The 72,089-nt window shown below is 37.9% G+C and overlaps 3 protein-coding genes and 1 long non-coding RNA gene across 5 annotated transcripts in view; all 4 read left to right on the top strand.

Annotated features, from left to right (window-relative positions):
- Positions 1 to 2,932, top strand: part of LOC121860920 — a 29,089-nt gene extending 26,157 nt beyond the window's left edge. The window contains exons 9-12 of the mRNA XM_042358294.1: positions 1 to 141; positions 521 to 752; positions 1,028 to 1,194; positions 1,775 to 2,932. The exon at positions 1 to 141 is cut by the window's left edge and continues 778 nt beyond it. Coding sequence (XP_042214228.1) covers positions 1 to 141; positions 521 to 752; positions 1,028 to 1,194; positions 1,775 to 2,020 — 786 coding nt within the window. The 3' untranslated portion in view covers positions 2,021 to 2,932. The remainder of the gene's footprint in view (positions 142 to 520; positions 753 to 1,027; positions 1,195 to 1,774) is intronic.
- Positions 2,933 to 13,807: 10,875 nt separating this feature from the next.
- On the top strand, positions 13,808 to 39,655 carry LOC121860918 (RNA-binding protein lark-like). 2 transcript variants are annotated; one of them, XM_042358293.1, is made up of 7 exons: positions 13,808 to 13,903; positions 23,960 to 24,176; positions 29,202 to 29,369; positions 29,524 to 29,832; positions 33,577 to 33,758; positions 38,943 to 38,972; positions 39,210 to 39,655. In XM_042358293.1, exons 2-7 carry the CDS (start codon positions 23,970 to 23,972, stop codon positions 39,238 to 39,240), a joined length of 927 nt encoding a protein of 308 aa, XP_042214227.1. In that variant the 5' UTR covers positions 13,808 to 13,903; positions 23,960 to 23,969; the 3' UTR covers positions 39,241 to 39,655. The 2 variants fall into 2 exon arrangements, with proteins under 2 accessions (XP_042214227.1, XP_042214226.1); XM_042358292.1 differs by having other exon boundaries at positions 13,827 to 13,933.
- Positions 39,656 to 56,205: 16,550 nt separating this feature from the next.
- LOC121860917 lies at positions 56,206 to 59,754 on the top strand. The gene is made up of 2 exons (XR_006087949.1): positions 56,206 to 57,065; positions 57,313 to 59,754. It is a non-coding gene; the product is annotated as an uncharacterized LOC121860917 (long non-coding RNA).
- Positions 59,755 to 67,397: 7,643 nt separating this feature from the next.
- Positions 67,398 to 72,089, top strand: part of LOC121860914 (UDP-N-acetylglucosamine--peptide N-acetylglucosaminyltransferase 110 kDa subunit-like) — a 71,982-nt gene continuing 67,290 nt past the window's right edge. Inside the window, 2 exon segments of the mRNA XM_042358291.1 lie at positions 67,398 to 67,678; positions 70,874 to 71,024. Coding sequence (XP_042214225.1) covers positions 67,576 to 67,678; positions 70,874 to 71,024 — 254 coding nt within the window. The 5' untranslated portion in view covers positions 67,398 to 67,575.

Here is a 72,089-nt window from a genome sequence, read left to right as displayed (position 1 = left end):
GCAGCTAAAGGACATCAGAAAATGGAGAATGTTTTGAATTCGACCCAAGGATTCGTCACTTGTGAACATAATGAGTCACAACATCAGGGAACCCCAGGAAAGACTTCTTCAATGACAGAACTCAGAACCTCCAGTAACTCTGTGAGTACTACATTTTTATTTTTTTCATAGCAATATTGACTCAAAATTGTGTACAGTATATGTTTATTGCATGTGGTTTATGTATGTGTATACTACTGTATATGTATCCTCACTGCATAAGAACCTAAGCAGAAACTCTTCAAATACTCTGGTCCTTGCACTATCCTCTCATTTTTACCATGTGAGGTGAGGAAAATCAGTCTGGAGCCATTATGTGAGTGTGACTAGTTTTGTGAAAAACATTCTGAATAACCTCCTAACCTGGCAGGGAACTCTGATCAAAAATGGGTTTTACAGATAAGAATATAAAATGTTCCCCTTGGCCCATATCACCCCATGCAAATTATCAATTTACTGTACTTATCACTCATATTTCCAGGGTCATTTCTCATCTAGTCCCATACGAAGTGTTCATCGAAGTCCCTTAGAAATGGATTCTCCAAACAGAAGGTTCTCCGACTCTCCTCCCCTCTCCCCCATCCTGTATCATTCGTTGATGTTCCAAGCACAGCATGACCAACAGAAGAGTCCTCCAAAGTTTTTGCAGGATCAGATGAAGTCAAACCAACTTAGTCTTTCACAGGCCACATGTTTAAATGATGATAATGCAGGTTAGTTTCTGTGTTTGAAATGATTATAACAAGTTCTGATATGGCTAGCGCATCATGATATGATAATACTAGAAAGTTTCCCAAAATTTTGTTTAGCACTGGTGATGCTAAAGAGATTTGTTTAAATTATGATTTTCAGTAAAAAGGGAATAAGTAGTGAAACATTTCTAGTGTGCACAAGCTGTTGGGTTGACCAACCATATACAGTACAGTATTTGCTGATCAGGTTGAAACAGTCTTTGTTTTGTTTCCTAAATAAACTATCTTCATGCCAGGGAGAAGCTGTATTGATGAAGTAATGATGGAAGATGGCCAGAGTGATACAACATCAAGTACCAGATATCCCACCCCCATCATCCTTAGCAGTATTCCTACCACTGTCATGCTCTTACGCTCATCATCTGTCTGTGATATGGAGACTGATTATCAGCCTTCTCTTGAAGTTAGTTCCATTTTCAGTTACACATTTGTAAATCATTATTCAGGCAATTTAAAGCATTTTGACTTGCATTATCTTTTCAAATGCAATTGTTATACTGTACAGGTATAAGATTTTTTGATAATGCTGTCTGAAAATAATAACTACAGTGGGGTATGCTATAACGAACGGATCCTACTACGAATATTCCTATAACGAACGGTTTTACCTATAAAATTGAGAATGCTATAACGAACGAAACTCCTACAACGAACATTGTTTAATTTTTTTTTTTCTAATTTATTGTTTTTTTATTACAAATATTAATGATATTCTTTATTTCAGGGGTTTAGATGCATATTTATGCACTTTTTACAATTTTTACAATTTTATATTATATTTTTCAGTGTTAAGTGGTTGTATTTGGGGGCCTGGAACGGATTAATCCTATAACGAACGAATGCTATAACGAACAAGGTTCTAGAACCAATTAGATTCGTTATAGCATACCCCACTGTATATATTCAAAGAAATTTTTCTGGTTGTGGTTTTAAATCAGTAATTTTGATAGCTATTAATAGTGATAAACTTTTCTCTAATACAGATTAATGGAAATGATGACAGTCCATCACAGGATACAGGATATCAGACGGGTAGCCTTCACACCACCAACTTCAGCATTACTGCGTATAGCCAAGAGAGTAACTTTCCTTCCAGCACAGTGCTACCACATCATAAAGAACAACATAGTAGATTTGTAAATAGTCCTTATGTCCACAATCACAACAGCATCACAAAGGCTGTTAAAAGTGAAAACAATGTTGCTTGGGAAAAGGACACACCAGAGTGAAGAGAACACTGCATTTTTATTGATGTGCCACATTTAAAATGAAACATTCTCTTAGTCAAGCTTATTGCATGGCTGCACCCCCACATAGCAAATTCCAGTCATTTACCAAAATGAAGGGAGAATAAAAATTTCAACTTCATTTTGTTATCATAAGCTGTAGGTGTACGAAGCAGCAAGTAATTACAGGTAAGAAAGATGTGGTACAGTAGAGTGAAGAAGAGTAAGGTTAGAGACATCACCACCAGCACTCTGGTGTCATTTGAAGGAAATAATAAATTCAATGTTAAGTTGTGTATACTATAGTGTGAGATACTCTTAGTCCTTCAAAGTGCAATAAAATACTGAATGAATGTCTTCAAAATATGCTCAACTTACTCTTATAAATGTCAACAGTATTATTAGTAAAATTAATACACCTGATGAAATACTGTACATGTACAGTATAATATTACAGATACATGTATAAGCAAATTGTTGTGGTCCAATGGGGTTAGTTATTTGACACTGATCATGATTTTCACTTGATCGTTTGTATATTAAGTCATGTCTTAGGATTTTAGTGTGAATAATAAACAACACTTTATCTTTGCTTCACACCAGTTACTAGACTAGAATACAGTACTGTATGACTATACAAACCAGGTGAACATAAGTTCATTGTGATGTTAAAACCAATCCACCATGTTGTGGGTCATTATAGTATACTGTACATGTATTATAGTATAGCTGTTGTTTTTTAATAATGATTTCCTTTTAATTTTTACTTGAGTGATTTCCCAAGAAAATCAGTCATATAGTACAAGGAAGTATATTGTAATAAGAATTAATGTACTGTATTGGAACCAAAGGAAGAGAACAAATTTACTTCAAGGAAGTTTTTTATTGATAAATTTTAAATATATTTTCTTTTAATGTCTGTCCTTTAACCCTTAAAGCCCGGGTGACGTGCCTCAACGTTCTTAATTTTTGCGGCATATTATGAATGTCCAGGAGGTGTGAAATATTTTGTGTGGGATATTTATTTACTTGGCAACTGAACTCACACATAATCTTTGTCTCAAGTCTACTGGTCTAGTTAGCTATCACCTATCATGATGGGTGCACGTTCTTCAACGTTTCGTGACCCGCCTCGCCTCTACACCCTCGACAGTAGTACTGTTCATCAAGAGTTGCTTGATTTGAGTGTCATTCATATAGTATCGTGTGACGAAGACAATGATGGAGAGGAAACCGATCCAGATAATGTCAAGTTTGTTGAGGCAGGCAGCGGTGTGGACAGTGATACAGACACTCCCTCCTCCCCACCCTGCCAGCCACCCCTTCACCGAGGTCATGGTGGATTTAGAGGACCATGTGTATGCCAGCCATAACAGTATGCTTGGAGTGGCTGCATTAATTTTATGCCTGATATAACAATTTTTGGCTGGATTTTTTTTTTTTCTCTCCAATACACCCACATGGGGGCCTTGTAGGCTCTTACGTTGCCCGGGGCATAAGGGTTAATTTATGTTCACATATACTAATAAGTGTATTTCTGAAGCATGGATGAGTAGTGAGGCTGTAATCAGCCCATTTAGAAAAGGTTGCATGTACAGTACCACCGAAGGTGGAGAATAGCGTCTTAACTAATTTTGGTGTAGCTGTTTTTCTCGTTTAACATGTGAATTAGACAACTTTTTAGTGATATATATTCTGTGTAGATACAGTATTTAATGAATTTTGTATCATAGCTTCAATTAAAATACTGTACAGTATCTTAAATGACAGTATTATCATGGTGTCTGGAAGCTTTTATCATGGATAAACCCCCCTACATGATCATGTTTTTCACTTTTACTTTTAAATGATATGCTTTCAAATAACACCAGTATTGAGTCTAAATTTCTAAAGCTGAAGAGTACTGTATAGGTAGCATATAGAAAACTGCCAGAGTATCTTACAGTACCGCATCTTTCCATCAAAGAGCACAACTGACAAACAATATCTGAACTTAGAGGAAGTTGTACAAATTGGTGACTGATGAATTGTATTTTATTTATTGTTTTCCATTTAAAGTATGGTTTTTTTTTAGGAAAACACATTAGTATTCTTGTTTAAATTTGGTGTATGGTATGTACTTGTAAATTGAGGCATTCTAATAAGTTATATATTTCACTTTGAGCATCAGTTTGCCATCTGGTACACTTAATCAGTCAATATTATTGTGTTAATGCGGTCTTTACCCAAAATACATAAATATTCAAGATCTGTTTATCTAATATTTAACTTCCACGTGATATGTTTCTCATGTACGATCACTAGTGTTTTGTATATAACACAGTAGTTAATTTATTTTTAAAAAGTAACATATGTGTTTGGGAAGTATTGTACAGAGTGTATCATACTACAAATAGCCAATATCGGGTACTCACATGTAATAGGTGGTCAGTGCATGGCATCCTCCTAATATACAAACTTTGGTTCCTCCGCGTGTGTTTCGCTCACAGAGCTTCGGTAGGCTACAGTATATACCTTCTCACTCTTACAGTAGTAATTTATATGAACATTTGCACAGTTGTCTCAACACATATTCCCGTCAAGAAATCATATTTGCCAGTGGAATGACCTTTAGCTCTTATGAGTCAGCTTTATGAACATCTTTTATGGTAGACTGACAGAAAGAATTTTTCTCCAGCACTTCATTTCTGCTCACGTCACACGTTCTTCACTGCACCCTTGGCTTATGCCTGGCATACCTCCTCACATATAAAATTATTGACCCTTTTTTTTATTGAATTTAAAATAACTGTCTTTGCTACCCTTTTGTTTAGAGGATGGTGTCTGATCAAACTTAATAAGGTTGATGTGTCACAGGCATGCATTGAAGAATTTATGGCTGTTCATGTAAGATGTGTTGAATAAATAATTGTGTTCAATGAATCCATTTATAGCTGTGCCAACTTCACATGGGAAACTATACAGTATGTAGAGATTCATTCAGAGTTTTACACAAGTTAAACTTACAATAGGGGCATGAAGCATAAAGAGCAGCAGCCATTTCATGATCTAGTTTGAATTTGGCAGTTTATGGCTATTTGGAGTTGTATACATTCTGACATCACCACTCTGTTTATGTCAAATTAGTGGTGAAAATCCCATCGACATTAGGCCAAAATGTTTGTCCAATGATTTTATGCATGCAAGTATTGATGACAATGCATGAGATTTAACAACTGTGATGTGCTCATGGAATATTATTGTGTGTGTGTGTCTTTCTTTCATACTTAGTATAAGTAGGAAGTATTATAGGAACATGATGCACATTAAAACCTTTTCTCTCTGATTTAGATTTATTATTGGCTATTTTATTTGTGATCCCAGAATTTCTATCCCCCAATTCTAGTGTACATGTATCCCTAATTCCATCCTTCCATCCCCTTTGTCTTCCTCTCTCCCTCCTGTCATTCACCACAAAATTAAACACTTTTTTCACTCATATCTTCTTTTATATGTTTCTTCTTTTTCTGTATCCTATTCCCACCACTGCCAATTTCAAACACATTATAGATTGTATGTAATGTACTACTTCCTCTTTCAACCCGAGTCCCTGCCTCACACACACACACACACACACACACACACACACACACACTAGTGGCCCAACTATTCCCTGTACACATCCCCATCTTTCCATCTCTGGATATAGTTCTCTGCATATATTTATCAGTACAGCTTTTTTTTTTCCTCCGTTTCTTGACATACACTTCCACACTGAAACACTTCATTCCCCACTTCTCTCTATTCAAGCTAACATAACATTTTGCATTTCCCTTTTCTGCATATTTTCTTGGCTACACACTCTAACGTCAGTCACTCGCATTTGTATTTTTTTTTTCTGAGTTGTCCAAAAGTTAAATTTGTATTTACATTATTATTTACCATACTTGCCATTCTTCTTCCTTTCATCTTTCTTTATACCTCATCCTTGAAAATAAAGAACAACCATGGCAACATCACATATCCCTGCTCTGTAGTCCTACCTTCACTGAGAACAAGTTTCCCGCATCCTGACAGACTTATATGCTTTAATCTCCCTGTAAAATCATGGGAATCATTTCAGTTTTTCTATGTACCCCATACATTAAACAAAAAGATATCTCTCTCCTCTCTCACAAACCTTTCACTTATGTTCTTTAGTGGAAATACTTCATCTCTCAATTTTCTGCTTTTCAGATCTCCAAACTGCTCAACTTATGTTTTCTATGTTTTTGCTACAATTCTCCTCATAAAAACTACTTCTGTATTCACTTTCCTTGATAATACTTAGCAGAATGATTCCTCAATAATTGTTGTATTATTTTTTTATCAACTTCCCTCTTTATTGGAGAACGATATATGGTATGCTATGTATCACTCCTTTGGTAATCTTTCTCTTGTTATTATATTTTATCCATTTTAGTGCTTTTACATCTCCCATCTTTTAACATTTCAATGGTGATGCTATCTTTATTGTGCTATGTTTAAATTTTTTTTGTATACAGTAGCATTTTATACATTTATTTCTTGTTCAGGACTTTATTCGTCCATATTGTTTTAGGATCATTTTATAGTCCACAGACTATTTCCACCTGTATAGTGGGAGCCATCTTACCTTACATTTTAAACTCATAAATCTATTCCTGGTCATCTTCATATGTTATTCCCTTCATTTCTTTCAATACCTTTCCATTTCATCTGAAATTATTGACATCTATAAACAAATTCTCTGTTGAAAGTTACTTCATTAAACATACACATAGTTCTGTGTGCCTTCTCTCACATATACACACAAACACAGAGACAGAGTGACTACATACAATTTGCAGGACTTGCACTGCTCTCCCATTCCTCCTGCTCATATTAACACCATCATCATCCATCCACAATTGTTCTGTACTGTGCCATGAGACTATGAGGTTTGGAGTTCACATAGTGTAGGTGCACTGACTGCCAGTAAATTTCACGTACTGTAATACAGAGTCAACTGAAACTCATTTTCTTAAAACTTTTTTTTTCATTTGTAATAATAATCTCTGATCCAAGTTGCACAAGGGGTTATAAAAAATTTATGTGTACAATACTATACTTGTAGTATCTGTATAAAAATGTGTGTACAGTACTATATTTATTAACACTGTTCAGAACCAGATGACACAGGAACACGTTTTCCTATTCTTTTTCTAACTTTCTTTTAACCTTAAATTGTGTGTTAATGCAAATACTTAGTTCATATTAGTTTTTAATGTCCACTATCTCTTCAGAAAAGTTGAATTATTAGAATTTTTTTTTTTTTTGTAACTTGTCTACTTGTCTTGATCAGCAATTGAAAGGCCTCATGCTGAGTCTCCTAACATTACTTCAGAGTGAGTGTCTACTGACCCATTTCCTGGTTTATAATATTACAGACTAGCTTAAAGTGCCAGTACTGTAAACCAGTTTTTACTTGCACAATAGTAAACTCAAGTGTACAGGGACTGTAAATTCTTTTGCTTTTTTATATTTATTTTTAAAGGTGTTATCACATACACAAAATATATCTATTTTAGACTATTTATATTGTTATAAACAAGACATTAGTTTGTAAGGTTGAAAAATGTACATGATATTTTTCCAACTGTATTAATGTTTGAATGTTAAAGTATTTACAGATTAAAAATGAGGCCATAAAGGTTAATCAAGCCTAAATAATTATTTTATGGGATTTATGACTTTATTTGATTACATGCTCAGGAATCTGATTGTGTGGTGGTTCTTGTTATACTCTGTATGAAAAATATATTTTTCATTTATAATATACAGTATACTGTACAGTACAATACTACAGTAATTTCTTGACTTAACGTAAAAGTATTCAGGAGGTGTTGAGAATTTAGATAACTGCCATAAGGAATGAAGCATGGGTCTGTGCGGCTATTTTCTTGATAATTTTCTGAGGACTATCCGTAATAAAGATTCCAAATTATTGTTCATATGTCTTTTCCCATAAACCAGTGTAACAATTTTTATGAAAATGGTTGTACAGGACAGCTATTCACCTCAAAGGTGTCTTGATACATGTGGCACCGCTACAGTATCTTAACTAAAGGAAAAATAAATGTGAAGTCCATGGCATGCAGGTAAATAATGTTGTAATAAAGCATAGTAAATATCAACTCCAATTAATATGATCGTAAACAGCGTTGAATAAAACTGTACAGATTAACAGTAAATGTGATATTTTAATAGGACAGTACTATTATAATCGATTCTCAAGGATCCATTATAATTACTGCAAGTCTATCAGCATCAACCATAATACAGCTTTGTAATACTATACAGTATACTGTACCAGACTACCAGTGAATTTGATCTCATATTAGACAATATAATCAACCACTACAGTAGCTTCCAGCTTCCTGCCACCGCTGCACACAGCACTGAAGTGATTGAACTGTCGGCTTATAAACTCAAAAGACATGGCTATATCAGGTAGAGAGAAGTCTGGTTCCCCCATGCCAATTATCTGGTCTCTCATTGCAATTTTAACTTAGCTGGATTCATTGTCAGAGTTTTTTATGGAGTAGAAATATATTGTGAGCATAGATCATGCCAGTAACCACGCCAACACCTATTAGCCCATTAACCTCATTTTGCAAACACACCTATCATATAAGAATTTGTAAGTACAGTACTGTACACAGTATATGTTGATGCAAGTAACCATAGATTATTATTGTCATGTGATTTTGATATTCACTTCTTGTTATTCAGATCAAAACTGTTAACAAGTTGTTCATTCTTTATCCTCTTCACCACTGATCGGCTCGTTAGCCGCTTGGGCGATCGGTTACGTCTCTGATTACTTTTTCTTTTCTTTTATCCTCTTCACCAAAAGATCGGCTCGTTAGCCTCTTGGGCGATTGGTCACGTCTCTGTTATGCACTGTTGGCAAGTACAGGGCATGCACCAGCTCCTGAATGTACCTGAACCCGCTCCAGTGTTGGTCAAGTCTTGTCTTGAAAGAGCTCACACTCGGTGCCGTCACAACACTCTCTGGTAGATTGTTCCAAGAGTTCACAACTCTCACTCCGAAAAAGTTTTTCCTCACAGTTTTCTGGACTTGCGGCTTCTTCAATCTTGAGTTGTGACCCCTTGTGGGGCGAGCGTCCGCCAGCTCCAAGTAAGGACACTCGACTGAGTAGTGCCCCCCGAGATGCTTATACACTAGGGTGTGTCAATTTTGTCAACATGTTAAAAATCAAATTTGGTAGTCAAAATATTGTGCCTCTTTATGTCTAAACTTGAGATTAGCAAACAAAAATGAATTGAAATAACCCTCACCTACATCAATTATACCTTAAAGTTTCAAATATCAGTATTTCAACAAATTAATGAGACTTGATTAGAATTATTCACTTGATATTAACTAATCTCATGTAAGCATATGGATTATGGAGTATTTTATGGTTCTATAGCTTGTGTACAATATGCATGTCAGAACATGAACATGAACAGGCTCTCCGTGTGGGACAGTTTAATTCTTGTTTTGACTTGTACCAAGCGTGAGGATAAGGCGCCCGGCTCACTCTCCTTCTAGATATCATAGATGGTGGTTTGCTCTCATTGCACTTGCACCTACTCTACCAGACGAATTCTACATTTTAATTATTGTAAGTAGGGCATATTGATTGTCGCAGTTACTTATATCATTGTATAAAACATTATGTTCTAAGAAATTATTATGTTATTTCTGTTACAGCATTTTTGATAAACAAATTGATATTTTTTGAAACAACAATTGAATTATGAAACATTGAAATATTTTTCTATTTGTCAGATAGTGTGAAGATGTCAAAATTGAAGACAAGAAGTCAGTTGTCAACCCACTTGAGCCTGCTAGTTGGTAAAGGGAAGGAGCTTCCTGTATCAGAACTTCCAACAGTGAGAGACATGCTAAGATTAGGGTTACTCCTTCGAGAAAAAAATGCAAAGGACAGAAGGAACTATACAGATAAAGAACTCATAAATGACATGATAGTCCCTCTTCTGCATCAATGGACAAAAGCTAATGCACTATTCAAACCACCTGTGATTAATCAGTGTCGAACTATTGAGCTAAAACTAACGAAATTATGGCACAAAGCAGTTGAAACATCACTTGGTAAAGGAAACTTGGCCAGGAAAAATGAATTTCTGCACACACTTGATACTCTGTTTGACATTTTGACCTGCAAGTGCTCCATACAATTATGTTCTGAATCCAACTGTTCTCACTCAGGTAAGAGAGAAAATAATTCCCACATTGATTGTGGTTGTCCTCGTGAAAAGAAGATCCCTGTTTTAGAGCTTGAATTTATAAAGGCACAGAGGACAAAGGCAGAAGGCCAAGGAAGTATGCAAATGGGTTCAATAGATTATTCAGAAACAAAGAAGCAGATTGCTAATGCCAAGAAGAGAGAACAAATCCGAGAGAGGGAACAAAAGAAGAAAATGAAGAGTGAAGAAGCCATCCAAAGAGAGGAAGAGCTGTGTCAAGATGTTTATCACTTCTTTGATAGTTCTTCTGATGAACAGGAAGCAACATCAGATGATAGTTCCAAAGAGCCATCTGAACCTTTACCAAAGAAAATGAAATACAACACAAGAAATATTTCAAACATTGCTTTAGCTAGTATTCGCCACCATGCTGGACTTCGTGAGGCTGCAGAAATTGCAACTGCCGCTTGGATAGATGCAGGCCTCATCAGCCGAGAGGATGTATCTTTGGTGATAGATCATAATAAAATTAGAAGAGCACAAGAAAAAATAATGAAGGAAATATCTGATCAGCATGAAAAAGATTTAAGCGAGGGAGGGCTCTCCTGTCTTTTGTTTGATGGAAGAATAGATGACACAAAAGTTTTGCTAGAAGTAGAGGGAGTGAACAGAAAGTTTCCAGGTCTCATCAAAGAAGAACACTACTCTGTCTGTTCTGAGCCTGGTGGTCGGTTTTTGTTTCACTTTGCTCCCGAAACTGAAGTAGAAGGGAAGAAACATGCAGAGGTCATTGCTGATCATATTTTATGTTGGGTTCAGGAGAGAGGACTTGGCAGTTCACTGCAGGCTGTTGGTGGAGATTCAACTGCAGTGAACACCGGATGGCAGGGGGGTGTAATGACGCATTTAGAGAAAAAACTAGGAAGAAGACTTGTTTGGATTGTATGTGATTTACATACAGGCGAGCTACCTCTTCGTCATCTCATCCAGGAACTTGATGGTCCTACAAAGAGCAACAACAAGTGGTCAGGTCCCCTTGGCATCATGCTGGATGAAGCAACACAACTAGAAATAAATACAACCTTTCCAAAGGTCGAAGTTGGCCCTCCCCTTCCGGCGTTGTCTGAAGGAGTCATCAAAGATCTCAGCACAGATCAATCCTATGCTTATCGTATTGCCCAAGCAATAAGATCAGGAGAAGTGCCTCAGTCATTGGCTCTCTTGGAGATTGGACCTGTCAGTCACAGCCGTTGGTTAACTACAGCTCTTCGTTTCTGCAGGATTTGGATTTCCAAACACGAATTGAAGGGCAAAGTGCTGAAGAATTTGAGGTTAATTGTTGAATTTATTATTGGAGTTTATCTTCCCCAGTGGTTTAGTGTGAAACTTAATCCTATGTGGGTGGATGAGCCCAATCACCTTTTGTTTCAATTGCAGCTAGTAAGAACACAGAGGAAGGTAGTGAGGGACATCGTGTTACCTGTGGCAAGAAGGTCCGCTTGGTATGCTCGATCAGAAGCAGTTTTGCAAGCAATGCTTTGCAGTCAATGTACCAATCTCCGAACCGAGGCTGTAGAAGTCATTCTAAAGATTAGAGGAACGCTAATAGATGACGACCAGTTGGGAGACTGTTCGTTTCATTCAAGAAAAGTTCCCCAATAAACGTCAATGCCACCAAATTGTCAGAATTGGTTGACTTGAGTTTGGAAGTCTTAGAGCCACCATTGACAACAAGTCTAACTAGCCAAGAATTGAGAAACCTTAAAGAGACTCCAATGCAGGTGCCGAAGTGGCCTTCCCACACTCAAAGTGTGGAGAGATGTGTGAAAATGGTCACAGAAGCAGCGGGCCATGTTTACAGCCACGAGAGGCGAGAAGGTTACATCAAAGCACAAATAGCAAGCAGACTACTGATGACAAGAAACCAAAGCAAAGAGAGTATGAAGGCATTGGTTACTTTCAAATAGACTACGGATAATAAAATATAATAATTTGAAACTTGAAACAGTAACATGTGTGCAAACGCTGGTTATGTTATAAATTCACAAATATGTACATTTAAAAATCCATTTGATGTAGGTAGGACTTATTATAAAAAAAAATTTATGCCAGAATATTGTTTTGCATGCTTAAAGACTACAATAAATTGCTACCAAATTACTCGATTTTCAATTTAGCCAGTTCACCCCCTAAATTGACACACCCTATTATACACCTCAATTAGGTCCCCCCCCTTGCCCGTCTGTAGTATAAGCTAGGCAAGTTCAGGCGCTCCAATCTCTCAGGGTAGCTGAGTTGCCGAAGGGCAGGCACCAGTCTGGTGGCCCTCTGAACATTTTCAACCAACTGTCAGTCCCTAGCATATCTCGGGGACCAGACGGGGTGACAGTACTCTTGAAGATCGTTAGGAGGGACGTCTAGATATCTGAATGACCTTCTTATAAGACCCACTAATTTATTTGCTTGATTTACCTTCTCGCAATGGCCCCAGAACTTCAGCTCATTGTCAACATACACACCTAGGTCCTTCTCATATTCAGTCTCAAATAGTGCAGTTTCTTCATCCCGTTGGGACATAGGATACGACTCCTTACCGTCTTGAATTTCTGGGTTTCTTCTTAACTTTGTCGGCCGCTGCATGGATCCCCTCGTATTCCTAGAGGCACTGGGTTTGGTCTTGGGTATATACAGTATTTATCGATCAAATGGGTCACTTTACTAGTTATGATATTCAGCGTAGTGTCTGCGTTCTTGTGCCTTAATGAGTCAGGCCAGTGGATACCCCTCATCTCTTCCCTCATCCCGTTGTAATTTCCCCTGTAATATTTGCACCTTGGCCTGGCCTTATCTTGAACTAGGTAACAGTTCATGTCACAATCGATAAGCCATTTCCCAATAAGGTTTTCACAGATACGGAATTTAAGGTCCCTCTGGTTAACTCCCCAATTCTGGCATTTGTCCCACCTGATACACTTTACACTGCAGTAAGGGATGCATGCAAGCAGTTAACATCAACTCTCTATTACTTCAAAAAACTTTCTTCGTCAGTAACAGTGCTTTAACCTTTATTAGTACTTAGTCCACCCCTGTGAACGGAAGATAAATGGTACAGATGGTTTACTGTTTGTTTTAGCTATAGGAAATGGGATTTAGGTGACCGTGGTGACGCGTTGTGTGACCTGGTTTAGAGACCCGGGACAGATGTGACCCAGCTATTAGGTTGGCTTTTGGTGCTCCTGTATTAACACAAGATAATAAAAAGCATAACACAGTAACAAAATCGTAGAACAAACACCCCAAACGGCTGATATGGTGATAAATAGTGAAATATAGATAATGATATCTTTCCAAAGTTTTCTAGAACCTCATACAGTACTTGGTAGGTGACGCCTCAGGAACCAGATTTTATTCCTATTATGAAAAAAATATAACCTTAACAACGCAATTAGAGCCAAACAAAACATATTTTCATTCATATTTTAGGTTAATTTTATATACATATATATTTTATCAAGAGGGATTAGTAAATATTGTTGAATAATAACAAGTGGTTATTGGGTTCTCATTTGACCACTGCTAAGCGTCCGCCATCTTTGCTCGGTGGGGCCAACTGAAGGTGTCTCCCTCCAGGTAAACAATCCTGCAGTATTGAGGGCTCAGGTATGTCTTTATATTGTGGTTATTATCCGTTAATTGATGTATTTATACGTGGAATTATTTTTGTGAAGATTTACCTGGATGACGATGTTATAAACTAGGGCTAGGTTAGGGTCTACCGTGGACCATGACATGACTCTGATACCCATATTAACCTCCCACGAGCCATGACAACGACGGTGAAGGTGGAGGACACAGTTACCATGAGAAATAACTTATGGTATTGAACCAGTATTTGCATGATACTGAACACGAGAATGCACAGAACCTATTACCTTACGACCTGAACTGACCTGACCTTAACTAACCTACCTAACCTTAACATACCTAACCTGTGTATTGTCGTTTTGATTTTATTACTATTATCCAAACAACATCTCTTGGAAAAGTAAAGGTAATCCTGGAGCAGACGGCAAACACCAGAATGCGTCATTAAATTTTCTTCATTTTTCACACGTTCTGTGGATGATTCGATATTATTGTCGGTCAGTTTATAGTATCGCACCGGTCTTTATTTTTATATTAAAAATAGGTTTTCCTAGGTATTTTGATGAGTTTCGAACGAATTTGATATTTATTTCCACCGGAAATACGTGGTTTTTTTATCCCCCCTCCCCCCAACAATCGTAACGGAAAAGTTGTTTTTTAGAATAAATAAAAAATATTACCAACCAACCAAGAAAATCTAACCTAACCTAACCCGTTGTTCATGCCCCAGACGCTTAAAGAGCGAAGACGGAGGCTTGGAGTGATGCATGAGCAGGGGGTCAGACCACCTCCGCCATAAGTAAACAAATCACGGCGACACTTGTGACTGAGCGAAAGAAATAATCTTGAAAATTTAATAATGAGTTACTTAATGCACAAAGGCAGAACATACCATACAGAAAACTAAGATCAGACAACAATGATCCTAAATGGATAAATAATTATTTAAAGAATATTATTGGACAAAGGAAGGCTATAGGTAGAAGAATAAATCGTGGTGAAGCTTACCTCCGAGACTATTATAAGGCATTGGCCGGTAGGGTTAAGACCGAGATAAGAAAAACGGGAATAATGAACTGGAGGTAGCAAGGGAGGCGAAGTCAAACCCCAAGGGATTCTTCCAAATGTCAAACTAAAACCTGAGGAAAGATTGAACCAATACAGTCAGATACCGGCGAGCTAATGATAACGACGGAGAAATGAGCAATAATCTGAATACTGGGGTAAATATTTTTCAACAGTTTTCACCACCGAAAATTTGAACATGATACCCGAGGCACCGACTCTATACAGAGATAGTGAAGAAAATAGATTAAGCGAGATAGTTGTGACTTATAACGACGTTAGTAAGCAAATAGACAAGTTAAAGCCTCATATGTCGCCAGGTCCTGATGAGATATTTGCCAGAGTATTACAGGAATGTAAGGAAGAGCTTAGTATGCCCTTATCAAATTTGTTTAGCATGCCCTTAGAATCGTGTGTAGTACCAGAATCCTGGAGGATAGCGAATGTAATAGAGGTGAGATTTGCCCTCCTGCACCAGAAGGCCTTCCTGGGACTCAGTGTCATCCCATTCATCTTGGTAACCCTGACACCAGCAAAGGGCAGAAGAATACAAGACCTGGTTGACCTCTACCGGGAGGACCTGCCATCTTCTGGCAGTATCAAGAGTGGACATAAACCAAGTAATTGACACATTTACACATAGAAATCCCAGGAAGATGAAATTTACAAATTTACTTGCTGAAAATTAAAGATGTTTTATGTTTGTGCAAATAAAATATTTTAAGAAAATTTTATGACCTCTATTAGCTTTCAGTCAGTGTACTGTACATACAGTAAAGATTAGGATGCAAAAAGATAAAAATGTGTTACACAGTACAGTACAGTCTCTCCGACTTACGACATTCAACTTACAACAACCCGGACATGCGACGGCCGTGGTCGTTTAAAATATTTTTCACATTAACGTATTTTCGAGTCCCGACGTGATTGCGCTGTGTACTGACAAAATTTTAGTTTGTAATTTCCTTTAAAATGGCTGGCAAGTGAAAAGTGAGAGTTCTCGTGGTGCTGAGAAGAAAAAGAGACACCCATTTTAGAATTTCTATGTATTATTTTTGCCTTTCCGACTTACGACCTGGTCGTCGGGACGGAACCCTGTCATAAGTCGAGGAGACAGTATTTAGGTATATATTTAGTGCAATAAATGAAATTTATATATTTTTTTCTTTTATCTTGATATCATAACCATTGGGATGCAAAATAAGGTAATTATTGATGACTAACCCACGGCCAAAATTCAAAATAAGGTAATTATTGATGACTAACCCACGGCCAAAATTCATAAAAAAAAAATATTGTTTTAGGGGTGCCGCTTTTTTTTTTTTTTTTTACAGCGGGCATTGTTGTAGTTTGTGCAAATGTGTTAAAAATTGATTTCTAAAGCAAATGTAACCTAACCTTAGTGGATATGAAAAACAGACCTCTCCAACCAAACCTACCTAGGCACCCAGAACCCCCTGTATATTAAACAGTAAGAATTTACTATTATATGGTGTAATTTTAGGGGTTGTTTGGACGTGAGACCACCGGCAGAATTGACGCTTATGCAGTCTGGGCGACGGAGTGATTTGTTTTGAGATGGCGGGAAACGCGAGTCACTGCGTTGAAGTGATGAATGATTGTTTTCAATCAACAACTGACTTAGCACACAAACCAAGTTCTATTTCACAGTATTGCTGTGAACAATACTTTCTACTTAAAGGAACGATGCCGTGGTCTTTGAAAAACTGAAGGTCTCGTTGTCTTTATCCCTAAATTCACAATTTACATCCATATAAGACCGGCGACAACCTTCACACGTCATGCTGAATATGAAACTGCCGCAGGGAAGAGGCGATTCCTCTCTAGAGCGCAGCCTCATTACTGCCTAGAAGACAAGTGCATGCCTAGGTGCCTAATTACTGTATCTACCAAATGAAGTATTTCCACAAGAAATTATTATCATATCAGAACTCACGGATGAAATAAAGTAAGAAAATAAACAGTAAAACATATAACTCGTCCGCAGGTCAGTCACCAATATTAACCCAAAATAATAATAATGTGTTATACAGTATGCATGTACAGTATTCCGCTCAATAAATTCATGTATATTTTGTTTGTACAAATTAATATTAAATATGCCTCTGAAACCCTTCGAGTAACAATTGTTTCTCTATCAGTAGTGCTCTGTAGTTTACCATGTTGGCTCCTCGCCTAGCTAAAATATTTGGACCCCCCACCCAAATTTTTGGGTGCACCCTTGCCTGGTGGTCGTGGAGAGGCTGGCTTGAGTGACGGTTTCCGGGGCTTGGGGTTGTGCTAAAACCCCTCGCACTCATCAGACACAGAGAGTTCAGGCTGAGCTGCAGAGGGACTTGCCAGAGCTGCAGGGGGGCTAAGCTGAGGTGCAGAGGTAACTGGCTGAGGTGCAGAGGGGTAGGGGCAACTGTAAACTGGCCAAAAAACCATGTGATGGTAGACTGGTGTAGCTGATTGATGTTATGGCTTGTGTAGAGGTCTTTGTAAGGTCAATCTCCAGCGCCTGTGACACATTCTCTGCCAGGTGTGGGTTGGCTTCCATTAACTTTGCCTTGAGGGTCTTGGCTATTTCCAGGATCTTTAAAACTGGGTACTGTATTTACCAATTACGCTTTCCAAATTAGATGATCTCCCACTAATCCAATTTCAGGATGCAATCATTCTGCCAAATTCTAAATAGATGTGCTAGACCTTACCATTTCCTCTAATATGTCATGGAAGCCACATATCCATAACATTACTAAAGCTGCCTCATGAAAGCTGGGAATGGTGTACAGATGCCGTAGCTACTTCACTCCTGAACAGTAGCTTCAAGTTTATAAGGGATTCATTCGTCCTAACTTGAAGTACTGCTCTCATATCTGGGGTGGCTCTTCTGTCCAACTGTTAGATAGGGTGGAATCAAATGCATTTCGTCATATTAACTCTCCTCCTTTAGTTGATGATCTTTCTTCTCTTTCTCTTCGCTGCAATGTTGCTTCACTCTCTCTTTAACGGGTACTGCACTTTAATGGGTCATGTTCGGTGGATTTGGCATCTTGTGTACCGCCAGCAAGGCCGTGGGCTTGTAACACTCGTCTTGCTCGCGGTGCCAACCGTTTCTGTGTGGATGTCGGTCACACTAGAATAACCGTTATAGTACATCCTTCTTTCCTCACACAGCCAAACTAAGGAATGCTCTGCCTTCTTCTGTGTTTCCACACTCATACAATGTCTCACTTTAAAAAGCTGGTTTTTCTGCATCTTTGTGGTGTAGATTAATAGAAGCTTTTCTTTTCTATTTTTAATTTTCTTTTACTCTTTATTTTTTCACCCCCTAGGCCCTGCTGTGGGTTGATGACCTGTGCCCGAGTGGGCTATTCCCCGAAAAAAAATAAAAATATCCTTGGGCATTAACACTCTTGGTGCCTCTACCTCTTCAACCTTGATGTCCTTCACTCTCTCTACGTCTTCCACAATCTCCTCAACCTTTGGCTCAGTTTCTCCCGTATCCAACATCTCGTCTACCTCGGCGTTGGTCACTGCCCCCTCAACCCCTCGCAGCTCATCCAGCACATCTTCACCAGAGGACACCTCACTGAGATCATTTTCACTTTGGTCACTTTGGTTGTGGTAAGCTCTTAGGAATGGCTTCCATGCCCAAACAACTTGTGCCTTGGTCATGTTCTCCCATGCAACCACTGCATTGTCCACCGCATTTTTGATAGTGTAGCACTTCCACCAGTCTCGTGTCTCCTGTCTGTTTTTCTTCGCCTCCGCTGCTCTGCTCTTCCCTGTCTGTCTCCATTGCCTCCTCAAATGTCACATCTGTTGCCTCTCGCAGCTGACGGTAGGTCAAAGAAAAGTACAGTACTTTTTCTTGAAGGAGGCAATTATCTCTTGATCTAGAGGCTGTAGAAGTGATGTTATGTTCTTGGGCAAAAAAAAAAAACAAGCTTTAAATTGGGGTGACGTTAACTTAAAATTGCTGGATGACCAGGTGCGTTGTCCAAACACAAGAGAACACAATGTGCCCAATTTTTCCTCTGACAGTATGCTTTCATCATGGGCACAATGTCCTGGTCAAGCCAGTCATGAGAGATCTTGCCATTGAACCCAAGCTTTTTTTTTACATCCACATGACCTTCAGTGACTCCATGTTGACATTCTTATAGCACAGCAGTACACTGCCAGTATAGGAAGCTTGTGATTCCCTGTGGCATTGCAAGTCATCATGATGGTGATCATGTCCTTAGCAGGCTTGAATCCCAGTACAGTTCTCTCCACCTGTGTGATGAAGGTGCTGGTGGGCATACGCTTCCACAGAAGTCTGGTTTTATCACAATTGTAGATCTGGTCGAGTGTGTCGCCTCCTTCCACAAAAAGCTTCTGAATTTCCTCAGGGTAGGCGTATGCTGCTCCACACACACACACACACACACACTCTCTCTCTCTCTCTCTCTCTCTCTCTCTCTCTCTCTCTCAAATCTGGGACGGTGCAACTTCTCACACACTTGAATCGGTTAAACCACCCCTTTGTAGCTTCGAAGGGTTTGGCATCTTCGTTGTCAGCATTCAGTTTTTTGTAGTAGACCTTAGCTGTCTCACAGAGCATTGCTGAGCTGACCAGCATCATCTTTTTGGTCTGTTGATCAAGATAGATAGACAGCAGCTTCTCCGTCTTGCCACGGTCGACTGTAGCCTTCCTTACATGACGAATGTGGTCATGAGCAGAAGTAGAGGTATCTTTAAGGACCTGAAGTATCTTCTCCCTGTTATTCCTGATGGTCGACTCATTGACTGCAAATGCTTGGGCCACTGCCGCCTCTTTTACCATTATCCAGCCGGTCTAGTACCTCCCTCTTGCATGCCAAGGTCATCGATACCACTCTTCTGCCTGGCTGGACAGGTGCTGGAGTTCTAACAGCAGTAGGTGAGTTAGCCATGGTAGCTGTCGCAGCCAAAAACACCTAAAAAATTCAGGAAAAAGCAAGCCTCAGTGCTGTCTTGAGGAGAGGAGGACTGGGACTGGCATCCACGTCGTTGGTGACGTCACGGCCAGGAAGTGATGTCCTCATCTCCTATTGGTTGGTATTGGCTACTCAGCCAATCAACAGCCAACTCCTCTGCTTATGTCCTCTCTTTCTCTCTCTCTCTTTTCCCCCTCACTGAGCCAAGTTGCATGAAAATTTAAGCCCGTGTACTTGGGTTGCATGGCATTTAAGCGCGTACGCAGTTGGTTTCCACGCGGTTAAAATCCGTGTACTTGGTGGGAGCACTGTACACCATATAATAGTAAGTTCTTTCTGTTTATTGTGCCGGGGTGTCCAGAGGGTTGAACCTCATTGTTAGGAAGTTAGGTAAGGTAGGTTTCTTTGGTTAGGTTGGTGAGGTCTTTTAACACATTTTCCATGACTATGACAGTGTTCACTATAAAACACAGTCATATTGCAGTGGTTTTAAATTCGTTTTCTATGAAAAATCAGCGGCTGTGAAGCCGTAAATAATTACCGTGAGTTCTGATATGATAATCATTTATTGTGGAAATTCTTCATTTGGTATATAATTAAGCGCCAAGGCAAGCACCACGTTGACTTCTCTGTGGTAATACGGCGGTGACGTTTCATTCCCGGATGTAAACAGTTAATCATATTGGCGTATTTCAAACCACTCATCTGCGCCGTGCTCTGATATGGCCTACTCTCAGTGTACTTTAGCAGGCTGCTCTCACATCCACAAAAAAATTAAAATTACACAATATAGTAAGTTCTTTCAGTTTACTGTATTATGCGGGGGGTGGGGGGGGGGGGTCAGACGGCTAGGAAGTTAGGTAAGGTTAGTTAGGTTCTTGAAGTCTTCTAACATTGTTTCTACCACTTGTTTTTCTATCAGCTAAAGTTTGGTTAGGTTAAAATTATAAAAACCACAGTGTCCACTACAAAACAGTGAAGTTGCTGCATTTTTATAATTGTTTTCTATTAAAATTTCCCGGCAGGTCAGTCGTCAATAATTACCATAACTTTTATTTCTTACTAGCATCCAAAGAACATGTGGAAAAATTAAAAGAATCAAACAGTGGATTCTGGTGTTGTTCATCTGCTCCAGGATTACCAAAATGGGCGACTACAACCCAATATAAATCGTAATAAACACAGTCAATGAGATTAGTCGTTCATTTCTTAACACGTTAACAAAGACTGTAGATGCTCCTGTATAGTAGACGATGTGAATCAAAACATAGTCGCCATGGGAGATTCGACAGCGCCATAATTATGGTAATTATTTTATTTCTTCGCCTACAAACGATAGTGATGTGAAATAAGTGCCATATGATCAGAGTGTTTTTACCCCATTATTTCCCCCTTTTTTCATGCCCTGCACACTAACAACTAATTTATTATTGAAGGATGGATAAAAAGAAAATAATACTTTGTTGTCTCTTCAGTTTTATTACTCGGTATCATCCAAACGACACCTGAAAATTTGGTGCAGTTCCATAAAATCACTCTGGTGCTTACGGTCTCCTCCACCTTTAACGCAGCAAATTAGTTAGGAAAAGACCCAGTGTCTTGATTAGTCTTGTGGTTGTTCTAGTGTTATGTATATTCTCTGTCATATATATTGTCTCTCATGTACATTCTCTCTCCTGTAATGTATATTTTTCTTTATAATTTTCACAACTTACCAGCTAACTAGCCGTTCGGGCAGTTGGTCTATCCAGTGTTAGTACAGGAGTAAACCAGAGACTGGGAAACCTGTGGTGCTTGGTAGTGAGGGAAGTTAATTGGAATTTTGGTTTACCTCTGTATTGTTCTTGTGTACTAACATATGTTAAAGGGATGTAATGCTTATAGTTTTTGCATAGTTATATGGATGAGGAATTACTGTACGATCATTTTGCACTTTTCTGAATGTCCCTTCTATTTTTCAGTATTATATAATCCCATTTTGTTATACCTTTTTGTTTCAGATACTATTGTATTGCTGTAGGACAGTTATAAGATGAATGAAGCCTAGTTAGGTTCTGGCAAACTCTTTTTCATTACAAGGGTCACACATATACAGTATTGTCTCATGTGACTCTTGCCATGTATATTTTCTCTAGGATGAGTACAGGCTACTTTACTGTACTGTAGTAAAGTATTACTCTCCTGAACCCCACACAAGGTACAATTAAGAATATAATTGTAATGGCTGTCTTGGGTTATCAAATCAGTACACTACAGTATCTGCAGTGTTTATCAACCATTGTGACGGTGTATTGTGACTTTACTCATAAAAAATAAGGCAAATATTCCATAAAAAATGGCACACCCCTAAATCATATGTGTTTGTTGGGTTACTAACCCAAATCGTATGTCAGTGTTTTTGTAATTAGGTTAGGTGAGGTTCTTTAAAGATATGTTGTTTTTCCAAAGCTTGTTGGGTCTAGATTAACAGAGTAGGAAGGTTCATAACTTAATAACTATACATTTCCCTCAATTTTCCTCATCAGCTGTGTATTTAACATGAAAGACTGCATTAAGAGTGTTGTTTTAAAAGCCAACATTTTTTGCCGATGTTTGTGGAATATTTACCGTACCCAAATTAACTATCAGTATCTGTCTGTCTACTTTTACTTCTAATTCTTGTTTAGCTTTTATTGGAATACTCTGGAACAGGTCTGGGTTAACTAGTTGCTGTAGAAGAATTTTAGGAAATCTTTTATTTTATGGTTGAAAAATCACAAGCACCTATGTTGACATCCAATCAAATTGGGAACTTTCCAAAGTGCAACATACACTTACAATTCGCGTCCTTCGATTATTCGTGGATGACACCCTGGATGTATCTAAGAATGTCTGCGGGTAATTTTAAAGTTGGCGGCATGTTCATCGCCGGGACAGGTAGCGCACGAGTTTTGTGGTCTCCCGCAAGGTGTGTCTCTTGTTCCAGGTGGCTGGGCCACGCACACTCACTGTGCCTCAGTCAGGGATAAACACTTGTCCGTCTCGCACGTGTGCTACTCTGCTCTCTAACAACTGTGCTCCTCGTGCTTGTGATGGCTCCCAAAGGCCCTCGACCACCTTCATCCAGCCACTGGAAGGCGCCCAAATGTGAAGAGAGAAAAGGTCATTACCCTCAAGGAGAAAATACAACCCCTTGACAAACTTAGGAGTGGCCAACAGGAGCAGTAAGGGGAGTGAGTGACACTGTTTGCTAGTTAGCACATTGTCTGCTCTTGTAACTCTCCTCCCTCCCTGCCATATTTCACTGGGTTACTGTTATTATTTGTGTTTACTGATATAATAGTGTTTAATCATGGCATTGTAGCCAGGTTAGACTCATCACTGTAACCACCAGGCTACTGGGCCAAGCTGTGAGGTGTTGTGGTTGTTTCTTACATTTTGGGGAAGATATACCTGTACGTAACTTTCTTCATCTATTTTTACTCAGTTACCTGCACACACCATCCAAAATACATACTGTATTGTGAAAAAAGGTAAAATAAATAATTGTCCTAAGGGCAAACACATAAAGGGAATATACATTTCTTTGCACACAAGTTAGCTGGCTAGCTCAGTGGAGGAGCAGGAGGCGAAACGTGTGGGGGGGGGGGGTTGTAAAGGAATCAGTGTTCCAGCTGTCTTCATTAATATGGGGAAGCAGGGAGTGTATGCAAATGGCAACTGTTTTTAACTTTCATTTGGCTACTGGTTTGGTAATACTATACTGTGCTGTGTTTGAGCATTTGTTAAATGTTGTTGAAAAGATCTTTTCAATTTAACAGACTTTCAACATCAATGGTCGTCCCTTCCCCATTATTAGTCTTTTAAATTGAGGTTTTACTGTAATCACATATAATATCCTTAAAGGGCTAACTTAAAATGTTATTACTGTACGTCAACAAAAAAGATCGTGGCAAGGTTGGTAATTATACTACTCTAACAACATTTGAAAAATTATGAGATAAAAATTTTTTCTTTCTGTTTTCAGACTAACCAAAATGCCCGTACGGGGAAACACATTTAAGATATTTGTGGGAAATCTCAGTGACCGTGCTACAGGCGCTGACATTCGAGACCTGTTTGAAGCTCATGGTACAGTGGTAGAAGCAGATGTTGTGAAAAACTATGGCTTTGTTCACATGGAAAAGGAAGAAGAGGGCCAGGCATCGATTGAAGCTCTGAATGGTCATTCACTTCATGGGAAGGTAAGACACAGTAGGTATAGAAGCTCTCAGATTTACCGATCCAGAAACATGTATTGCGGAACAGAATGCCATAGTCCATGTTGACTTTTTAACCTTTTAAAAGAAAGCAACAGTGAAAAGCAAGATACAGTATACTAATAAAAAAGAACTCCCCTTCCAGAATATCTTTTAGTTATCATTTTTACCAGTGATCATTCTTGCTGAGCCACCTTTTTGCCTTGTTTCTTGCATGCAGCAGACATCGAGCCTTCTATTGTATAGCTAAGTGTCTCCACAATCTTACCTGCTCTTCATGTATTGTATCTGCAGTATGCTCCTGCTATCAGCTCTAGTTGGGTTCCTTCTTTCTGATCACTCGTAGTGTCTCCTGACATTCATTTGTGTGGTGTGAGGGAGGTGTTAGTGTGGCAGGTTCACTTTTATTTATTGTGATATTTGTCATGATTGGTATTAAGAGTTGGGCAAAAATGAATGAGCTGCCCCCATTCACTGCAAACCTCTTGCTCAAGCAAAAGCAGGCAATTGGCCTTGGGGTAACCCACCTTGACGAGCTTCAGGGACAACCTACCGTGCACAGCATGGTATTAAAGCTGGCTGTGGTGTTATGCACTTGATGGAGCAGCGTCTCAGGTCACTACCCCTAAGTTCATGCTCCTGTACAATCAAGTGGAAGCACCAGCCTGTAAAACATTCACCTGGTATACCTCTGTGCAGGCAGCACACCAGCCCAGAAAATGCAATGGAGACCAGGGGATGGGCACAGTTCTTGTTGATTCAGCTGCCATCAGGCATGGTGAAGCAAATTTTTATTGATGGGTGCCCTTTTAATGCCAACCCACTAGGTGAGAACAGCTGGCTTTATGAAATACTAAGTACAGTACAGTTTATGAATAGTGTAGGGCTGCACACATTATAATGAGAAATAACCATGTATGCTGAGTAGTCAAGATATTTCATCAGGATGAAGCAATTGTGATGATTGATTTTACTGTACAAGAATTTCTGATGATTGGTTTTGCTGTACCTGAATTTCTGTTAAAATAGTAAAAAGGAGGATTACATTCTAAACTACAGCAGAATGACCCGCTTTTGGCAATTTTGCCATCATGTTAACCCCTTCAATACGGGGATGCCACTTCATATTTTATTTTGGCTAATGCCAGACAATTTTATTCAGCAAAGAGGGGAACCCTTACACAAGTGGTTAGGTGTTATGCATATACTAATTGCAACTTTATTACCGTATACAGTACAGTCGGCTCTTAACATACGCAGGGGTTACGAAACAGAGATACCCGTGGATGTTAAAAATCCGTGTGCTTTTGCTGCCCCCCCCCCCCAAAAACCCTGGCCCCCATGTCCTTATTTACTGTATATACTTTTGTGTAGTTCGAGTTTTTAAGACCAAATAATTTGGCAAACAATTGGGGGTCGACCTCTAAACGGGTAATAGTTTCATTAGGTTGAAAAATATTTACCAGTAACTACCAGTAAACAATGGAAACGATGCACCAACGCACCACCAGCTGTGAGTGTCGGTACAGTTGCCAGGGCAGATCTCTTGTGTCATCATAGCAAGCCCAAAGTAGCCAAATCCATGGTATGGTAGCACAGGACGATGTAAAACATAAAGTATTCATTTATTAAAGTTTATTTATAGATACTGGACATAAATTTTTGTTCATTACATTTGAAACATCAATCTTTGTTAATTAAATTTGAAACAAAAGAAAACTACGATACCGTATTTTCATTAAAATATTACATCACAAGTATATTTTACCTTAACTGTGACTGAATGAATATACGTATTCTCAGAAATAAATATGGAAATATAATATTTTTGCTGGAATGACATACATATTACAGTGGAAAGTGGGATAAAATCATGACGAAAACAATGACTTTCGCTTTCTTTCGTTATTCAAAAGATTTTACCGTAATCACTTTTCGAATGGTTTTCAGTTAAAAAACTGTTGTACTCGTACTGTATTACAATAATATTCTATCCTATCATTAGCCTTATAATCCCACAACTGAAAACCATTCGAAAAGCGATTACGGTAACATCTTTTGAACGAAAGAAAGAGAGAGTCATTGCTTTCGTCACAATTTTATCCCACTTTCCACTGTAATACATACATCATTTCAGCAAAAATATTACATTTCCATGTTCTCAGAAATAAATGGTAGTTTTGTTGAAACGTAATGTACAGTATTTAATATTAAAATGCAAAAATAGCTATAAAAACAATAAATACACCCGTAATGTACTGGCTGGCATCTCCACTCGTCCCTGCTCCCGCGTCCAAGGTCACCACTCCTCCCAACTTGCTCCCTCCGCTCCCTCCTCTGCCTCCTCCACCTCCTCACCATCACTACTGCCGACAACAAACACAAATGTTTTGTGAATAACTGCACCTCCACTTCCTATGTATAGCACTGAACTGTACTGTGCTGTGCATTTTCACAAACAATAAACATGGCAAGAAAAGCTATTAAAAAAAAAAAAAGATATAAAAATTTCACTTTACTGTACCGTACCTATCCTCGGCGACAGGACGGGGTCATCGGGCTCATCGTCACTCAATTCCATAACGGGTGGTGAAGTGGGGGCGACGGTGGATTCAGCTGCTTCCTCACTGCCGCCAGTGATTGATGGTGTTAAATCTCTCCTTCGGTGATCAAAGAACATGGTGATGGGGAGTTGTCGTCTCTTTCTTTTCATTTCTTCTATGATGTTTTTGTATGGAGCAAAAACGTCATCCATCCCTCGCATGAATTTCAGGGCACGCACCATGGAGGGGTCCATACAATAGGCCAGGTTTTTCAGTGCCTCAATATTCCTGGTAATCTCCCCCAACTTCTCCAACGTTATTTCTTGGTGCTCTTTCCCTTACGCTTCCTCTTCCTTGCCTGAGTCTACTAACTCCTGTAGATCCTCCTCGGTCAGCTCAGTGTCGTGCTCTTCAATTAGGTCCCTAATCTCGTCCTCTGCCATGTCCTGGAAGCCTTCAGCAGCCACTTTCCTTGACAGTGCCAGGGTCTTTCTGAATATTTTCATTAAAATCCATCAAAATCATTTTCCTTGTCATCGTCTTCACCAAACAGCTCCTCCCAGTCTTCTCCTTGAACAGGGCTAGAGGGTACGTGTTTTTCGAATCGTTTTCAATTAAAAAAAATGTTACCGCACATGTATATTTTACCTAAACTGTGCCTGAATGAATATATTCTCAGAAATAAATAGTAGTTTTGCTGAAATGTGATGTATTTCAATGTAAAATAGGATAAAATACATGACGAAAACAAAAGACTTTACCTAACCTTCCAATGTTCAAGAGATGTTACTCATTTTTTTAATAGTTTTCTGTTAAAATACTGTTATATTACAATGAAATTCTATTCATACTGTGCTTGATATAATGCATTCACGGAAATGTAATATTTTTGCTGAAATGACGTAGGTACGTATTACAGTGGAAAGTGGGATAAAATCGTGACGAAAACAATGACTTTCGCTTTCTTTCGTTCAAAAGATGTTACCATAATCGCTTTTCGAATGGTTTTCAGTTAAGAAAACTGTTGCATCACAAGTGAATTAGGTTAGAATATTATTGTAATACAACAGTTTTTTAACTGAAAACCATTCGAAAAGCGATTACAGTAACATCTTTTGAACGAAAGAAAGCGAAAGTCATTGCTTTCGTCACTTTCCACTGTAATACGTACGTCATTTTAGCAAAATATTACATTTCCATATTCTCAGAAATAAAGAGTAGTTTTGCTGAAACGTAATGCATTTCAATGTAAATTAGGATAAACTCCATGAAAACAAAAGACTTTACCTAACCTTCCGATGTTCAAGAGATGTTACTCGTTTTTTTTAGTAGTTTTCGGTTAAAATACTCTTATATTAGTGATATTCTTTTCATACTGTGCTTGATATAATACATTCACGGAAATGTAATATTTTTGCAACTACAATGCTGATGTCAACACAAGTGTGGTTACAGCGAGACTGACTGAGTGAGGGAGAGCTATGCGTGTGTGTGTGTGAGGTTGCGGGAGCGGGCGGTGTCCCGTGTTCGGTGCCGCGTGCGAGTTGAATGGCGTGTGATTTGAATGTACTTCAATGTACAGAATATTCCTCCGGTGGGGCAATCCGCGTATTTGCAAATCCGTGTATGCTAAACCCGCGTATGTTTAGGGCCGACTGTACAGTACATACAAATATCTGTAAACAAACATTATAAATGAATGTACTCGCTAATATATTCTATATTGGTTTTTGCTTGAGAGGAGAGTTGTGTTAAGTGAGTGCAGCAAACTTTACATGTTCATGTGAGGGGAGGCTGGGGTAGGGTTGTCAGGGTCATCACAGGAGGGTAATGTTGAATGGCTGCTCAGGTGGATTAATAGGGTTATTGATGCTGCGAGCTGAAGTCATGATGATACTTGTGTGCTGGGAGGGGTAATTGGAAAATCCTTTCAAGTAATCAGAAACAAATTTATTCAAAATGTGAGTCTACCGTCCTCCTCCTCCTCCTCCTCCTCCTCCCTCCCTCCCTCCCTCCCTCCTCCTCCCTCCTCCCTCCTCCTCCTCCTCCTCCTCCTCCTCCTCCTCCTCCTCCTCCTCCTCCAAGTTCTAAATGTTATTCGCGGATTTGGCTATTCGCGGCCATTTTGGGAACCTAACCCCTGCGAATTTGAGGGCCCTCTGTATGTGCAAATTTTAGTCCGGCTTCAATGAATTTTGGGTATTAAAAAATAATGTAATGTGGATTTATGGTTGTATGATTTTTTTATATATTTTGTGGAACACAAAATAATAAGTATTTACTCCGTGCTTGCAAATAACCACACTTTTTTTGTGGTTGTCATAAATTATGAATATTTTTTAATTACAATACTGTAACAAGAGTAAAGCAATACTGTTTCTAAAATTTTTATATTTATTGAATTTCTATTCTGAGATTTAATTGCTGCAATGAAATGTATTTCAAATTAAAATGTCTTTGGTTTCAGCCGATGGTTGTTGAAGCTTCCACTGGTGCTAGGAAGGGGGGTAACCAGAAGACAAAAATCTTTGTTGGTAATCTTCACAAAGATTCCAAACTTGAAGAGATGAAAAGTCTCTTTGAAGTGTATGGGAATGTGGTCGAGGCTGACATTCTAACGAACTATGCTTTTATTGTAAGTACTTTATGGTGATTATGAATTTGTTCAACTTTTTAATTAAAACGCTCAAAACAGTGATTCTAAAAAAAAAGGTAAAAGATCAGTAGGCACAAGCAGAAGAGCACTACTAAATATCATTGTACTTTAAATGTTCTTTATTGCTTTGCAGCACATGGATGATGAGGCTCAAGCACAACGAGCAATTCGAGAGCTTGATGGATATGAGCTCCACGGTTTACGTCTGAGAGTCCAAGAGTCAACTTCACGTGTTCGGCAGCAAGCTGGGATGGGAAATCCAGACATGTGTTACCGCTGTGGATCTGGTGGTCATTGGTCAAAGGAGTGTCCAAGAGATGGACGCATTGGGGGCTCTCGCTACCCTGAACGTGAACGAGGTCGCAGCTTTGGGAGTCGATATGACCCATACCCCCCACCACCACCCCCAAGCTATGCCAGGGAGCGCATGCTGCGTTACAGGGTCAGTTGTCAGTGTGTTATTTGTTAATATGATTAACAATAGCAATTTTCTTTTAACTTTTTGCATATAACAGGAACTGATTTGGTTACAGTAATATTTTCGTTAGTCGGAATCCATCAACTCTGGAACTCTCCAAACTCTCCAAACTCTCCAATAGCCGGAATTGAAATTTTCAAAGAAAATCATTCCCAAAGTTGGAATTTTCCAGAATATTACAGCTTTGGGAATGATTTTCCGAGCGGCACATTTTCCAGAAAATTCAGAGAAAATTTTCTCAATAGCCAGAAAATTCCGGGAATGGAAGATTTTTTCCAGGTTTGAGAGATGAAAATCAGGTGCATGTTCCAAAAATTCCAGGAAATTTTAGGTACCCGGAAAATTCAGGGGATGGGGAATATTTCTCCGGGTTCGAGAGACGGTGTAATGGGCAATTTCTGGAACTTACGAGAACATATTTCCAATACCCGTTAAATTCGGAGATAGGGATTTTTTTCCAGCGTTGAGAGAGTCGACTCATTACCCAGAAATCACTCATTCCCGGAAATGCTCTGCACCAATTGTTCCGACTAACGGAGATATTACTGTATTTATATAAGGCTTAATATTGAAGACACAGCATGTCACTGGACTGTGTCAGTGAGTTCTGCTACCTGGGTGACATGAGTGCTAATGCAAGCTCAGTTGTGCAAGTCAGATATAGCTGGAAGAATTGAAAGGAAAGATACATGCAACTGGTATGAGAAGTGTGACATTGTATGGCAGCGAAACATAGGATGACATAGCAAGCTTGAGCAAGCTAAAATGGGTGTGGTGAAGTGGGTGTGCAATGTGACACTGAAAAAGAGTGGCAGGGTATTGAGAGTGCTGATGAAGTTTTGCATAGAGGTGGTGTAATGAGAGTAAACTCGGGAAGAAAGTTTAGTGAGAATTTATTTTAGTAAGGGTTGTAAAGTGAGAAAGATTGGTAGTGTGGCCAATTAGTTATTTAACTTGATTAGTGTGTTCTTTGGGGAAAACTTCTAAACAACACTTTTAAGTACAGCTGTTTTATTAGTTAACTGAATGGCATGGACACATTAATAAATCATTATACGTATTGAAATTACTAGACAGTGACTCCTGGACACAAACATGAAATAGATACACTTCCCACCGAAAGGAACTCACCCAGAGGATTGCTCTGACAATGACTCACGTGTGACCTGAAGGAGGCCCAGCTGCTGGGGATTCTGTTTGCAGGGCCTGGTACTACTGAAGAGAGTGGTCCCGGCAGATGTTAGATTCTTTGTCTCCTATGGAAGACTGCTAGCTGGGGATGCGGTGCTGGGGAGGGAAGTCCCCCTCTCAACCTCGACTTGAGACAAGTGTGACTGTCTGCCTCTTGAGTTCTGTCCTCCCTGTCTGCCTCTGACAGAAGGAGCTGTAGGCCTCTTATATTGGAGGTGTCAGGCCGGCAGATGTCCTCTCACAATTAACACCAATGTGGGTGTGTCTAGACAGCTTGTGTTTGAACAGGTACATGGTGCTGGCTGGAGGGTAGTTTCTTGAGTTATCACGGTCATGTCACTTATCATGGTACGCCGGTTGGCAATGCTTCTTAATTATTACCGTGGGTGTGTCTGATCAGGTGTCAGGTGTACTGGCTGGAGGGCAGCTTCCCTAATTGACAAGGTCATGACGCCGGCCGATGGCAAGTATTCTCCTTCCCTCTACAACCGTGACCTCTGTTGGGTCAGGTCTTAACCCTTAAGCCTGGGGTTAGGGTGCTGCTTTTTGTGGAAACCTCGTGCAAGTGGGGATAAATTGAGAAAAAATCAATTTAAAAAAAAAAAATAGTAAATAAATAAAAATAAAAAATCGGGAAAATAGGCGGACGTTCTGGAACGTCACCCGGGGCCTAAGGGTTAATTTCACTTTAATTTCTGTAGGGTGGATCAACTTAAGTGGGTGTACACCTGCTCCTCTAGTTTTTTTTTTTTTTTTTTAACGTGGCCTCCAGCCTCCCCAATAGCCACACCTTCGCCACCATTTATTTACCTTAATATTAAATATCCTAATACATAAGAAACTATCCTATCTGTGTTAAATTAGTGCTCCTCTAGTTACTGCTCTATGTGTTGTTCTTCTCTGGGCTGTAAGCTATGGTCTGGACTTACATGGTTTGGGCATATAGAGACAATGAAGGAGACCAATTGGTTAGGCCTAAGAGATGTACAAGTGTAAATACGGAGTAAAAGTAGGCCAAGAATAACATGGGGGACGGTTGAGATAAATTATATTTTGAGTTAAGAACCTGACAAAAGGGATTGCAGGAGACTATGCAGCATGGAGAACTGCCATCAGGTAATCATGGCTAACCCCACAAGCATGGAACATTGCTATAAATCATTGATGATGATGTCCTCAAATGGTGTCTTTCTTTTCAACTTGTGATATTGTTTTGTGTTTTGCTGGAACAACAGCTTTGTGAGTCAGGTTTGCTCCAGATTGATCACAGCAAAGCCACCTCTCCAGACAGGCTTGTGTTGCTCATTCTGGGTATTCATCATCAACGTTTTGTGGCCATTTTCCACGCTGATGGGATTAGCCACAAGTACCAGTACCTGATGGCAGCTCTCCATGTTACATGGTCTCATGCAGTTTCTTTTGTCAAGTCCTTAACTCTTAATGTCATTGTTTATAACCTCTCCCCATGTTTTTCTTAGCCTGTCCTTGGCTCTCCTCCCCTCCATATTTAAGCTCATGCACTTTTTGACCCAATTGGTGTCATCCATTCTCTCCTCATGCCTAAACAATCTCAGTAATATCAAACAGAAATACCAGCCTGTGAAGTGCTTGCCCAGTAACCTCCATACTGGAACTGCATCGGCTCAGAAAATTCAAGAGACCAGGGGATGTGTATAGCTTTGGTTAAACCAACTACCATCAGGCATAATAAAGCAAAGTCTTATGGCTGAATGCCCTTTCTACTGTCAGGTGGGAACAGCTGGTAAAGCAGGGTCAGGTCACAGCTCCCTAAGACTTAGTGAATACACGGGCGGGAAGATCCGGGATTCTCAAAAGGGGGGAGGGGTCCAATAAGTTGTGGGTGGGGGAGCCCACCCTTGGGGGGGGGGGGCTGTAACCCCCCATTAAATTTGTTTTTATCTGACCAATATCATGGACAATTTGAGGCCATGTGCACTTGGTATTAAGAGATATTCTGAGGGTAGTAGTAATTACGTTTTTACTATACAAAAACACCTGAATACAATACTGCATTAAAGAAAAAGTGTTGGAATTTTTTACGAAAATGGGGTGGGGGTGACCCAGGACTAAGTCGTTTAGGAGAATGCCAGCCAAGATTTTTTTTTTTTTTTTTTGTCCAAATGATAAGCTCATCAAACTAGGTATTAGTTAAATCATATGAAGGTTTAAAAAAAGCAGTGTCTTAAGTTTTTTTATTGCAGGAGGTAAACAACTTTTTGACATAGTTGCTGAGCTTTGTTAGCAGAATAAGGGGTGGGGTACCCATCGAGACCCAGTGCTGGTACCCATAGTTGGTTAGATGGGCCACTTGTGTGAGATAATAATGATAATGAGGATTATGGGTGTTGCTAGCACCCTTCTCTCCACATAATTCTAAAACTAACTGGCTTGTGAAGAATATTAAAGACTGAAAATACTGGAGATTATTAGATGTTTTTTAAATGAAGTTAAATTGTAAAAAATAATAATAGTTCATCCCAAATATTACCTTTTCAGGATGATTTTGACAGATATGATCGGTATGATCGCTATTACGACGAGGGACTATATGAACGTCGTTATGGCGATCATCCTCCACCGCCTCCACCGATGCTAGATGATCTGTATGAGCGACGCCTCCCTCCACTGCCTCCTTATCCTGATTACTTACGTTATGGACGGCGCTCACCACCTCCACGGTTAGTAACTTATTGTTAGTCCGGGACCAGCTTGAGTTATGGTCATAAGGTTTGATGTATCTGGAGAATGGGACCTAGATTACTGTACATTAATGAATCATGATATATTGTTCTCTGTATTTAAATAGAATATATAGGGGATTGTACAGGACTGCAGCCAAAAAAAAATCCTTTTAACACGCCACTTTTTCTCACTTCAACACTAGTTCCATCATTTCAAAACACTTTATCAAATTATGATTCACCCTGAGTCTGAAAAACTGCTTCCTGGACGGCATTTGTTGTGTTGTGCTACTGGGTGAGTCACTGTGCAGCTTGTTGATAGAGATGACAGCTACAGTGAACCCTCGAAAATTTGGACCCGGGAAATCCGAATTTTGGAAGATTCAGACAAAATTTGGGGGTTCTGGGGGCTAAGAAGCCTCTCTAAGAAGCATTCCCAAAACAGAGCAAAGATCATCTTAGGCCCGTGTAACTAAGATGTCAGCACGCGGGACACAGGTGCCCGAGGTGAGAAACATAGAGCTGTCAATTGTTGTTTGTGGGAATATTATTTCATTCACTCAAGTAATAATACAATGCTTCTTATTATGTTATAGTAATAGGAAAGTGCATGGTTTATATAATTTGTTTATCACTGGGCCCGTCACCGTGTTCAAATTAGACTACTGTACAAGATGGGTATTTCGATGGTATGTCTGGGAGTGAGTGACCGCTAGTTAGAGAGTCGTAAGTCCTCGCTCCCTGCCATATTTTACTGGATTTACTGTTATTAGTGTTCACTGATATAATAGTAATTAATCATAGTATTGTAGCCAGGTTAGACATGTCATTGTAACCACCAAGCTACTGGGCAAAGCTGTGAGGTGTTATGGTTGTTTCTCAACTTGTATTTTCGGGTAGATACACAGTGGTCCCTTGATTAAAGAACACAATTGGTTCCACAGAGTCGGTTGTTAACCGAAAATTATGTTAACCTAATATATTATTTCAATGGAATATTGGGTAATTGGTTCCAACTCACAGAAAAAGTATACATACAAAGTACTGTATACCGGTAGTATAATTAACAAAACATTAAATATAAACTAAATACAGTACTGTACTTTACAGTATACTGTATAATAATAAATAAAAAAACAATAGAATACTGTATTTAAACTTACTTTGAGGTGTGTATGTCGGATTCCAGGCAGCTCTGTTTACATATCAGACAGCTGATTGTAGAGGCAGTCGATGATGACATGCCATATTCTTTAAAGAGTGCATTGGTTCTAATGCCTTCTTCATGTTTCATAATAATTTCTGCACTGTATATAATCAATATGTTCACCAAATTTCTGAATGACTAATAATTTCAATGTAAAAGTGCAAAAATATTCAAGTGACCAAAAAACTCGATGTTCACTCCACTGTAAACAAAGTTAAACTGAGAAATGTTGGTGGTTGATTAGATCAGCTGAAGGGCACACAAAAACTGTTCCCTGTACTGTATATATTATCAATACGTTAACTAAATATCAGAATGACCAATAATTTTAATATAAAAAATGCAAAAATATTCAAGAGCACAACTTTGTTGATATTTACTCCACTGGAAACAAATGTAAACATAGAACCAATTACTGTATTGGCGGACTAGCCGATCAGCTGATGCGCACAACAAAGCGTGTCTCTCATAAGGCTGTCGTTAATCGAAGTTTTGTTCGTTAATGGAACTGAAAATCATTATGGGAGCTAATTTGTTAACCAAAATTTCGTTAATTGAACCGTTCTTTAATCGAGGGACCACTGTACAGTACGTAACTTTCTTCATTTACCTTTACTCAGTTACCTGCACACACCATCCTACATACATATTGTGGAAAAATTTGAAAAGAAATAATTGTCCTAAGGGCAAACACGTAAAGGGAATACTGTATTCATTTCTTTGCACACGAGTTAGCTGGCTCAGTCAGGGAGCGGGAGGAGGGTGTAGGGGGTGTGGGGGCGTTACTAGGGAATCAGCGTCCCAGCTGGCATCCGTTCCTATGGTGACGTAGGGAGTGTGTGCAAGTGGCGACTGTGTTAAACTTGGCTTTTATTTACTGGTGTGTCTTATAAGCTGTAAAATACGGTACTGTATTTTTGGTGCATTTTATATAATTATTTATTGTTTTTATACATTTAGTACATTCGCCGGAAGATACGGACAATCGGCCTTTTTGGACAGGTGGTCCCCTCTTTTGGTCCAGATATTCGAAGGTTCACTGTAGTTTAATTCTTATAGTGCTCTCTAAGTAATTTTCTTTCTTTTTGTATCATAACCAGGAATCTAAGCCCTTCAAGTTGTTGGATTGTTACATATGTACTGAATCAAAGGAAGCGAAGGCGAACAACACTTATGTTAAAAAAATTATTATTATGGTGGTTATAAAATAACAAAGAAAGTTCAACAAGGTTATAATTATGCACATAAAGCAAAAAATATTATCTGTTGTTATAAGTGAGGGCTTTGTGAGGCAGACGTGTGTACAGTACTACATGTTGCCTTACTCAGGCACACTGACACATTTTCATGACCTGGCTAGCTTGATACACACACAAATCAAGTGGCTCAGCCATGTCAATACAGTATTGTTATCATTATCGACTGTATTTTTCTGGCCAAATAAACTGTTACAATATCAATATGTATATAAGGCTTACTCTCCAAAGTGACTGATGATTAAGGAGCTGTGTTTGTGTGGTCTACCTGGGGGGACAATAACCACACATCTGCCTATGGTAGCTCTGTTGTAAAGCATCCATTCCTATGCCTTTCTGTTATTTTTTATGATAATAAATCAACTAGAAGTATTGGGCCGTATTTAACACTAATTCTGGGGTTAAAATAATTCTGCAATAAAGTTAGTTTAGCGGGGTCATCATGGCTCTCCTGGGGTACCCTGCTATACTGAACGTTGTGCCCACGACGTTAATTATCTTTTACAGTAAGGTGCAAGTTGAACTGATGACGGTTTTTCTTATTACTTGATACATATGTAGTGTAAAGCAGCACAGCAGACATGTGGTGTTGCTGTTGCTGTACACCACGTTATGTGTGGCATATAACAACTGCAATGCACACTGACCTATCCAATTTTTATTCAATAAAATGTCATTCACTCAATTAACCTTATAACCTGGAATAATAAAAATAAACTTCCATCCTAAGTTAGGCTGGTTATGTTGGTTGTTGTGTATCGTCAAACTAATAATACATGCCGTATATACTCTTGAATAAATCGATCTCACATATATATATATATATACAGTCGACCCTCGTTAATTCGGACTAATAGGGGGAGAAGGGTGTCCGTTTTAGCCGATTGTCCGAATTAACCGATTTAGGGGTTAATATTGCATTATATATTTCAAAGAAATTGTTTTCGTCACGATTTTATCCCACTTTCCACTGTAATACGTACGAAATTTCAGCAAAAATATTACATTTCTGTGAATGTATTATATCAAGCACAGTATGAATAGAATATCATTGTAATATAACAGTATTTTAACCGAAAACTATTAAAAAACGAATAACATCTCAAGAACATCAGAAGCTTAGGTAAAGTCTTTTGTTTTCGTCATGTATTTTATCCTATTTTATATTGAAATACATCACGTTTCAGCAAAACTACTATTTATTTCCGAGAATATATTCATTCTTTTCCAGTTTAGGTAAAATATACGTGTGATGTAACAGTTTTTTAACTGAAAACGATTCGAAAAACGTGTACCCTCTAGCCCTGTCCAAGGAGAGGACTGGGAGAAGCTGTTTGGTGCTGCAGACGATGACAAGGGAAATGATTTGGATGGATTTTAATGAAAATATTCAGAAATATGGTATCATACTATTTATTCAAGTCAATTAGGATAGAATATTATTGTAATACAACAGTTCTTTAACTGAAAACCAATCGAAAAGCGATTATGGTAACATCTTTTGAACGAGAGAAAGCGAAAGTCATTTTTTCGTCACGATTTTATCCCACTTTCCACTGTAATACGTATGTCATTTCAGCAAAAATATTACATTTCCGTGAATGCATTATATCAAGCACAGTATGAATAGAATACCATTGTAATATAACAGTATTTTAACCAAAAACTATTAAAAAAACGAGTAACTTCTCTTGAACATCGGAAGGTTAGGTAAAATCTTTTGTTTTCGTCATGTATTTTATCCTATTTTACATTAAAATACATCACGTTTCAGCAAAACTAATATTTATTTCCGAGAATATATTCATTTAGGCACCGTTAAGGTAAAATATACGTGTGATGTAACAGTTTTTTAACTGAAAACGATTCGAAAAACACGTGTACCGTCTCGCTGATACTCAAGAGCGGGTGGTGCGTCATGCTTCGTTGTAAACAATAGGGGGTTGAAGTAGATTACCGGGTATTATAATAAGTGTGAAATATCGAAAAGGTTTTTATTACCGGTATTTTTTGTAGATCAATGAGAACTGTAATACCGTATATGATATGATAAGTTAGCCTGTGCTAAGAACTTCAACATAGACTACTGAAAACACGTTGTAAGGTAATTTAGCCTATTGTAAGTTGGTGAGCTTCATTTGCTGAAGGAACTGCACAACTTTTCATTACTAATTGATACATATTTTACGTTTCCATTGTTTACTGGCAGTAAATGGTGAATATTTTTCATGTCTGAAGCTAAAAGTTGCATCCCCCCCACACTGTGGTGGAGATGTTACATTCAACCAAAAAGACGCTGGTGTTTTATTCCGGCAGTGGGTGGACCAGCATTTTAGCTTAAGGTCCACGTAGGTAATATTCCAAAAAAAGAAAAAGAAAAAAAGTTCAGATTTTGTCCGAAATCCGGATTAAAGGGGTCTGAATTAACGAGGGTCGACTGTGTGTACAGGTATATACAGTATATATATATATATATATATATATATATATATATATATATATATATATATATATATATATATATATATATATATATATATATATATATATATATATATATATATATTCTCAATTTAGCAAACCAGTTCACTAAATCGAGCGTGATTATGTTAAATGCCGCCGCTTGGCGCGTGGGGTTTGTTTACATCTGCTCAGTCTGTCCTGCCACCAGTCATAATGGTTTTCACTTTTATTTATTTGAGTCTTTCTCTGTTACAGTTACCCTCCTCCTCCTCCACCAATGCGCGGGTAAGTATAATGTAGATAGTGAAATTTTAATGCTTTTTTTTTTTTATTATTATTTTTTTTTAAGGAAGCAGCAGTATATAGTCCTTTAGTAAATTTTAACCATCAATTGACAAATTGTGCAGCATCTGTAGGCATTTCATTATAGTTTTAAGGTTGTTTATTTTCATGATAATTTGTTGATTGATATAGGGAAGGCACAGGTGAGAACTAACTCCCTCCCCTTCCTTATTGCCGCAGTTACGGCCCACCGGACCGCCGGCCATACTAAGCGCGCGACATATGCCGGGAGCACCGCCGCTGATCCCTCGATCGTGGTGCGGGCGCGGTAGTGTGGTGTCAGCGTGTATTCGTAACGTCTCTTGTAGCGTCCGCGTCGGCTCCGCCCGGATCCAAACCGCCGCCGTGGCTATGCCGTGCCGCGCTGCTCTAGCAACCTGGGATGGGCATACGAAGCTCATTCATGATACCCCCAAAGGGCATTACCCTGTAACTGAATACCACTGTCAATCCGTTTAATTTTTCTTTAGGGTTAGAAATTATTGTCAAATCGATAAGTTTTCTCGGTTAGTATCAGGTAATGTTCCTTAAGTTCCTTGTTTTATATTTTGTTGTAATATAGGCTACATTGTAATGTGAATGTTGAGGAATAATTACAAATAAAAGCAAAAACCGTACAGAATTAACGCTTGTTTTACTGATTGTGGAATCCTTTGATATCCATATATCTTGAATACTTCTTTATCTTTCTCAGAAGTAAAGAGTATTTTAAAGATAATTGGATGGTGATACCACCTACATCTGATGTCTAGAGCTGTCAAGCGGTTCATTTGACACTGGTAAGTTGCCGGATTAATGAAACGGTAAAACCAATGCTGCTCTCTCTTAGTGCGTATGATGTCTGCAGTGTTCTGCCTAACCACTGTGGGAATAAATTTATAAGTTTCAGAATTTTGGGTGACACGGTTCTCATTGACGTGATTTTTCTTAAGAATGACTAGTGGAATTAGTATCCTGTAGGTTCTTTACTACCGTTCAGCAGGTAGGTCATGCAAAACCTCCTCCACTTGCCAAGTATTGGCACATTTTTTGTAGATTACAGTATTAAAATCATGATCACTTTCATATTGCTTTATAATCTATCATTATGTCCTTCCACATTCTAGTCTTTATATAATTTGTAAACTATTGTATGTGCCCCCCCCTTTATTTTTTTATTTTTTTTTTATACCATTCCTTTTATTGTGCTTGATCTCTGTTCTTGGGTTTCCAATTCACTTGCTCTCCAGGGCATCTTTGATTCATTTGTGCAGTTGTTACTCTGTGTATTTTATTCCATCGCTTATTGTTGTGAGATTGTCCCTAACCCCCCCTCTCTCTCTCTCTCTCTCTCAAATTCCATGTAATTGTTTTTCCCCCCACTTTCTTTTTATTGTTTTCACCTTTTATGTAGCAATGCTTTTGTGGCATCCATTCTTTTACTTGTATGTTCTGTGTATGTCTGTTCAGGTAGTTTTAACTCATTTTACACATTGTGGTTCTATCAGATATTGGTATTTTCTTCAGGAGATATGGATTTTGACTTTTGCAACTACAGTATACAGCATTTTATGAACAGAGCATAGAGTGAATATAGGGAGAATTTTTACTGTTTAGTAGAAGAGGAATGTAAAAATGGGGAAATTCAATTTTGTAAATAACTATTGGACTTTGGGACGCTATGAGGATATCTTTAAATGAATGAATGAATATTTTCAGGTTTTGTTGAATTTAGAGGTATGGGTGAGCCTAAATTCCCTTTTTTGTGTAAAGAAAGGAGGTAAGGGACCAGAGAGGTGCCAGACCACAGAATTTTGCCTGAGAACCCCCATGTAAACATATGCTTAACCTCTAGGCTCGCTAGATCTCTATACTGTACAATATAAATACTGTAACATAATACAGTCCATATATATTGTTATGTCTTAAAAGATAAAATGAAGTTTAAAACAGAAAATACTACAGGTAGTCCCCACTTAAAACGTCAAGTACACTGTGCCTGTAAGTTTTAAGTCACCTTTATATACATTTTCAAAAGAATAGAAACTAACTAACTACCATTTTAAATTGTTAGGTTTCACTTCAAAAATATTTTGTAATCACTAAAGTGCCTGACCATACCTTGTGTTTCGGCATAAGTGATCAAGACTGAATTTTTTCTAATTTTATTCAAGGCTACAGGACTTCTTTATATGTTGGTTAAGGATATGGGTCCAAAAATTTAAAATTTGAGTAATTAACTGTTAATTAATACCCCTTGAAGTAATCAAACACCTTTACAATACGTCAATTATGCGGTGCCCTTGTGTTTTAACATTACCCACAACGTGTCAAAAGACATCATCACGTCAGCCCACCTCTGATGGTTCACTGCTTCATTAGCCTTTGACTGTCCTCTGAGTCATACACATATTGTTGTGACTGGCTGTTGTTGTACAGTAATAAGCTGACAAGATGTAACAATAAGACTTGTGAACTTGTAAAACTTGTATGAGCACAAAAGGGTAGGTATGGTTGCCCCATGAAGGCCCATTGTATGTGTAGTGTCAGCAGTGTGCTCTCCCTTTTTAAAATGTTCAATCCCTTTTATTTTCATCTCTAACAAAATAGATTTTCTTTGTCTCTTGCTGTCAGCCTCACTAGTTATTTTTTTTGGTCAATTAGCATTCATGTTAGTGGAGGTTAAAACAAAAAGGACAAATCATGAAAACAACAAAGATTAAGCCAGTCACTACGATATGTGTGTGACCAAGAGGACATTCAGAGTGACCGAGGCAATGAACCATTTGAGACAGGCTAGCATGATGACGCCTTGACACGTGGTGGCTCGTGTTAGACCAGGAACATTTTTACACTAAGTAAACAGTTTCCTTGATTGGCTCCTCGTGCAAATGTGAACTTCCTGTTGTGCAAACTCGGGTTAAGTGAGGACTATGAGTGTGTGTGTGTGTGTGTGTGTGTATGTATGTATGTACTCTTAACTGAAAATTATTAGAAAGGACTCGAGATATCATGTCTGTATTAGATAGGATTGCCAGTATCAAGAGTGAGACAGAAAGAGTGTTCAGAAGAGTACAGTACAGTTGTATGTAAACAAATTTCTAAGTGTCATCCAGCTCTCTGTTTGGGAGGGATGCCTTAGTAATTTTTTTTTTTTTACAGTTTAAAGAAAATATATGGACATGACAGTTATATTAGGTTAATAAGAATTGAAATCATTGATACTTACTGCAGCTCTAAAGTAAAGAAAATTTGAATCTAAATGGGGGTGGTTATAAAGTGATATTTGAAGAGTTGATAGTGTGAGGGATTAAGAATAACTACTTTAGTGTCAACAAAAGAGGGGCAGATATGGTATTAGAAAATAGATTTCACAATAAATTGAAACAACCGAGGTTTTTTAAAGGTGACTAAGACTGTAATCTCCGAGGTTATATACGTACAGGTACTCCCCGACTTATGTCCACCCGCACTTGCGACTTGCCTCAGTCGTACCAAAATGTGGTCAAATTATGTATTTTTGAGTCCCAAAGTCAGTACACAGGCAAAATTTTCATCTGTAATTCACTTTAAAATGGCTGGCAAGCTTAAAAGTGAGTGTTTTGTGGTGCTGACAAGAAAAAGAGACCCAAATTTTCGATTTTCTATGTTTTATTTAAGCATTTCCGACTTACGACCATTTTGACTTACGACCTGGATGTTGGTCCCTAACCCCCGGGGAGTACCTGTATAGTATTGACACATAGAAAGAATGAGAACTGACGAAGTGGATGTTTATAAGAGTTGATGGGGAACATGCTGAAGTTTTAATAGATGGAGGAGGTTCTGCATAAGCCACCCTGTTGGACAAGAAAGGGCATACAGATTTTATTTCATTAGATACAGTACGTGTTAGGGTCAGTGCTCAGTGTAGATACGCTGCTCTTGTGAATCCATTCCCATTACTGATGTAAACTCACTTTCTTTATTTTCCAGTGATAAATATTAACATTTTGACATTGGCTTTATTAGAATTAAGTGTTATATCTTACACTTCTGTTGTCAGGTACAATTAGCATAAAAACTTGGAGAAATATAAGCAGCATGCTGTGCTGTTGTCAGCACTTAATTCATTTTATTATTCTATCTTTATTTAAGTTGAATTTTGAGGGATCCATGTTTATTAACACCATACAGTATCAAGTGGATATTAATGAGTTTGATCACTTGTGTGAGCCCCGACACATTTAGGGTGGCTTCCATAAGTAAATATTTCTTATGTTATTTACCTATAACTGTACAGTACAGTATAAACAGTACAGAGAAAATTAGAATCTAGTTGGTGAGAATCTTTGTACAGTAATAAGTGCATTTGTCTCTCTTGTTTGCAGTATATAATTAGGTGAAATGATACATACATGTACTGTACAGTACAGATGGTATGGGAGAGTATTTTATATGACAATAGTAGCTAATTAATATGAAAGTTATATAATGAATATATAAGTAATGGAAGGTAAATATATTGTAAGCTGTTAATACTGTACAAGATGTTATTGTAAACCATCTAATTAGGAATTGTTTTTAAAACTTCTAAAATTGGCTACATTTTAAGTTCAAATTACAGTATACAATATATTTAATAACTTTGTCAACAACTTGATTGTAGTGATTAAACAACTTTATAATGGATGAAATCAGGGCTTAAAATTAGCAATACTGTACAGTAATGTAAAAAACATGTACTGTATAAACATTTTGTTATATCAAAGCCATTTTGGGATGAATCACATTGAATTGCATAGGTATAACTGTACAGTATATATTAGTTACTATTGTCAAACATCCAATTTCTTGACACAAATAAATAAATTAATACAGCAGTATATATATTAATGTGGGTCTTTATACTACTCTACATAACATTGTAGACAGCTTTGTACTCTTAGTATTTCACAGACAACTTGCCAAATATGTTATAGAGGTATTTTTTCATGCTTTAAAATGTAATATTGTTTTTGTAATATTTTGTGCAGGTTGTATTCATAGCAGACAGAAGATTTCATTGCAGCTTTGACTATGACACTTCAGTTCAAGTGAATATTAGAGCCTTAATGGTGCCCAATGTGTTCTCAGGCAGCATCAAGCGTGGAGTTCACCAGATTAACATCAGATAATTTGATTCCACTGTGTAGGTAAGGAAAGGTAGGTGTGGTAGGTCCGTATCCCTTTTTGAGATTTGCCTTAGGTTAACTATTTTTTTTAACTGAGGATTGCACTTCATCTTATTAAACTTGTGATTGTTTTGCCTTCCTGTTTCTGCTTTTTACCTATACAGAGTATAGTTTACATTTTGAGAATCTGTTACACAGTTTTCAGTATTTATTTTCATTTGAGAAACTTGTGCATGCTAACTTAATTTGCATTCTTTCATTCACTTGTAGAATGATTGTTCATGCTTCAAAAGTCACATGGGAAGTACTGTACAGTATAACTTTAGTCCTATATTTTCCCTGGTTTGTTTCTTAACACTCGGGATTGGCTCCCATCTATAATTATTGTTACAGTACTAGACTTTACACTCACGAATGTGAATGTGAAAAGGTGCGATGAATCATATGGAATCATTTAAAAATAATTTTATACAGTATCTAAGTTCCCCCTCCCTACCCTTTGTGGTGTGGGTATATATTAGCATATTGTAGTATGTAATACAGTAATCATTACATATAAGAGAAGAAAGCGTGTACACTCATTCAGGCAAGTGTTAACAAGCGAGATCGATTGATATCAAAACCCGGCCCAAACATAGGAAGATTCCGTTGAATCGAATACAGTACATCTATACATCTGGCAATGAAGTGGTTATGTTCATGAAATTCACTTCATCCTCGGAACTTCTTTCTCAGGGTTAGATTTAAATGGGAATAGGTTCCAGTCCATCATTATTCTGTATTTTGCATATACCAAAATTAAAAAAAATATAATAAACAATAAATATGATACATAGCACATCATAAAATGTTAGCACATATTTTATGTTCAGTAAATAGCTCTGGGTAATGCCGAGAGTGAACTACAGAGTTCAGCCAGCCAACTGACTCAGACGTGTGTGGTTGCTGCAATGCACTTTGTATGCCATGATGTCACATCAGGCTCCAGGGGAGACAGGGAGACAGTGGCCGGGAGTGTGGCTGGCTGGCGACGCAGTTAAAGCAGCCCACTGCCTCCATGCAAAAGTTTACTTCCCACACACACACGTTCTTCATTTTTCCTATATTATAGTTTTACACTGTACTGTATTACCTCGCTATACCAAATTACTGTACAGTAATTGGTAAGCAGCCATTTCAGTTCAGTATAGGAAGTTTTTTTTGGTAGAAAGTAATTAAAAAAACTCGTCCAATACCAAACTTTGTTCAGCATAAATGAAAAAGTTTGGTATTTTTAGTCCAGATAAATTGTCACAATGCCAGATTTTTTTAATATATAAATTGTAGTTTGGTAACACGAGACTTTAATAAACACAAAATATCATACAGAAACACATAGATATTGTACAAAAAGTAGTTCTATATTACATAAACAGCTCCTTATTGGTTGCTGGCTGGTCAGCTGTTCATCTATATAAACAGAGCATCAGGTATTTAATATGACGATAAATCATCTGAGGCCGAGTGGGATTATTTGGGCAGAAAAATTATTGATTTACTTTACAGTAAAATGATCCAGCACCAAATGAACCTAAATGATAGGGAATTATGGTGATATTGCGTACCTGTACTGTTGTCTTAAGGGGTCTCGGGACTGGAGGGGCAATTTTCTACTCAGTCCAGCCAGTAACCTGCCTTTCCTACCTTTTCTCTCACACACAGTTAACATGCCACTCCTAATTTTTTCTTATTTTATAGTTTTATATTATATTTTCTTTATTTCTAACTCATATTAGGGTATTGTATTGCAGTACAGCAAAGCCTCGAATAACGACGTTAATGTGTCCTCCAATATTGCAGTGTAAGGTGAATCGTCTTATTGCCAATCATTAATTACCATTAAAATAAGCAATAATAATGAGATGTGTTCCCAAGTGTGACCTTTTCATATCTTTTGTGTGGCTTTTTACCCTCTCTTCCCCCCAAAACAATACAATTAATGAAAAATGCAAACCAAATTTTTTAAATAATGTTTCTGAATGCACCTTATACAATATAAATGAATAATAATATGGTCACACAAGAGGAGACGGGACGCCATTGTTTTCATTTGCGTTTACAGCCGGGAGTCCGGGACGATAGTTCTACACGAGAAAATTAAGAAAATAAGACCCTGGTTGTAGCTATAGTAAATTTAATGTAAAAAAATTAATATATATGTTTTAAGTAACATTATTTAATGTTAATTAATGGAGCAATCGAAGCAGCTAACCACTAATGACAAAAAAAAAAGTGGATTGGGAACGCCAACATATACGTGCACATTTAAGGATACCGCGTCATTTATCTTCAGAATATGTACAAAAGATTCATTATTGTTTATTAATGAATATGTATTTGATTGAATTAATCTCTATATATGCGAAATGAACAATACAATTCATTAATACATAGAATATTGAAACACACAAGAGGATACGAGACGACATTGTTGTCAGTGTTTACACCCATAATGTCAGTTATCCACCTGAAACTGAAGAAAATATGACCCTGGTTGTTGTTGTTGTTGTTGTAGTAAAATTAATATAAAAAATATGTATGTTTTGATTAATGTTATTTAATGTACAGTAGAAGTAACCACTGATATTAAAGAAAAGGTGACTGATAGTGGAACGCTAATGTATATGTGCGCACTCAAGGAAACAGTCATTTATCTTAAGAATATTACAAAAGATTCATTATTGTTTATTACTGAATATGTATTTCATTGAATTAGTGTTTATACTGTATATGTGAAATGAACAATGCAGTTCATTAATAATACGTAGAATATTAAAACACACAATAGGAGACAAGACGGCATTGTTTTCGTTAGTGACGATGGTTCTACATAAGAAACTGAAGAAAATAAGACCCTGGTTGTAGCTGTATTGAACTTAATTTAAAAAATTGAATACTTGTATTTATGTTTTAAGTAAAGCTATTTAATGTTAATAAATTGAACACTAGAAGTAGCTAACCACTAATGGTAAAGAAATAAGACGAGGCGATTGGGAACGCCAACGTAAGAACAGTAAGTGCGTACAAGTGAAACATATAGTCATTTCTCTACATATGAATATGAAAGCAACACTTATTTACTTTTCATATATGTTTTAAATAATATTTATGAATGTAAAACTAAAATTCTATTCACCAATGGTGGTAAAGTCTAAAACATAAGAACAGCAAATGAATATTGTGTGAGTTTTTACTCATGACAAAGTCATCAGGTTCAACTCTGGCTGAAGCTGTTGCTTTCCATAAAGCTGTTGCTGAAACTGTTACTGAACCTGAAGTTGATGTTGAAGCTGCTTATGATGCTGAATTTGATGGTGTAGCTGAAGTTGATGGTTTAGGCCTTCGAATAATAAAGCTGTCAAAAGAACCTTGCACAGCTGCTTTCTTCTCTCATTATACATCTTTATGTAGAGGTTATTTGCGTTCATTTAAATTTTAATGCTTTGTTCTGTTAATGGATCCACTTCAGAAAATATGTTCATTGCTTGCTCCATATAATATCCACAGACCCCTCGCCCTTTACATATCGCTTTAACACATCTAGTTTCTCGGCTAAGCTTAGACACTTTCTGTTAGCTTTTGAAACAACACTACCATCACTTGCTCTCTTGCTCGTGTTGAATAGGGATGTAAGAAACCTGATATTTATTTCTCCAGTTCCTGTTCCAGATGCGTGAAAACAAAATGCCCGTCAAGCTCCGACCGTTGTTTACCAATCATTAGCCAGGCAGCTTCTTTGCGCAAAGCGCTCTTCATTTTTTTTTTTTTTATAATACATATCAGGATTTAGTTATTATTTATATAAAATTGTAATTTTATTTTATTTTTATTATATTTTGGTCGTAAATACGATTGAAATAAGGACGTAAATTGAATTGGGTCCTAAATTAACTCGGGTTTTAATGTGAAAAGTTGTTGGTCGAACCATTGTTATCGGAGGCTTTACTGTATTATATTTGAGGAGGGGTTCGGTAGAGTAGAGTAAAGCCAATTTGTTGGGAATAGAAAGATACTACAGTACTGGAATCTGTGGAGCAGTCCGGTAATAGTGAAGTTCAATATAAAGAGTTAATACTGCACAGTATTATATTTTCTTTATTTTTCTGGCTCATTCAAGTACACTATTGATTTTTCCACAACTTTTATAGTTTTATTACATGTAACAATGGTAACATGCGTAGCCTTCGCACAGCTGACTGGTAACGTGTTATGTGGAGTTCTATTATTATTTAAATGGTTACTTTATATGGTATTTGATGCTCTTTGCAGTATTCATACATCATTCTCAGATACTGAGTGGTTAGGCAGAAAGTGACTGTCGCAAACCACTTGTAAAATACCGAGAGCGGGTTGTCGGCCACCTGATAACCATCAGAAATGTCCAATGAGGCAACGAACCCAACATACACATATCCAACCATTCAAATGTACACGTCTTATGATTTTGCACATACAGGAGATTAGCAAATAACTAATAAGATATTCTTTTGTTTACGCTGGGAGAATACGAAAAAACCTGGGAAACAACAACAATGTGCGGGGAGACACTGCAAGGCGAGGCAGGAAACTCACTGATCACTCCTAAACAATGATACGAGTCCACACGGGCATTACCGGAACATTCTTTCGTGTAGTGGAAGGCTCCACTACTGTACATGGAGAAGCAAATAACCGGCAAAAAAAAATTCTGCTAAAAAGAATTCCATTATAAGGAATGATTACTGTACACATGACAAAGCAAAGGAAAGGCTCAGGAATACAGTGGTGAAATAAAAAATTTGATGTAAAAACCGAGTTTAATGTTTATATATATATATATATATATATATATATATATATATATATATATATATATATATATATATATATATATATATATATATATATATATATATATATATATGTGTGTGTGTGTGTGTATGTATATATAATTTTTTTTTTTTTTCCCTGTTGTATGCCACTGTGACATCCTCTGAGGCCTGAAGTTATTCCTGTAATTTTTACACTGGTTTCTATCGCTTCCTCCTGTCCTGAGAGAGTTAACTTAATAATAATAATTAACGGTTTATTGAAAAAGTTCTGCAGCCCGAAGGCTGAAAATATACATTGGACATAAATGACTTATTACATACATTGGTGGTTTAACAAAAGCCTTCATTAGAGAAAGGTAAAGGAACATACAGTGAACATACAGATTAATGTAGGTGTTGAACAGCAAACTCGTAGTGTAGTAACTCCCTCCCAGATGGTGTTAGGAGGAACTCATGTGATGTAGTACGTAGTTCCCTCAGATGGTGTTATGAGGGACCTGGCGTGGTGTAGTAATTCCCTCGCAGATGGTGTTATGAGGGACCTCATGTGGTGTAGTAATTACCTCACAGATGATTATTATAATGATTAGGACTGATATAATGCTAATGCCTTCTCTTCTCTGTTCTATACAGTATGTACAGTGATATTTACGTTAGCTGGATCAATTGGTGCAGAGCACTTCCGGGCATGAGAGATTTCCGGGTACAGTAATGAGACGACTATCTCAAAGCCGGAAAAACCCTCATCCTCAGAATTTTTCCAAGTAATGGAAAAATGTTCTTGGAAGTTCCAGAAATTGCGCATTACATCATCTCTCTAACCCGAAAAAATATCCCCCATCCCCAGAATTTTCCAGGTACTGGGAAAATTTTCTCAGAGTTTTCTGGAAAATGTGCCCTTCAGAAAATCGTTCCCAAAGCCAGAATTTTCCGGAAAGTTCCAGCTAGAGAAGATATTACTGTATGGTATATTATTAAGGTTATTTTCCTTGGTGGTTGATTTTGTGAGGTGAATAATAGAACATGAGAAACACTCATTATAATTTTAGAGTTTCTGGGGAGAGGGCCACTTTGATCCAGTTACTGCACAATATGCTCATTCTGTTATTTTCTGCTTTTGAATGCATCCAGCAAGAATCACACTGAAAGCAATTGCTGTAGTACTGTGAAGTTACAAAAGTACAAATAAAAAGAGAAAAGTAAAAATTGTGGCTGGGTAAGGATAATGAAGACTGTGTTGACAAGTGTCTACAGTACAGTACACAATAATTAGATGCAAAGAAACAGTGAGGCAGGGTGAGTCCCTCTTGCAGCTGATGCTTTTAGTATCAGCCTTACTGTTATGCTTGATGTTAAAACCTTGCTCAAATCTAGCACTGGAAGCCTTTGGTAGAGCCTTAAAAGTTTCACAAAATGACAAATAAATGAATAATGCAATTTTGGATCAACCAAGATAGATATAAGGCAAACATGTTTGTGGAACAAGTGTGTATAAATGACTTGGTGCATAGGGATGCAAATTTCAGGTATATACTTAAGCAGGCAGTGGTCTGGCACATTATGGGTCAGGTCACTATTTGGGCAAGTCAATGGTTGAGGCAGGTAGCCCCCAGCATTATGCATTGTGCACATGAGAAGTCAACACATGACCACCATAAATTTATACCACACTTTCAAATTTTAGGACCTTCATTTTAGATATTTGGCTGAATGTCCCAAGGTGTCCACAATGTTGGAAGACCAAAATTGTGAGGGTTCGCTCTAATAATGAGTTCTTTGTATTCATCCACATGCAAAGATTAATGGCACATTAGTTCAGTATGCAGTATAATCTATAATCCAGTAGAATTTGGGCAGACTTAGGAAAAGAAACTTTGGATAAAGTCAAGTGGCTTCACTCTGTGGAGTATGTCTTTAATCTTTGAGTGTTATGGCTCATTCTTCATGTGGATTAGACCAGAGTCATCATACTCTTCTTATTGGAAGAAGATAAACAGGAGGAGGCTTTGTCGTACAGATGAGGTGGAATGAGTCAACCCTGATATAATAGGCGGTCTCATATCCAGAAATATTAGTTTTATTAACCATGATTAAGGTGGGGCTTAGTGGAAGATGTGTATTCTGTCCCATCATGGGATTCACAATCAAAGGAACTTAATGTTGAATAACAGGTCATTCAGTGTTCTTCCATTTTCCTTAGGCATCTGGGCATCACAGTATTTTGGACCCTAAATAATGATGACCTTATAGAAGTGTTGAGTCACAAAAGAAAATAAATGGCAGTCTTTAAGGCTAGAGCAGGACCAGGGTCCAGATTCACTAACATGACCTTATCTTGAGAGGCTCCGGTGATGGTACGAACTGGTAATAGGCGATTCACTAAAGGTTTCAACGGCGACCACAACTATGTTTAGTTCAGTAAGCTACCGCCAGAGGGTTTTGTGGTGTATTTGTTTTGCTTCCTTGCTAGACCAATCACCGTGTCCGAAACAAACACTGTGAAGGAACATTAACCGATCACAAGTTACACATGCCTGCAGATGACGCATAAACTCACACAACTGATAAGAACAATGAAGGGACAGTAGTTTGATATAAAAGGCGGCTGAATTTCTCTGATGAGATTTTTGTTACTACAGTCTCTCCCCGACTTACGACGGGGTAAATACATAGAAAATAAAAAATGAAATGCAGTACAGTAAAAGTAATCAATAATAAACAATGAATACAGTGTTACTGTGCACTTACCTTTAATGTAGTTAGCTGAATGCACACGGGGCCCCAATAATTTTTTATTTAAACATGGAGACTACATTAATTGGATGTAGCAGAGGAGGAGACAGGGCTGGGTGGGTCATCAATGTCGCTTTCTTCAGACAGGTTAACATACAGGGGATACTTGCTTGTTGAAGGTATTGGATCATCTTTAGGGAGTGAAGAGGCAGTACTGGTGGGGTTTGAGGAGACAGCAGTGGGGGACTTCTTAAAATATACGTCCAATTTAGACTGCACAGTTTGCCTTTCCTTTTCATTGTAAATTTCCCTGTAGCAAGCAAGTTTATCTTGGATCATTCTGTCAATTTTTGCAAAACGCTCAACATTTTGGTCCATTGCGTCAAACATTTGCTTCCCCTTATTAATAGTAGCAGATGCCTCTGCCATTTGTTTCACTGAAAACTTTTTGGGGGTGCAGGTTCTTCTACATTTTGACTCTCTTCTTCCTCTGCAATTTTCTGTGCATCCAGTTCAATAAGATCCTCGTTACTTAGCTCTTCTGCTACACTTTCAACCAACTGCTTAACATCTTCATTATCAATTTCTAACTCCAGCTGTTTACCCAACTCCACTATCTTGTTACTAATCTCAGCAATTACTTTAAATCCTTTGAAACTGTTCACATATCTTTTCAGGACTCTTCCATATTCCATTCATGCACTGACCTGTAACCTCATCCCATGCTGCAGCTATGTCCTTTATACATTTCAAAATGTTGTAGTCCTTCCAAAACTCTCTGGGTGTTTTCTCACCTTCAGTAGCAGCAACAGCCTGAGCGAAGGTAGTACGTAAACATTTCGCTTTAAAAGCAGCAATAGCACCTTGATCCATGGGTTGGATGATAGAGGTAGTATTAGGTGGAATGTACACTACCTTAACATCAGGATGCAGGTCGTCCAGGTGTGGTGGGTGTCCGGAGCATTATCCAAAAATAATAAAATTTTGAATGCAATCCCTTATTGCAGACAATACTCCTTGGCTCGTAGAATGAAACAAGTCAGGAACCAATCATCAAACAGTACTAGAGTCATCCATGCTTTTTTGTTACTGCAATAAAACAGTGGTAGTGTGTGCTTGCTGACATGTTTAAAAGCCCTTGGGTCTCAATGATATATCATGAAGGGCTTTATCTTGAAACCAGCTGCATCCCCCCCCTAACAGAAGTGTGATTCGGCCCTTGAATCCCGGCATGGTTTTCTCCTCTTTGTGGATGCATGTCCGTTCTGGCATGCGCTTCCAGAATAAGCCAGTTTTGTCCACATTAAATATTTGCTCAGGCAAATAATTTCCCTCCACTATGACACTATCTACCTCCTTAAAAGCTTCGGCAGAACCCACATCAGCACTTGCTGCCTCTCCACTCACCTTTACACTGTGCAAACTGTAACATTTCTTAAACCTTTGGAACCACCCAGGACTTGCTGTAAAGTTTTGGTCGCACTCATCTGCCTGCTCCTTTAGGCTTTCGAAAAGGCTTCTTGCCTTAGCCTGTACGGTTAGAAGGCTTAAGGGTCCATGCTTTTGTATCTGATCTTCCATCCACACCACAAGTAATTTTTCCATCTCATGAATAGGACCTTGTCTTTTTTTTCATTATTATCGTTCCCTTTATAGATGCTGATCCTTTCACTACCTCACAAATTCGTTCCTTGTCCTTCAAAATTGTCGAGATCGTCGAGTGAGAGAAGCCTAGGTCGCGTGAAATGGTTGCTACCGTTTTTCCATTTTCATATTGCATTATTATCTTCATTTTCATCTCAAAAATAATTGACTGTCTTCTTTTCTTCTGAGCACCACCAGAACTCTCACATCTACGCTTGCCAGTCATTCTAAAGTGAATTAGAAACGAAAATATTGTCAGTACACAGCGCGATAACTACCGACAACAATGACAGCCAAACACCAACTGAGAATGCGCTACGGCATGGATGCTGTAGCCACGAGGCGACCCAGCCCATGCGACGCTCTCGTACGGGACGGAAACGTTTCGGTCCTAGAAAATACGCGCGTCATTTGAAAAATTTTGGTACCGACTGCGGCGGTCATATGTGCGGGTGGTTGTATGTTGAGTAGATCGTAAGTCGAGAAGTAGCTTTAATACTAAAATTAATAAAAATTAAAATAATAATAATAATACAGTGGTCCCTCGGTTAACGAGCACAATTCGTTCCGAAAGGTTGCTCGTTAACCGAAAAATTTGTAAACCGAAACCATTGTTTCAATGGGTTTTGGGGTAATTGGTTCCAGCTCACCGAAAATTACATTCAAACTAAAAATAAATGCAGTAAAGTACACCTACTTTGAGGTGTGCATGTAGAAGGCTCCTGGTTGATGATGATGATGGGAATTAGAATGGGGGTGGAGGAGAAGGGAGAAGAGAAGGCATTGGGATGGAAGAGAAGTCACCCCATGCCGCCATTTCACCCATAAAATTTTAGTTCACTTGGTGTAATTCAAGATTATTTTCTTTAAATCAACACTGCATTGCATAATATATTGTCAATATGTAAAATATATTTCAAAATGACCAATAATTTGACTGGAAACACAGAAAGAAAGCATTTATGTTGAAGAGTCTCAAACAAGATGTTCCTTCCTCTGAACTGGTAAACAAACTGACGCCAAGCTTGGTGTGTTGAGTGGCTGTTTGGCGTGCAAAAAACTAGCTTCCTGTACTTCAATTATGTTCAGTAATTGTTAAAATGACTGAAGAATTTAATATAAAACTTTTAAAATTATTGAATAGTACAACCTTCTTGATATTTACTAAAATGATAAGGAATTTAAGCCCTAAAACCGATTACTGTATTGGCGGACTAATACTACAGCTGGTGGGCAGCCAAATGCAGGCGAAAACATGTTGGGAAAAATTCGTAAGGAATTCGTTAACCGAGGGTTTGCTCGTTAACCGAAGTGAAGAATCTTGTGGAAGGTAATTTGTTAACCGAGGGATCACTGTACTGTAATACAGGTTGTATCTCTCTAGTCCGGCATTCTGTGGTCCGGAAACTCTCATGATCCGGAACAATTTTAGTTTGTCCAATAGGTAGATAGGCAGCTTTTTTTTTTTTTTTTTTTTTTACTACCTGAATTATTATTATTATAGGAGTATTAAATTTTTGCCCCTCAGGCCCCAATGTGGGTTAGTGACCTATGCCCGGGTGGGCTAATCCCCATAAAAAAACAATAACAAAGCCGCGGGAAATTAAGGTTTGTTTACATCCGGCAGTTTGGCTGCTCTCTCTCTCTCTGCTTGTCTATACAGAGTACAACATTTAACCCTTCAATATATATGAGCAGTAATTAAGTGTTGCTTTCATATTCTTATGTAGAGTAATGACAATATGTTTTCACATGTGCGCACTTGCATACGCGCAGTCTCACTTTTTTTTTTACCATTAATGGTTAGCTACTTATATTGTTCCATTTATTAACATTAAATAACATTACAGGTACTTCAAACAACCATATTAATTTTTTTACATTAATTTTACTACAGCTACAATCAGGGTCTTATTTTCTTCAGTTTTATCTGTAGAACCAATTAGTCACTGGTTTTGTAAGCTTTAACATAAACAATGCCTTGCAGCCGTCTCGTCTCATCGTGTGTTTTAATATTCCACTTATTATTAATAAATTGTATTGTTAATTTTGCACACACAAACATTAATTCAATAAAAACAAATTCAGAAACATTAATTTAAATATATATGAACAGTAAATAAGTGTTGCTTTCATATTCTTATGTAAAGTAATGACGATATGTTTTCACGTGTGCGCACTTACATACGCGATCTTTCTTTTTTCTTTACCATTATCGTTAGCTACTTCTATTGTTCCACTTATTAACATTAAATAACATTAGTTAATACAACCATATTAATTTTACTACAGCTACAACCAAGGTCTTATTTTCTTCAGTTTTATATGTAGAACCAGTCAGTCACTGGTTTTGTAATCAACGAAAACAATGCTGTGTCATTTCCTCGTGTGTTTTAATATTCTACGTATTATTAATGAATTGTATTGCTCATTTTGCACACATAAACATTAATTCAATAAAAAAGACATTCAGTAATAAACAATAATGAATCTTTTGTACATAAGAGAAATGACGCTGTTTACACGAATAAACAATAATGAATCTTTTGTACATAAGAGAAATGACGCTGTTTACATGATTATGCATGTCGTCTGCACGTTGGTGGGCCGTTCAAAGCCATCGAAATTCAATTTTCCGCCGTCAAAATTTTTATTTATTTTTTTGTGTGTGTGTGTTCCAATAAAATACGTTGAATTAAAAACTCGCAAAATTTGAGAAGCTACTATACGACATTTAACACTTCAATATGTCTTCAAAGAGACCATGATGCAGAGAAAGTGGTGCTAGTGCTTCCAGCATAAGCACAAGTCACTATCTAGGTATCCAAGAAAAGGGTGAATTTCCATGGTCCGGCACTGGTCAGGTCCCGAGGTTGCTGGACTAGAGAGGTACAACCTGTAATAATATGATTACATATTATTTATATATTTTTTGGAGCAAATGCACTTCATAAATCTTGACACAGTTGATTATCTTAAGCTAATCCCCGTAAAAAAAAAAATTGGGCCATGACATTCGCTCACTCACTGACACCAGCACCTATTGTACAGTACAGTTGTTGTGTTTTTATACCTTAGGATATATTTATGGTAAACATGATTTTGCTTGGGTGTTGTTTAATATTGTAGCTAAAACCTTAACAGGGATTAATGGGAAGTTGGGAACAAAAAAATTTGTTGGTTAAAGGTTAAAACATCTGAGACAAAGCTTGGTTCCTGTGACATCACATCAAGTCCACTGACTCAACAAACAGTTACTTGTGAGACAACACAACTTAACTTCAAGTTTTTCATGCACATATTGGATGCTTGTGTAATGGAATACTGTACAAGAATGTTGTATTGTTTTTATGTACAGTATACTATACTACACAGTAAACCCTCATTTAACCGACCCCCACAATAACCGATCAACAAATTGTTCTTGCCTACAGTTGTAGGCTGCAAACCGACAGCTCTTGCTATGTCCACAGCTCACTTTCCTTCTTCAAATCTAATGTGACACTTTTCCTTTTCTTTCTGTGACCACAACCAGTAGTGGTGCATAATACACAATTAACACTCATTGTTCTAAGGCTCAAATAAATTTATAATTGTATTTTAAGTGAATGTTGGAAGAGCATCAACCAACCACCGAACAATAACAAATATGGCGTCCTTGCTGGTCACTTACGCAGGTGAGTGCCTTTGTACCAAATTTTTAAAATTGGTGTAAATACATCATTTTCATACATACTATATTTTTTATTTTTGTACAGTACAGCATGCCCTTACAATTTGTGGATTTTTTATTTGCGGCCTTCTATTATTCATGGATGACACCCTGGATATACCCAAGAATGTCTGCAGGTAGTTTTAAAGTACACAGCATTTTCATGGCTGGGACAGGAGCCTGTGAGTTTTATGGTGTCTCTCTTGTCCCAGGTGGCTGGACCATGTGCGCTCACTCCGTAGCAGTGACAGTCCGGGTTAAACACTTGTCCATTTTGCACATGTGCTACTCTGCTCTCTTAACAACTGTGCTCCTTGTGCTTGTGATGGCTCCCAAACACCCTCATCTAGCTGCAGGAAGGTGCCCAAACAAGTGAAGAAAGAAAGGAAGGTCATATATTTCTCCCATACATATGCCTGGCAATGGGAGTGGATAAGGGGAGTGAGTGACTGCTAGTTAGGGCGTCATTTGCAGTTGTAACTCGCCTCACTCCCTGCCATATTTCACTGGATTTACTGTTATTATTAGTGTTTACTGATAAAAGAGTGTTTAATAATGATTAATCGTGTCATTATAGCTCGGTTAACTCATCACTGTAACCACCAGGCTACTGGGCCAAGCTGTGAGGTGTTATGGTCTTTCAACTCGCAATTTCGTGTAGATATACGTAACCTTCTTCATTCATTTTTACTCAGTTACATGCACACACCATCCTACAAACATATTGTGAAAAAAGTACAGTATTACACCACAATTACCAACGTCCTTCATGTTGGGTTGGTTAGATGGCTATGAAAGAAATTCTTTAAGTTTGATCTATAATACATATCAACCCAGCTGGAGCTCAGATGCCTTTCGCTGTAGAGACAGTAATTCTTAAGAGGCAACCCAACTTTAATAACAAAGCATGGAGTTGACTGGGAGGTAAACTCCCGCATTTTTTTCTGCATTTTGATGCATTCTGTTTTCTTTTTTTCTTTTTTTTATTATTTCTGAGAGAATTTTCCCATTATTATTTATTTGTGTGTGTGTGTGTGTGTGTGTCTACATACACACATATACAGTACTGTACAGGTAAAAGAAATAATTGCCCTAGGGGGAATATACACTTTGCACAAGTGTAAAAATTTAACCCCCGGTCAGCAAATTGTATTCGTGGTTTTGGTTTAGCAATTCGTGGCTATTTTTAGACCCAAACCCCCACGAATTTTAAGGGCATGCTATACCTCAATTGTCTGACTTATCAGCTTTTCCGACCTGACCTCTCCCCGTATAGGTCGGCTAAACAAAGGTATACTGCACTACAATCCAGTATATGAAGGAAAGTCGATCATTTTAATTAACTCCTTTACTATGGGGATGCCACTTTTAATATTTTAGCTGGCTAATGCCAATTGAATTACTTAGCACATATCATACATTAACTAAACTTCCTGTAATATCAAGTATTTTTCAGCCATGATGTAAACTGTACAGTAATTTTGAACTGCATTGGTTTTATGTACGGGCAGTCCCTGGGTTACATACGAGTTCCGTTCCTGCAGATGGTTCTTAAGTCGAAAATACTCGTATACTTAACTCAAACCATATATCCTATGTGCATACTGTACTTACATAACATTGTTTAAAATCCCATTATATCATAGCCTTAGTCCTTATATACTGTACATCTAAAATCACTTAATTAAAGAGAAAAGAAATATAATGACAAAATACAGTAAATGTAAGTAAAAAATAAGTCATTGGGTAAATAAACTAAAATACTGTAAATTTTAAATTAAACATTATTGGACCTCGTTCATATCGGCAGATGTTCGTAAGTTGTACATGTGTAACCCGGGGACCCCCTGTATAATGTATATAAATCATTTATTGTAATTACACAGTTGTATCATGTTTATTGGTGAAGGAGAAACAAACATTTACATGTTTAGTTCCAAGGGTTTTCATATTTTTGTGCATTTTGCTTTACAGTACAGTACAGTACAGGGTAATTATAAGGGTGGATTACCCTACCCTATACTGTAATGGTTCAAAAATATGTATTTACTGAATTAATTCAGTCCTAAGCTCCTTTGTAAAAACAGGGTTTTACTATAGTAAGTTTTCATTAGATGGACCAACATAGTAAGTTTTCATAGATGGACCAACATAGTAAGTTTTCATTAGATGGACCAACATAGTAAGTTTTCATTAGATGGACCAACATAGTAAGTTTTCATAGATGGACCAACATAGTAAGTTTTCATTAGATGGACCAACCTAGTAAGTTTTCATTAGATGGACCAACCTAGTAGGTTTTCATTAGATGGACCAACATAGTAAGTTTTCATTAGATGGACCAACATAGTAAGTTTTCATAGATGGACCAACATAGTAAGTTTTCATTAGATGGACCAACATAGTAAGTTTTCATTAGATGGACCAACCTAGTAAGTTTTCATAGATGGACCAACATAGTAAGTTTTCATTAGATGGACCAACCTAGTAAGTTTTCATAGATGGACCAACCTAGTAAGTTTTCATAGATGGACCAACATAGTAAGTTTTCATTAGATGGACCAACATAGTACTGTATACATATAGATTGACTAACATACAGTACAGGTTGACAACCCCTTTTCTGAAAACCGATTTTTTTTTTTTTTTTTTTTTTTTAACGGATTAGCACACCCAGGCATACATCACTGACCCGAATCGGGGCCTGGGGGGCGAAAATGTAATAGTAATAATAATAATTATTCATAGTAATTAAAAATTTTAATAAAAATACACCAAAATAAAATAATAATAACAATAATAATAATAAAATATAAAATTAATAATAATAATAACAACAATAATACTGTAATAATAAAATAATAATAATAAAGAAATACAAGAATGAAAAAAAGATAAAAAGTGAGAAACACGACCTAGACCTATGAATTATTATTATTATTATTATTATTATTATTATTATAATAATTCTTATTATATTTTTGCACCCCCTCCTCCAGGCCCCCATGTGGGTCAGTGATCTATGCCCGGGTGGGCTAATACACATTAAAAAAAAAAAAAACATTCTGAAAACCGAAAAATTCCGAAATCCGAAATGCCTCTAGCCTCAAGGATTTCGGATAAAGGATTGTCAACCTGTAATAAATTTCCTTTAGTTTAACCCATAATCTGTAATAACTTTCCTAGTAGACAGAGAAATATTAAAGTCTATAACTTTTCATTTAGACTGGTTGATGTTAATTAAATGAAAAAAAATTACAATTGTATTTCTTAGAAATAATGCTTTTAAGTAAATACTAAATTAGTATTGAATTTTTAAATTTGACAATTCTTAGTTGTTGTTGTTTTTTAAATACATATACTGTACTGTACTGTATAGTGTACAGTATTGTTATCAGTTCTAAGCTATGTTTTGCTTAAAGATATCAATGTTTTTAATACCAGAGTTGTTAATTTTAATAGTTCTCTTTTCTTATACTATATCATTTATGGTTTTCTAAATAAATCAAATACTAAATTTTTTATTTATTTTTTATTTATTTTTGTAATGATTGAAAGTTATCTATGTACAGTACTATATACCCTAACCCCAAGTGGCTCTCATAATACTGGCTGTTTACTGGGAAGTAGGATGTATCATACTTTCCTATTAAGGCAAGTCAGACTGATATATTAATGGCTTTGGTTACTGTATACCAATCACCCCTCCCTCCCTACTACATTGTCCCCTTATGTGTGGGTGATTAGGTGTACAATTTGCTTTCTGAGGATTAGTAGCAAAATCTGTCCAATCGTGCTCATATATGTTATTTTGAATCCAGGACCAATATTTCACTTACATTTCAGTTCCTTGAAGACATCCATCAAAAGCAGATGATTGATTTGATTTTTCCTTGTCTGCTGCTGTATATAAAGCCAAATCTTACCCCCCCCCTTAATATATATATATATATATATATATATATATATATATATATATATATATATATATATATATATATATATATATATATATATATATATATATATATATATATATATATATATATTTCATTAGCCCAATAGCATGCGGACTTCATACATACATACATACAATCAAGTCCGCGTGCTATTGGGCTTATGAAATATATATGGATCCACGTGTTTTGAAGCCAGATTTGGTAAAACATTACTCTGACCACCTATGTGATACAGGTAGTCCCCATTAGAGGTTCACGGCGCCATAAGCTCGTTGAACAGACTTTGTGTGAAATGTAACAGAGTCTAGGACTGCTTTTAGTATCCTGGTGGTCCAGCGGTTACCGTTCCCGGTCACAGTCATGGGCTAGTGGGCCGTGGGTTCGAATCCTGGTGGGTTGAGGTGTTGATTGTATATATATATATATATATATATATATATATATATATATATATATATATATATATATATATATATATTGATAAAATCACACAGGGAAAAGGGAGAAAGTAGAGAACCTTAGGTACAATATACTGTACCTCATAATGGTTTTGCTAGAGCAGCTAGACCCTAGGATTAAAAGAACTGGTCCTAAACCATGTACAGTATCTTTCTCTCTTTTTTTGTGGGGGATATTGAGCCTTTGTGAAGAGAGAATAATGGTCCTTGGACCAGCATTTGCTTGAACAAAGGTTTTTTTGGGGGGGATGGGGGAATTGGATCCTAGGACCAGCATTATCCTGGTCTATGGATCTCCATTTTTCTATAGGAAACCCTCAAAGACTGGCCCTGATTCTAGGACAATTACAAATGGTCCTGGTCCTAGGATTGAGATTAGTCTCATATTGATTCAAATGCTTTGAAATCTGGCATCTGCTCTTTGTACGAGATAGCCTAATCTTGATCCAAGGGATAGGAGAACCGGAGCATTTTCTTAGAATGGGATCGAGCTAAATTCCAGGAAAATTGACCTGGTAAAACAAATTAAATACTGTATGTACTTTCTGGTAAAATAAAAGAAATACTGCATTTTTACTTTTATTGACCTACACAAGAATTGAAATACCTGTACTATGTCCATAGAATGGAAAGGTGGCTGGAAGCTCAGGGATAATTGCAGAAACATTGAAAGCATCTGGGGATGTAGGCGTGTCAGTGGTGTCCGAATTTACTAATGCAATCATGATAGAATGTGATGTTCCGGTCAAGGAGGTTTAATGGATGGAGGCAGCATAAGCTAGTGTAAAATGGCCTTGTGCTGTCTGCAAGGAAGGTGTTGCCAAAAACTCAATGCACAATGAGTGTAGAAGGTAAATACTGTACTGTACACAAGAAGTGCTGTGAAGTAGATGGCAAAAAGACCTTCCCTCTAAGTGAAGGGAGAATGTGTGAGTAGTGAGATGTATTGCAGTTAAAGAGGATGACATAAGTACTCTTGTGTGAGCTGAAATGAGAATGGTGAAGTGGATGTGTAATGTGACACTGAAAGACAGGAGGCCCAGGTCACTGCCAAGAGGGTGGGTGGGTATTGAGAGTACTGCACTGTATTTATGAAGTTCTGCAGAAAGGCAGGTTGAAGTCATGGAGATGTTTGGGCATGTGGAGAGAATGGATGAGACAAATTGGGTTAAAAGGTGCAGGATCCTGAATGTGGAGTGGGGGAGAGTCATGTGTAGGCCAAGAATGACATGAGAAAAGGGTATATAATAGAGTTAAGAAAGTGCAAGGAACCACTGCAGCATGGAGAGCTGCCATTAGGCTACCATGGCTAACTCACGCAAGCGATGATGATGTGGTCTGGAAGTGATTTATTGGAAAATCTAGATGAGAGTAAGGAAAAAATAAATAACTTGTATAAGATGTCCGTTCAAAGGGTAAGTTGTTTACAGTCATGTCTGGTTTTGAGACTAACTGATGGAGGTGTTTGGGCATCAAATCATTCCAAGGATAATTAAGAAAATTCGCCCCCCTCCCCATACAGTGAATTGCGTGACCACTTGAACCACAAATACAATCATAGTGATGCAATCTCATGACTATGATTGTATTGAAGAGGTTGAAATGGCTTAAGCTAATTATTAAAGAAATATGAGTCGTTTTACTTGAGCCAATGAATCTTGAAATACAATTACTTGCAAACTTAAAAGTTCCATCTTGTAAATCAAGCATTACATAAATTACTTGCTTATGAACAAATATAATTAATTACACTTACAGTTAAGTAGCAATGTGCCTACAAAGTATTTTATACACAGCAGTTCAATTTATTTTTGTATTTACCGCAAATACCCTGTAGAGTTGGGTCTTCATTTGCGCGGTCAATTGAACCCGCGGAGTACCTCGTAAAACGAGAAACGCTTAAATGAAATAACAAAACATATGGGTTTAATTGAAACAGAGACTGGGCCGACCCCGAAACTTCACTTTTTCCGACACAATACGTTCCTTGTAGTAAGAATAACATCTTAATTTTATGATGGTATGCACACAATTAATAATTAAGAGAAATATCAATAATAATAGGTTTTTTAACAGTTACATTAGTAGAAAAGATGGCTGGGCACACAGGGGTGGGGGGGTTGGTTCCGAGGCAGAGGGCAGATTATTGGCCCTCACCTATATCACTTGTATCAATTGTATCACTATCCACCACAGAGGCTTGCAGGGCCACTTTGTCAAACCCCTCAAAGTCCATTTAAGTCCATATCCTCACTATCACTATCACTGACTTGGGCCGGCTGTGGTGGGTGGCGAGTGAAGAACTCGGTAATGTTTTGATGACTGGGCGACCTTGTGTGCACCCTGCCCGCGCCGCTTCCCGCGTAAATCAAGCATTTCAATTTTGGCAACGCACCGCGTAAATGACAAAACGCGCAAACCAAAATTGCGTAAATCCAGACTCAACTGTACATACAGTAGTTGTAAAATTCGTTGAACTTGGCTTAGTAACAGCGTTTCTTTAAAAAAAAAAAATGGAACGGCGTTTCTTGCAACACACCAATCTCTTATGTTTCCTTTAAATTATAGTACACTGTATTATAAGCTATAATACTATAATTTAAAGGAAATCCTTTAACTATTTTATAGAATCAGATAAATAGGCAGTGATTAAATAAATCCTAAACAAAAGGCCAAAATATTTAGAAAGCTATAAATACTGCATATACTGTACAGTATACTGTATAATTAAAACTATGTGTTTGTGTAACGTGAAATTGACCGGGAATTGGCAATCACAATGTATTCATTGGTTTCATAGATAATAAAATGCCATTTTGATTCTTTATTAATATATACTTTACAGTAAGATTGTGGGGTTTCGAGATGTTGCCTCACACTCGGGATGGGTTGGAGATAGGAAACTCACAATGTGCTCTCTGTATATATACTGTATTGTATTGGATGTACAGTGCAGCTTGGTGCTGGGAAGTGGCAGCGTAGTTACAAGTGTGGAGTAGAGAGAGCTGGTTCGGGAGCGTGTCCAGAGGAGGTGTTGCTTGCTGCGTGGCTGTAGGTAGAAAAAGGCAGGTCACAGCGAGGGGAGGTCTTATATAGCGGAGGTAGGCGTGGCTTGATAGCTGACCTCGCTTTGTTAGGCATCGCTAGAAGCCAACCTTAGACCACGAGGCGTTGGCTGGGGAATTCGAAAAGGGGTTGGCTAGTCTGCGACAAATGGCAGTTGTAGGGGAAATTTCCACTATAAGATACAGATGAGGTGATTCAGATTTGCCCCTCGAGGAGCTAGTTTATTGTGATTCAGGTTTGCCCCTCAAGGGGGCTAGTTTATTGTGATTCAGGTTTGCCCCTCAAGGGGGCTAGTTTATTGTGATTCAGATTTGCCCCTCGAGGGGGCTAGTTTATTGTGATTCGGATTTGCCCCTCGAGGGGGCTAGTTTATTGTGATTCGGATTTGCCCCTCGAGGGGGCTAGTTTATTGTGATTCGGATTTGCCCCTCGAGGGGGCTAGTTTATTGTGATTCGGATTTGCCCCTCGAGGGGGCTAGTTTATTGGGCACCCCCTTGCATCCTGTGCAAGGCAAAGCGATTACAGTGTGGGGTACGTGATGTTTTGGTTCGCACTCAGGATGGGATGGAGAAAGGAAAGTGCTCTCTGTATACATGTTGTATTGGATGTACAATGCAGCTTGGTGCTGGGAAGGCAGCATGGTTTACAAGCGTTGAGTAGAGAAAGCTTGTTGGTGAGGGTGCTCAGAGGAGGACAGCTTGTGGGTCGCCATGCTCGCCGGCGGGAGCGAGGGCCGCCAGGCAGCGGCGGAGGAGGTGGTGTGTTGTTTGCTGGTTGGTGTAGGTTGAAAGGAGAGTAGTCACAACGAGGTCAGGTCTTAAATAGCGGGGGTAGGCGTGGCTTAGTAGTTGACCTCCGCCATGTAAGGCGGCGCTGGTTGACCTAGACCACGAGGCATACACTGGGGAATTCGAGGGGTCGGCTACCCAGCGACAAAGCGTTTGTAGGGGAGAAATCCACTACAACAGCACCCAACTGGGAAGCATACGGAGTACATGCTTGTCGTGACTCGTGCATTAAGGACGCAAGTGCCCGAAGGGCCATGGGTTTTGTCAGCAAGTTACAAGTATATACAATACTGACAGGATGGTGAGTGTGTGGGGAGATTCCTGGCAGTGATGTGGGTGTGGGTGAGGAAGAGGGGGCACCTCATTCACTCTGCCAAATCTGTTTACGATACAATAATGTGACTATCACTGGTTTTACTTGCCAAGGGAACATTAAAGATTGACATAAAGAGAACGATTTTGTAGATAAGCGCTATAATCGAAAATGTCAAATAAATAGACAATTTCGTTGTCAAATCTAAAGAAATGGTTCTCGTCATCGTTTTAAATCGATTTTTTTTCAAGATCAAAGGAGTTCTGCGTTTATTAAATTGTTCCGAAAGGCTGAATTCGGATTCATAGCTGAGTTCTCGCCTGTTGAATAATGTCCCACGTTTTTTTCTTCTCATTTCTCCCCAGCCTACTATTTCGTCAAGGGCAATTGACATATTTTAATTAGAACCTCTACAAATTTTCTGAAAGTTTGTCTAGTCAAAATAATGTTTTCCTACTTTTAGCTTCGTTTGACTGGCTGTCAATGACTGTATACGCGATAATATTGACCCTTCCCTGGAGAAGATCTTTGCGATCCTTAATCCTTTCGCCTTAAATCAGCCTGCTGTTAGCTGCTTGGACAGTCGGTCACGTCTTCGTTAGGCATTGTTAAGTGCTGGGCATGTACTATGGCTCCACAATGTACTGTACAGTGCCTGAACCTGTGCCGGTGTTCAAGTCACTTAAATGATCTCCCAGAGTTAGTTCAGACAAGTTTCTTTACTTGTCTTCTAGTGGGGCTGGCTAGCTCTAGACTGGAGACTCAACTAAGCAATGTAGCCTGACTAAATCACCCATTGCCCACCTACAGGTAATAGTATAAGGCTTTTGAAACCTGAGGTACCTGTGGCGTTTAATGAACATATGTAACAATTATCAGTGAAAATTATCACCTTTCTAAATGTGTTTGCTTTCTAGAAAAAGCTGGGCAAACCGTGGACAGGTGAAGATGTCAGTTTCTACTACAGTAACCCGGAATCTGCTTGAAAAGGCACTAGCTCGCCCCTTCAGTGTCGAGGAACCTCAACGTTAGAAGAGATACAGTCATACAAGCGTAACCCTTCACCCAGAATAAACAAGAAATTTCGTAATATATTCCTGTCTGTTCTAGTTTGCCAGGCCGCTGTCCTTGGTCTTCAAGCCTCACCCCCCCACCCCCATTTCCCGTAAATCTGGGAGGACCTCCAGTCTGCACAGACGCTGTTTACGTGGCCTCCTTTTCAGTCTCTTTCGTGTGACATTTTTATCTTTCGTTCTTAACAAAACTAAAGAACTCTGGCTATTCGATATTCTTTGTCGATCATTGGTGTCTATTGTTATATAATTAGGCTCAAATTAGGAAATTCATATATGTTACAGAGGAATAAAACACTTTTATCTTAGATATCAAAATTAGTAGTGATCTTTTAGAATAGAATTGCATTAAGAGAATCGTTGGCATCGGTACCATAACCATTCTCGCGCCGACTCAGTGCTCGGTGTGTCATGGAATTTTCCAGATAAATTTTTAATAATTGTTAGCACCTAATATAAGAATATTATGAAAAAGAATCATATATTAATCAACTGATATCAGTATCCTTGTAACAGTAATATGCTAATGCCCACGACTCTTCTATTTGGTAGAACCCAAGATGTTAAAGGTCTTAAGAGAGATAATAGGCTTTACATCCTTCGGTGTAAGGGCAAAAGTCAAATGCAGCGCCTAACATTACGCGGAGCTCCACCCTTTAGGCTTCCCCATCGATTTTTACACAAGCCCTGTGCAGCGCTTTGTCGCATCCCACAAACCACTGTTGGGTTGGATATCCCCGCGTGCAACACTCCTCCACCACCTCGGCGCTCAACAACAATATACTGTTAAACGTGAATACTGTGGTAAACTGAGAAGATGTCGCAAAATAGTCAACAAGTGTCTTCATCAGATGCAGTAAAAATAGTTGTTAAATCTAACCAAGCAACAAATGGAAATGTTCATCATATCGCAACGATCGGTATGTATACTAAATGGTTCATTGCTCTAATAATCATATAGACAAAGATATACAATAATATTTTTTATTTGGTGGCGCGTGGTGATAACGACGTGCGAGGCTAGGCGCTGGTGCCAAATCAAATACTGAGATCTGTAAAATGTTAATAGTTTTTTAATTAGATGATTCATCCAATAATTTTTCGTGTTATACTATGAGAATATGCAATTAATTTATTCTACAATATATGGAAAATAAATCAATAAATATATATCGAACCAAGAATAAAAACGTGGCATTCCGTAAGATTTATTCATAGTATAATCATACAATATCATTTTGCTTTACTTTCATTAACTAGCTTTTATAATTTTTAAATATTTATTTCTACCATAAATTATCAACAGATCAAATATAATAAAGTGATGATAGATGTAAACAATGGAGCCAGATGGCCTCGTCGGCCCCGTTGGTAGTGACGTCACCAACTCGTGTATCAGTGGCGTCTGGTGGAGAGAAAACACACGGGAGTATTAATTCCTTATACTTCTTTAGTGTTTCTTCTAGAGTTGCCGGGGGTAATGGTTAATGTCTAATCAAATGAAGATGAGTTTGGTACCACAGTCAACCGTGCAGTACAGTTATCAGGGTAAGAGGAATTATTTGAGTAATGTGGAGTATAATGGTTAATGGAGGGCCTGAGAAAACAACTGTAACCTAACGGGTATTATTATTTTTTTATTTATACCATTAATTATAAGTTAATGCCGACTAAGATTTAATGAGAACTTGGGGGGGGGGGGGCTGTAGTTTTCATTATGTAACGTGTTCTCTTATTTATTAATAGATAACAAAAATAAAATGGTTTTGGAGGCAGGGTATATAATAGTGGTTTTATAAATTGGTAACTGCTGAAACATTCAATTTCAATTTCTAATGATTTGTTTTGCCCCTTAACTACAGACTGTAGGAAATTTGTCACTACGGAAGATAAATGCATTCTTACCTTATGAATTGGACGAGGAATATGTTTCTAATAAAATCATTTTCTGTTGGTGTATTCTTTAGTGGTGAAAAGGATCAAAGTTAAAACCCTACATTTTCCATCTTCAATAACCTGCCCACAGCCATTGCTTGGGGTCTGACTAATTACCCAAATGTAGCCGGAATGAAGTCAAATAATGGTCCTAGATGAATAAATCGGACTGCCAATCACTTCTCGACTAGTATTTGGTGTCACAAGTCACAAAAAATTGGTAAACTTAATTTAATTTGAGTTAATAGATCCAGTGCATGTACCTAACCTAACATAATCTAACCTAACAACACAACTCAGATTAAATTAAGTTTACCAATTTTTTTTTACTTTATGACACCAAATAATAATCGAGAAGTGATTCACAGCCCGAATTACGCTTGTACGACCATCATTTGGCTACATTTGGGTAATTCCTCGCTCCCTCAGTACATGCACGCGATCTATTAACTCAGATTAAAGTAAGTTTTCCAATTTTTTGTGACTGACACCAAATACTAGTCGAGAAGTGATTGGCAGTCCGATTTATTCATGTAGGACCATTATTTGACTTCATTGCGGCTACATTTGGGTAATTAGTCGGACTGCCATTGCTAGTGTTAGAGGGTCATATCTCATTCAATAAACATTAACCCCCAGAATAAGTCCTATTCATTAAAAATCACAAAACGAAAAAACACAAGCAATAAAAAGAGGAGTATAAAACCAATCTTTACCCAGAACACAGTTCTAAAGCTGACCATTGACATCAACATTTAAATACAGATGCGAACTATTCTTAACCAGGGGAGGGGTGGGGGCAAGGGGATAGGCAAGCCCCCATAGTCAGGCTCAGTGGGCTAATACTTTATTGGTTTGGTTTTTCTTCCCTTCATTTTTTTAGATTCTAAATCTGGGGTGGGGGTGTGTGTGTTTGCCCTCTCTTTCCCTCTCCTAGTGGACGCCTATGGTTAGATATGGTTAATTTTACTAAGGGATATTCCCGGACTTGGTGACCAAGACATGCTAGATGCAAACCATAAGAGTGGCTTGTGTGGATGTGTAATCACGAAGGAATAATTTGTGAAAATATTAGAGGAAATATTTTCCTTGACCACTTTATAATTTTCATTTGCATAAAGTCCTTGGCTCGCCATAGTAACATTCCCCCACGTCCCGCCTCCGCCTGCTACCCAGCTAACTCGTGTGTAAAGAAATATACAGTATATTCCCTTTACATGTTTCCCCTTAGGACAATTATTTCTTTTACGTGTAGGATGGTGTGTGCATGTAACGGAGTAAAAATAAATGAAGAAAGCTACGTATATCTACCCGAGAATACAAGATGAAAAAAACCCAACTCCAGTAGCCTGGTGGTTATGGTTGAGTCTAATCCGGCTACAATGCCGCCACCGATGTTAACAGATTAAATGTAAAAAGAAAGGTATATTTAATCTTCATTTGTATCAGGTCTTTGTAGATTTAAAAATAAATGTTGCAGATATAGCTTTAATAAATTGTAATGCTTGTAGGAGTTCAGAAATGGTTACTGCTTAGCTACCTCTGAAGAGTTGGGTGGGTGCCGCACAGACGTTAATCATCATCTACAGTACTGTAGTTATAAACCGAGCCTTTATATTTACAATAATTATTTTTAATTTACAAATAATAATAATAATGTTTTTTAAGTAAACAATAGCATATTTTTAATTTTGGGTTTGGGTTCGGTAGAATTTAGCCTACTGGAGACTGCTACTGGGGGATTCATTAGCTTATGGGAGACCTTAACTTAACATATAGGATGCAGGATGATTTTTTAAATAATTAAAAGAAATGTGCGTCTGATATGTCGTAAAATATGGAAAACAGAAGTACCCTTTAAATGAAGGGGTGGTAGAATAATCATGCATAGCTACATAACTATTATGAATTACACACTCAAAATACCTGTACATCAGCAGATAGCCATAGGTAACAGCTTTCCTCTGGAATTTTTCTGAATATTTTCTTAATTTTCATATTTTCATCATGTTTTCAGCCGGATGCTCCCCTTAAATCGGGGAATGCCTGTAATGTATTGTTAAAAGTAAAATTAATGCAGATATACAGGGACAAGAACATGGGAAAGGAAAGCTGAATTACCTCCGAGTATAGTATAGTACAGTACAGTACAGTGTACCGTATATTTTTTGTTTCCACAGGTCTGGCTGAATTGGCACACCGAGAGTATCAGACAGGGGACTATGAAAATGCTGAGAAACACTGCATGCAGTTATGGCGGCAAGATCCTTCCAACACAGCTGTGTTACTCCTGTTGTCCTCAATTCATTTCCAGTGTAGACGCTTAGACAAGTAAGCTTTGATTTTCATGTGTATATTATGGATTTTTTCTTCCAAAAATCAGCCTTTGCTTATATTTAAATGATAACGTTTCCAAGGAATTAGAATGAGCATCTTACACAGTATAGTACAGTACTACATTATAGGAAAGGAATTGTTGAGAATGGTGTCATGGAATGTATAGTACAGTATAGGTTTTGGATGAAAAGAAAAGAGATGAATGGATATTGGAATGGTGTTAACTTACGGTTAGCTCTCTCCTTTGAATTTTGTTTCATTACACTTAAAAATTGGATATTGTATTATTCAACATGTTTGGTCTGCCATAAGGTGGACGATCACATGGACAGAAGTAACACCAGGCTTTGTGACTCCCCATAAACACTGTACAGTACAGTATGTCAGACACCATTTTTGTAGTGTTTGGATTAGGAGAACAGGCACAGGCCTAGCCCTGGTGGCTGTTTTAAATGCTGTATATCTGGCATATGTTTGCAGCATATAGATAAGCATAATGATTCTTTTTAACAGACCTCCATATTACGTACATCCCGGTAATCACAATTTGTTTCCACGAGAGTTTAACATGCTTATGTTTGGTTTTATTATTTGTCAAACATGGGCTGGTTTGTTGGCTGAGTTAATTAATGTGGTGCATTTTTTGGTAAGGGTGAACTTTGAAGTCCCATTAATCAGATGCTTCATAGTGTACCTGGTAACTCATCTAGTCACATTATTCATAGAAAAAAAATGGAGTAGCAGCTCTGGGTTTTATTCCTCTGGGAACATAGCCTTGTGTATGTTGGAGAATTTTTATTGGCAGTAACAGTGTTATTTTATGTGTACTGTAATGATTCAGTAGTATTGCCTTTGTTGTCATGAAGCTAATGAATTTTGATTAAGCAAAAATGCAGTAACATTTGTAATTACGAGTCTTAAAGAATTTCGGAGAAAAATAACAAACACTTAGCTGTGGATGTGTGCCAGATTGTTTGTTGTGTCCTTGGTCATTTGGTCTCTAGTTTTGAGACTTAAAATAAATCTGTTACTTCTGCATGAGGGAAGAAAATCTTTCAT

The sequence above is a fragment of the Homarus americanus genome, unplaced genomic scaffold (genome assembly GCF_018991925.1).
Source record: "Homarus americanus isolate GMGI-L3 unplaced genomic scaffold, GMGI_Hamer_2.0 scaffold52806, whole genome shotgun sequence".
Taxonomy (NCBI): Eukaryota; Metazoa; Arthropoda; class Malacostraca; order Decapoda; family Nephropidae; genus Homarus; species Homarus americanus.
The sequence above is the reverse complement of the archived record's forward strand: the minus strand, read 5'-3'. Positions and strand labels throughout refer to the sequence as shown.

Excerpts from the sequence above, each read along its gene's own strand:
- LOC121860918 (XM_042358293.1), top strand. The coding sequence starts at position 23,970 with ATGCCCGTACGGGGAAACACATTTAAGATATTTGTGGGAAATCTCAGT. Across the intron at positions 24,177-29,201 it reads GTCATTCACTTCATGGGAAG|CCGATGGTTGTTGAAGCTTC; the intron begins GTAAGACACAGT and ends CTTTGGTTTCAG. Across the intron at positions 29,833-33,576 it reads AGCGCATGCTGCGTTACAGG|GATGATTTTGACAGATATGA; the intron begins GTCAGTTGTCAG and ends TTACCTTTTCAG.